General features: G+C 41.0%; 1 protein-coding gene across 1 annotated transcript; it reads left to right on the top strand.

Annotated features, from left to right (window-relative positions):
- The first annotated feature begins 48504 nt into the window (after nt 1-48504).
- Nucleotides 48505-57936, top strand: LOC145655544 (TOG array regulator of axonemal microtubules protein 1-like). The gene is made up of 15 exons (XM_081709059.1): nt 48505-49598; nt 50120-50183; nt 51549-51680; nt 51931-52265; nt 52477-52489; nt 52648-52815; nt 53097-53267; nt 53363-53575; nt 55035-55152; nt 55371-55476; nt 55778-56013; nt 56396-56554; nt 56881-57007; nt 57481-57593; nt 57789-57936. Exons 1-15 carry the CDS (start codon nt 48564-48566, stop codon nt 57934-57936), a joined length of 3138 nt encoding a protein of 1045 aa, XP_081565185.1. The 5' UTR covers nt 48505-48563.
- The last annotated feature ends 14153 nt before the right edge of the window (nt 57937-72089 follow it).

Here is a 72089-nt window from a genome sequence, read left to right as displayed (position 1 = left end):
CAATGGCAATCCCAGTACGCCCTGCCTTATCCATTGTGCGTAAAGAGAGGCCAAACCTTTATTTTCTATTCTGTAGAACGCTTAAAGAAATAAAATAAACTCCTTCCACACTCTTTATTCTTTGCTCTCGCATAGTGTTAATTTATAAAATAAAGGATACAACATAGACATATGATGATATTAATGCAAAATACTCTCTTGGAGCCCATGTGTCTTGCAGGGGTCCCAGTGAAAAAGAACCTGAATTTGTTTAAGTCACCCATCCACACATTCCATAAGGCGAAGAGAGCCACAATCTTGGGTCAAGTTGACATGGGCTGATTATGGGTCCTCGAGCAAAATGGCACCTGTTGGGTTGCCAGTTTGTCACTGATGACGTGAGTGAGTATTAACATACATGTATTGGGTAAAGTGCTTGGGGGGGGGTCCCTTTAATGGGCAGATTCATTTCCTCAGCCATACATTTTCAGTCTCATTTTAGTTCCATTTCTTCATCTTCATTGACTAATTTTTTTTTTTAAACTGTCACCTCAGTTCCCTTGTTCCAACTTTAGCTTTACCTAATAAAAAAAAAAACACCTCACATATCTGGACTTTCATTTGAATGCTTTTTATTCCAACTCGGTGCATGAGCTGAAGGTTCGTCTGTCCTGTCTCTCTTCTCAGTTGCAGACAATACAATATTTGCAGGTTTCTCCCAGGAGAAAGGCATGCTGGGATTCTAGTAAAGAGCTACACAGGATGTATGAAATGGCAGGAATGCCACACCCTTAGTATGTGTGTGTTCATGTTTCAAATGTGTAAGTAAAACTCTTTACAATGTCTCGTGTAATAAATCAAAATCCTGTAGAATGGATCTTGGGCTGAACTGGTTCTGTTGGCCCTTCTTCGTTACCTAAACAGGTTGGAAAGATGACCATACAATTGCCACAGTCTGCAGGGGTAGTACACCATAAGCAACATAATTACATCAACTCCAAAATCAATACTAAACATTATTCAAATAAATACATAAAATTCTTAAAGTTAAAATTGGGAATTGCTACAGGTTTGAAGGCCAGTTTTCAGTCTGGCAATAGTAAGACCCAAGATCTGCGGTGATGTTTTAATATTCAACTGTGTGCTCCATTTAAACTCAACCCCAAATTATTCTAGTGATTCCAGACTAGATCTTTTTGTTTGGTACAATCAAAAAGAATTGTGGTACAGCATTAAACAGGTTTAGCCCCAGTATTTATAAATGGCTTCTTTGACACACTTACCATCGCTCGACCCAAGATAAATAGATGGTGTCCTGATAATGGAGGAAGACCCATGGATGGTGTCATCTGAACTGACTGACAGGTGACTTTTTTCTCACCATTGTGAGCAGTCTACAGTGGTCTGCTTCAATCTCCTATGAAAATGAAAACAAGGAGTTAACCAGGATCTCACAAGTGCACAAAGCCATTCTTTTAAAACATAACATGAAAGTGCTAGCTAGCTGCAATGATAGTGTGTGTGTGTGTGTGTGTGTGTGTGTGTGTGTTTGAGAGAGCGTGAGTAATATATCCACTTTACCCTAAGCTGATGCAGGTTTTTCATCAGCCCCTTCATTGATTGAAAGATTCCATCCACATTTTTTATCATGCGCTGCCGTATGCTTGCTCGTGATTGGCAGGGCCTCGTTTCATGCCTCAGCATCTCCAGGTGTGAACGGCCTTTTGGTGACTGGCAAGGCATCTCCTGCCCTTCTTGCTGTGAGGACAATGATGTCACTTTCTGCTTCTGACTGGCAGCCTCTAAAGGATCCAAGGATCCAAGGATCAACAGTCTTAGTGTCCTGACTGGCAGAACACAAAGGGTGCAAAAAAGTTGGTAAATATCTGAGCCTGCTAAAATTCTATTTATAAAAACACCACCACCACCACCAGAAATATACTGTTTAACTATCATAGTGCAACAATGACTGTGTAACGGAGTGTAACAAATTCTTACCATCTTGAAGAGCAGCATCAGCCATTTTAGCTCGTCCTCCCACATAACCCTGCCCACCAGTATGCATGTAGGCTTCTGATTGGTCAGTTGGGATAGCTGTTGATCCTTGCTTGGTGGCTTCACTGCCTCCAGAGGCCGAGGAGATGGTCTTTTCTAACAGGTTCTTCCATCTGTGGAAACATCGCTAAAGCCATCAGGTCCCAATTTCTACAACAGCACAATGTTGTTAAAATCATCTGAACATAAATGGCCTGACACCATAAATGTTATCACAAAACAGACACAGCAGTGCTGACTGGTTGACCTTGATGAGAAGATGGTGGGTCAGAGAGAGACAAAAAAACAAACTCACGTGTTTTTCTCAGAGGAAGTCCCAGCCACCAGCTCGTATATCTGTCTCTCTGATGTACTGATCACATACAAGGCCTTGTTATCTGATAGAGAAGAGCAGGTTGTCAAACAATGTATTCAAACTAACCCACATGCAATTTCTAACTGGCTTCTTAATTTTTTAAAAATAAAATAAAGACATAGTTATTCCAGACCCATTCATCTATTCTGGCTATTCATAGCTGTAAGAATAACTACAAATATACCTGTAGCCACAGATCTGACAAGAGATGAATCCAAGCGAACAACGGGGCAAAAGGGGGTTTTGAGGTCCGTGTTCCTACCCCAAACCCCACCCAGTGAGCGCGCTGGACATCGCAAGATCAAACGGTCACCTGAACCCCTTTGGAGTAGCACCAACATGTCTGAGAGAAGCAGAGCATGAATGTCTGGAACACACACACACACACACACACACACACACACACACACACACACACACACACAGAGTGAGAATGGACCTGTCAAGTAATCATTTGCAAGAGGAAAAACAAAAATGTATGCAAGCTTGCACACAGATCACTGAAAGCATCCATTCACATTAAAAGTCCTTGAAACATGTGTATACACACGTATGAACATACAGGCAGATGCAGGTGTACACACACACACACAGTTATTCAGACCATGTCATGTGTGAGGTAGCAGGGAACCAAATAACTCCAAGTCAGCATAGCCCCATGCTCTCAATAGCTGCATTCCCCAGAGTTAACAGTGATTTGTTCAGCTGTGATGATCTCTTACCTATAGCTTTATCTTTACTAACTTTCCAAGTCAACGGTCCTTCGTGGATCAGTTTCTTAGTGGTCAGGTCCAGATTCTACATAGAAAAACAATATAGTTAATAATTCATACTCTGGATCAGGTGCTCCAAGACCAGAGAAGCTGTTTGGAAGGCAGATGGTGGATACATAGTAAGGCCGTACCTTGAACTGAGCAGCGACAGGACTGGCCTGCCTCTCCAGAGGGGACAAGTCTAGCCTGCGCTGATAACGGCTGAGCAGTCGCCGGTGCTCCGTCTCCCTGACGACCTCATTGACAGCTCGTAGTATCCCACGGCAGCACGCCTGTGCCCTCAGCAATGGCTGCAGGTCTGGAGAACCAGCTGTTGTGGGGGCACATACTAGTGTTAATCCAGGAAAAAGGGTGTGTGTGCTTGCCTCCTTGGTAAGCTGGTATGTGTGTGTATACTGAAGTGTTTTCATGGTTCAATACATTGTATGTGAGTGTTTCTATACATGCCTTCTGTGTGTCTGATGATGTTATCCAGCAGCAAGGGGTATTTGGTGAGTCTCTGCATCTCAGACACTAGAAGGTCCTTTAACTGTAGTCGGCGGCAGTGAGGGCTGGCTTCACATTCCTAACACACACACACACACACACACGAATGAGCCAAGGACATCTAAGTCCAAATGTGGATTCTGTTGACTGCAACACCAATTTATACCTAAAACAGCATCACTAGAAGTTATGTGCTGCAATAAAAGTCAAATCTAAAAGACTGGATAGTCTCCAATTCAAAATATGGGTCAACCAATTCACAACCCAGCCCACTAACAAATATGGCAGAAGCTCTAGTGTTTGTAGGTTTGTCCAAAGGCTTTATACCTCTAAAAAGTGTTACCTGTATAAGGTGCGCGAAACGCGGGTCTTTGCGTTTATTTTTAATGAGCTCCAGTGCCTGACTCTGCTGACTGCACAGGTGAGACACCTGCTCCTGGAACTCCTCTCCTGCAGCGTCTTCAAACTAACACGCACACACACAAACACATGAGCTACTGACATATCAAGTAAAGCAACAAGTATATCCCACACTACACAGAACAACCACTTCATTTTAGACAGCACCCAAAGATGATGTGAACTAGAAAGGGAGTAACACTAGCCAGCTCTCACTCTAGACACCATGATGTCTCCTATGCCTTGAACTATAGGAGAGTCCCTCAGCCTCTTCATGGACTCACACAGATTCGCTGAAACACAAATGCAACACCACAAAACAGAATCTGTTTAAGCGAGCCAGTGTGTATGTGGTTTGTTAGAAAGTTGTGTCAGTGGGCAACAAAACTCTACTTGTGTCATGAAGGCCACCGCAGAAACAACATGTACAGCCTCCAGTCCATACCTGCTCACAGTAATGGCATGGTGCCAATAGCTGATATTGTTCTGTCATTAAATTCCCAGTTTGGGTTGGTTTTACACTTCTTTAATCTTGATTATGATTTAGACACCAAGTAGGCTTCAGAAATTTAGGTTTGAAAACACACTAAGACAAATGGAGCGGATTTGCACGCACGCACACACGCTCGCACACAGAGAGACTGACCATGAAGACTGTAGACCTGGGGCAGGTTGGGGAAGATACAGGAAAGTTCTTCGACGGTCAAAAGGTTCCTCATCTTCTGGAAGAACACCTGATCGAGAACCCTGAGAGTCCGCAGGTGAGATGCTTCCGTTGTGAACAGCTCTGAGGAAGAGGATATAGCAAAGTCACTACAATTTCTTACAAACGTTACACAATTCAGAATTCCACATGTTCATGAGTCAGGATAGAATTACCATATGTGCATAATAAATAGAATACTGTATGTTCAAAAGATTTAGTAGCTATTTAGTTTAAGTTAGATCAGTAAATAATTTTTTTTCATTTTACATGTTAACTGTGTACTGGGAGTTGTCTTTTATAGTCATTTGCTGTGCACCACATTTGCTGTTTTACCATATATGACAGCCTGCCGTTCGATCTCCCGGGAGCCGAGAGAGGGTAGTGTGTGCGGCTCCACTGTCTCCTGCCAGTTCTGACAGTGGACCGTGTCCTCTTCCAAAGGAGGTGCATCAGGCAACAACGCCAGTGGTGTATCCACACTCCTACAGGAAGGGAAGGAGGCATGGGGAAAGAGAGAAAGAGAGACAGAGCTTCAACAGCAACTAACTAAGATAAATCAAGGTGATGGATATGGATGTTAAAGAACTGGACAGCAGGTGTGCATGTGTGCTCATTAGCATCAGACTAATGAATTGTATATAGTTATAATTACATCTCAGTCATGCTCATGGATCTCTGCGTCCTGGTGCAAGGCGGTGACATACCTGTCCAGAGTAGATGCTGGAGGCCGGACATTCATGGCTCAGGAACCTCAGCAGCTCTTCCACTAGTGTGTCTAGTGAAATATGTTCAATGTTGGATGATCTCCTTAGTGTTCGTTTCAGTATCTGTTCATTCAGCTGAAGAACACCTTTTCTGAACGGGTTATCAGACGCAACAATGGTCCTTAAAAAGTCCACATTACCTATTATGATGTAATAAACGGAGGTGTGAGAGCTGCAGTAGTGATCTAAGCCAGTTAGCTAGCTAGCTATGTTCTTGTCCAGACACTTTAATGCCTCATGGCTGGTGCAATGACACAATATTCAACATTTCCTTCTGATTCTACTTTTAATTCTGTGACATTAGCTAAGCAACTATAAAGCTACTCGTCCAAAAATGCCAGTGTCGTTAGACGTATCAAAACGTATCAAACATAGCTTTAGCTAGGCTAGCTAATCAGACCTTCTATGAAACAATCACAACTTAGTAAATTCATAGTTGTTAATCACAGTAAAGTGTTTTTTCTTTTTGTTGTTTGAAAAGAGTTACCTTGTTACCTTGCTAGCTAACAGTTAGCTAGTAACAATGCCATCAAAAGTAGTTCTCCACTGATACAAGATAGCTAAGAGAAGTTTGGCTCGGAATGTGACTGATTGAAAAACAAAAATACATCACAAATAGCGTTATGCAATAATACCTAACGTGCATACATCAAATACAAACAGTCCCCAATGCAAACCTCTTTTACAAGGCAGCTATTTAGCGTCTGCTACTTCTGCAAAACAAACTCAGTCTTGCATGTTAGTGTTAGCTATCCAGCTAGCTAGGCATTGCTCCAGGACAGGTTTTAGTATAGCCAAAATAATTTGATTGCCTGTTAATTTTTTTAAAAGGTTGATGTAGTGATGTGACGTTTTACTAAGCGTGCCCTGATAAAAAGCTAATAAAATAGCTAAGGGCCAGATTCTGTGATATCATTAGTTAATGTCGTGTCCGTTGATGCAGGAAAGAAGAGACAGGAACCAATGCGTTACCCTGTGGCCTTTTATTAATGCAGAGCTCTGGAGATGTCACTTCACAACACAGTGTGAGTGAGATCTAAAGCATAACTTTGCAACAGACAGACTTATATTTCTCTCGCCTTGTGACACTTCTGCTTTTGTGTTTTTCCATCTCAGCCGTCACCTTTGTTTGACCGTCTCGTACACGTGTCTTCTTGCATAATCACACATATGCACGTCTAGGGCATTTCCTGTTATGTCTGGACATACAGTAATTATTTTATTTATTCAAGGATTAGTCCTATTCCATTCTGCGCATTATTCTCTACTAGTGTAAGCTTAGCATTCATTTAATTTCTGAAACCCCACAATTCCCCCTTTTGATCTCTACAAAGAGATCACCAATCACACTCCTTTATTCTGGCATCTCCTGTCTCTACGTCCCTTTCCCCCTGTATCAGTGGCATCATCGTGGTACCCTCATGCACATCTTTCCTTTCTATCATAGCTGAGATTAGTCTAACCATTAACGCCCTAATACATGGAATACAGCAGCACCCGCATGTCACAGCAATTCCCGTGAATGTGGCTAATGAAACCATCAATGACACAATTAAGTCTTTCCACTGACCGAACCGGCTCACCATCCAGGATTCCAACTGGTTGTTTATGCCTGAATTCTCATGCATTTCCTCTGATAGGGTCTTCAAACCATCCAATGCTCTACTAACTGACCCATCCGGAGCGGTATTATTAGGAATGAATGTACAACACATATCCTCAAGCATAGCGCAGACGCCCCCCTTTTCCGCCAACAACATATCTAATGCCATACAATTTTGCACCGCTATCAGTGAGGTTGGTCCCAGCTGATCTCTAAGTCCTTGCACTGCATCCCTAGTCAGGTTGGCTAGCCTGAGGACATTATAATGTACATAGTTAATCCGATCCACATTTTTATTTGGAGTAATGGGGAATAATGCGGAAAGTATCGGAATATTCTCAAATCCCCCTGCTATCTGGTCTGCTAACTTATACCTGTCCGGAACTCCACGAGGTATTTCTATTGCATCTATGTATGTGGGGGTATTCCTTGTTAAATCAAAATGGTTTGCCTTTCGCTTCTGTCTTGCTGCATCAGTTACAGGGTCCCTGTGTAGTTTTTTGCCTATCAGTAATAAAGGAGCTGCTAACCTGACCATGGCGCATGTCCCCTCCGAGTTCTCTGGCATGTTAACAACCAAAGTCATCCTTCCACAATAATCATACAATCCTGCTCGTGCCCATGAACCCACAGACTCGTTCCCAGTGACCGTGCGGTTACACCATTCCGCCGGGATGTGCCCCAAGCGTACTTGAGGTGTGCTTGAACTTCTAACGAAGCACGTGTAGTTCCCCTCCCCCTTTTTGGGTGAAAATAGTCCTGTTCGGGTTCTGTTACTGATGGGGGGGAAAATAACGCTCAAAGTGTCACAATTCGTAGGGTTTCTTTCCTTAGTCAGGCCAATCATGCACGCATAACCCTTGGGGTCTTTTTGTGGGAATAGGGGTGCCGGGGTTGTTATAAGTCTGGGTCTTGTGGCTGCACATGCTACACATCCACCAATCTCTACCCCCATTCTGCTTCACCGTCTTGTTCTTAATGTTTTAATCCTTTCCTACTGTCATGCTATTATTTAAACCAAGCGTGACCAAACTGTAAATGGAAACACACAACACAATACACCAACAAATAATCAAACAACACAATTGTCCAGAAGTCATCACTGGTGTTCTGTTCTTCTTACTTCGGGGTCTAAGGGTGGACTACCTTCACCCTTTTGCTCCCGGGGATTATTCTGCCCCTTCTGTGTGGGAGTGAACACCTGACCCGTCCGGGTCAGGTGAGTTAGGTGATGTTTCAGCAAGGTCCCTCGCTGTCTCTTGCAGACTCCTCTGCAGTGACTCTGCGGCGGCGCACTGGCTCAGATGAAACCACGTTTCCCCTTTACCCTTCAGGCCTACGGCGTGGCTGGTTCTTTTTCTCACCTGGAATGGACCTGTCCACCTCGGCTCACTCCATTTTCTCTGTCTGCTCCCCGTCCGGTCCCCCTCCTGCATGGAGAAAGCTGAAACGATACTTTGCAATTCATTAAAGTATGATGTGTGTGTGAGATGTTTTTGTTTTCTCATTTATTGTTAAGGGTCCCTGGGGTCCTGGAAATCCTCGACCTGTCTGCAATTCAAAAGGGCTAAAACCAGTTGTTGCATTTACTGAACATCTCATTTGCATTAATGCCAAAGGGAAGGCGTCAACCCAATTTAATTTTGTCTGTGCACAGATTTTGGCCACTTTGTTTTTCACATTTAGATTCATCCTTTCCACCTTACCTTGAGACTGAGGATGATACACTGCCGCAAATGAATGTTTCAGACCCAGCATTTTCTCTAACTCCTGCAAATTGCGCGCTGTAAAATGAGTGCCATTATCTGATCTCACCTTTCTCGGAAACCCATGGTGAGGAATGTACTGGTTCACCAGGAACTTTACCACTGAAGCACTGTCTTCCCGTTTTCTTGGCCACGCTTCCGGCCACCCTGTGTAGTTGTCTTCGCACATCAATACGTACGTGTACCCCTGTGCTGAGTCCACCATGTCTGTGTAGTCATTTACTATCACTTCCCCTGGTGTTAATGACAACGGATACTTACCGGGTGCCACCTTAATTGTAGGTTTGGGATTGTACTGTTGACATACTCTACATGTCCCCTGCACTTTATGATAGCTACTCTTTCTGGTCCCTGCAAGGCCTTTGCCAGCTCCCTCATTTCTGCCTCATGTTTAATTGGTTTGTTTCCCGCTGTCCTAAACCCTGCTCTCATCCATTGTCTTAGCTCCACACGTGCTGCCCCTACTGTGTAAGCAGAGTCAGTATAAATATTCACTTCCTTGCCCTTTGCTAACTTCAAGGCCTCCACTACTGCCATTACCTCAGCTCGCTGTGCTGATTGCTATCCTTTCAGCCTTTCTGCTTTCAACGGCCAAAATTCATCTACTTCTCCCTGTGTTTCTGCCACCACTGCACACCCTGCTTTTATATCCCCGTATGGTCCTCTAAATCCACATCCATCGGTGAACATGTTCCCTGCTCCTGGAATTGGTTCTCCTTCTAGGTCTGGTCTCACCTTCTCCTGCTTTTTGACTTCCTGTTCGCACTGATGAGGCTCTTCTCCTCCCATCATGTCTGCCATGTTGATTCGTTCATGCGTGTACGTGATGTGTGGTGCTTCCAAAATTTTGCTGATCCTCTGTTGCCTTAGTGCTGTCAAGGCGAAGGCTTGTGAGTTCACGTATGCTATTACACTGTGTGTGGTTAGTACCGTGATTGGATGTCCCATTACCAGATGCGCTGTTTTCTGTATGGCTTTAGCCACTCCTGCTGCATGTTGGGTGCATGTTGGGTGTCTTTTTTCCATGTTGTCTAGCTGTGTGCTCACATGCATGAGTACTTGTCTCTCTCCCCCTTTCTTAGCTCACAATCTGATTCCAGTTTTTTCAGTCCTATCAGGTAACATGGAAAGGATCCACTTCCAATCCATGTAGACTCTCCTCTGGTGTCCCCCAGGGCTCAGTATTAGGCCCTCTTCTCTTTGTATACCTGTTCTCTTGGTGATGTAATATCTTCTCATGGCTTTTCCTACCACTGCTATGCTGATGACACCCAATTATTTCTTTCTTTCCCACCCTCCGATACGCAGGTCTCCAGACTTATCTCAGCATGCTTGACTGACATTGTGTCATGGATGACAGCCACCACTTGAGGCTCAACCCCAGTAAAGCCGAGCTTATGTACATCGAGAACTCCCTGGTATCACTATCTGAAGCTGCTCGTAGCCTGGGCATAACTTTGGACAACCAGTTGTCATTCTCTACTCATATTTCAAATCTGACCTGGTCTTGCAGATTTCTCCTTTGTAGCATACGAAGGATTCGGCCCTTTCTTTCACAGGAAGCTGCCCAATGTGTAATAATATTTCTTGTTTTTGTTCAGGAGATGTGCAGACATTATCTGCTGTATTATTTTTGTGGCTGCCATTGTCACCTATATTCTTATTCGCTCCCTGGGTAAGAAACATTTCCAACTACACTTTCATTGGGGAAAAAAATCATTATTATTGTGGGCTCAAGCGGAAGGTGTTTTACCCATGTATGGCTTGTGAGATATCCTTCTAACGGAGGTTCTAACACAGCGTGGCTGCTTGGAGACTCTCGTCATGTCGTGTTGCCCCAGAACTCCACTGGGATGTTTTGTGGAGCTGGAGTCAATGTGTAAGTCCCTCACATACTGGATTGGTATTTATATCTTCACAGGAATACCAAAACAGCACACCCAGTATGTAAGGAACACCGTCAGTATTCTTTCGAATGGACTTTAGTGAGTCGGACTAGGGTTACAATGGAGCTGTGTAGGTGCAAATCATGTGGAAACATGAAACATCAACAAGACAAGATGGGTTAGACTTTAGCTTTAAGATTTTCATGATTGGCACTGCACAGCAACAAGTGGAACCAATCAAATCACTTGTGTTTAATGATTGTCTCTAAACCAAGGGGTCCAAACTCATGTCTAGGAGTGTCACAACACTGCAGAGTTTATTGGTTACCCCTGTCAAATTCACCCTCGAAGAAAGAACACTTAGCTGGGTAGTGTTGTGACTCTTCAGCACTGAATCCTGATACACATACTCAAAAAATTGAATAAAAATTGTTTATTTAATTGGCTAATATTCATGTGTCAAGCTGCATTTGTTTCCTGCATCCTCTCGTGTTTCAGTGACAAACCAAACGTCCTCTACTTTGACCTTCTGAAGTGTGCCAGAGCAACGACAGAAATGGACGCCACTCTAGAGGGTCTCCAGTGTCCAACCACTCAAGTGAGATTTCCATACAAATGTCCTGTTGACATTGTACAGAAACCAAACACGTATGTCAGTAGCCTTTTAGAAATATGCACATGAGACTCATTTATTACAAAACAGTTTAGCATGTAATATGTGAATGCCAGTTTGTAATTCTGGGGGCTTGGGTCTCTTTTCGCTGCTTGGTTTGGGAGCCTTTTGCTGTATCATGCAATGAACAATGTGTAAATAGTGTAGATAGAAATTAAAAAAAGCAACACTGTGTTTAGCTACTCAAATAAGATCTCCTTCACTCTGTGTGTTTGTGCGTTGGTTTGCAGGTCTGTGTTAAAAAATGCCCTTCAGAGTTCTGGAAGTTGCCCCCAGAGGCGTATGCCCCAAATGCCCTGCCTAAAGACTTCTTTCAGCAGCAGTATTGTGACCCTAGACTTGACCTCGCCCAAACCACATTGGTAAAACCTCACACTGCAAATAAGCAATGTAACCAGCTTCATCTCTGAGAAATAAACCTTCACCTCACTCTTGACAGAACAGAATTTGTCGTATCAAAAGTCTTTGCAATATGCAACTCTTTGTACATGTAATTCATGCATTGGCTTAGCCACTCACGCATACATAGCATTTGTGCATACATAGCATTCTGCATGTTAATGAGATTTTCACATGCATTTCCACTACAGAGTGTCCAAGACATCCTCAATCAAGAGCTTTGTCCATATTTCTACACCCCAAGTAAACCAGGTACAGACAGCAGGATTACACAACTACCTGTCTATTTGTCCATTCTGTTTTGTAACAGTTTGACTATGCTATGTACCAAAACATAACCAAACCACCAGGAAAGTACTTATACCTGCAGTGATAAGTCAGCAGGTTTAATTGTTAGTCATATTATTTTCTGTCTCTCCCTCCACCCAGAACTAGGGAGATGTCTGCCTAGCTTTGACTGGCAGGACGTTCCTCCAGACTTCTCTCTCCCTGGATTCGCTTCCGTTTATGAAACAGTCGAGCACATAAAGGGATCTATGGAGTAATCCTTCACACACACTCACACACACATTTCACTCTCAAGCTACTACACATATGCCAATCATCAGGATTATATTGTTTTTATTTCCACTGTGATGTTTCTGTCTCCTCTAGTGGAGGGTCTGGAGCGTAACGACGGCACCGTGCAGAGACCATACCACATGCCCAGGTCTCTGTGGCAAATCCTTCACAAGAGAGACAGCTTTCTCCCTTAATGAATAAACCATCCAGCATATATTTGAGTCTTTTTTCTGTTGTTGTAACTGTAAAACTGTTCTCAACAGCATTTCGACCACTGTTTTGTTCAAGAGAGATCTGACGGGGCGGCCTCTGGACTGATCCAGTTTTGACCGAACGGCAGACACACACTGGATGTTCTGGCAGACATTTACATATCTGGCTGGACCTTAACCATGTTGCTCTGTTTATTTGATACGCCTGCTCTTTTCATATACCGCACTGCTTATTGTGTAGGAGTAGGCTTGTTCCTAAATGTGGAGTATATGAGAGGCTTAAGGGGAAGTTGATATATTTAATTGAGTTTTAGTTCATTGCCAACTGCTCTCATTATGTGTGAAAGATCACATTTCATGGGATGCTACAATATATTTTTTTTAATTCCTGAGTGTAATAATGTCACGATTGGCCACCCTCCTGGACTCCCTGTTTCCGTGGTTTCACGTCTTGCGCTGCAGGCTGCTCCCCCCTGCAGCGTTGGTCAAGACGGGTAGACGCTTACCTGGGATCTCGTCGTTATCAAAATAAACGTGACCCTGCTTCTTCCGGGAACGACGAGATGCCCGTGTACAGGCAGCCACGACCAAGGCACACAGCAGGGTTTAAATACATGAACTAGAAACGAGGGACAGGTGTACGCAATCAGTGTGAGGACAAAATGAAACCGTGGAACGGAACAAAACACAAGACATGGAAAACACGGAACATGGAAGGGACTGATCGTGACAATCAGCATAGATTATTTAACACAAAGATTCAGAACTGCTGGTGCGGTGTATTTAATCATCTAATATAGACACCAGTACCTCCACTAAATCCTGCCATAATGATATCAACATCAAATGCAAAAAAAGTAATTTTGTTTACAATAGTGAATCTAACACCAAAAAAAAAGCCAAACAAATAAAACGTGATGATGGACATGCGCCTCTTTAAAGGATTTTCTCAATAAATATATGTAGAATTTATGACTATAACAGAAAACAGCAAAGAGAAAAATGCAAGAATGCATATGGCGAAGGACGTATGGCAAGTATGGCAAATTCCTCCTAAATGTCTATTTGGTTCCATCAATGCAATATTTGAAGCTCTATGAAATAAACAAACCAAATTGTTATCAGAACACTCCACTATATTCATGAAAAACACTTTCTCATGTACTCATGTTTTCTGTATGGCTTTAGCCACTCCTGCTGCATGTTGGGTGTCTTTTTTCCATGTTGTCTAGCTGTGTGCTCACATGCATGAGTACTTGTCTCTCTCCCCCTTTCTTAGCTCACAGGCGAAACTCTCTCTCCTGGGGGCTACGTGTTGACATTCAAGCCGACAGCAGGGCCCAAACTTCGGGAATTAAACCTTAACAAGCTTGCCTGTCTAGCTAACTCAACCAGCGAGTAGGCTTAGTTAAAATAACAGCTTTAGTGAGCAAGGCTCCGATGAAAAATGCAAGTTATGATGGCCATTCACACTCCAGACACATTTTTTTTTAACTCAACAACGACTCCTAAGTTCTTTCAAACTTCTCAGTAAGGAATTCAAATCTGAAAAAGTACGTTCAAGAATAGTTTTGAGATGTCATTCACCATCAGTTGGTTCTGAAAACTTGACTTGTAGAGTAACATACCATGCTGATGAGGTTACAGTGTCAAGTGTGAATGTGTGGAAGCTTGACTTGGAAAAAAGACAATGAATCGGCCATCAAGTCTACAACAAAAGCATGCCAGCTAACATTGGTACTCACCCCAACCTGCCTTTGCACTGTGCAATTCCAGCAGTCTTAAACATTGTTTTGCATTTCAAACTGTACAAGACGATGCATCTGAAACCTTGACCAAACTCCATGGCACAGTGCTCCATCGATAGTTGTTCTCAATATCGGACTACATGATACAGATTTTCTGGAAACTATCATGCTAGATCATTAAGATATTGTGCTTTTGTCACAAAAATGTGACATCAAAAAGGCATTCTATCTGCTGCCACAACTGCACAAAATATTTTTGTGTCCCACATACTTCATGCTCATTTTGCTATACCACTGTTATTTGTAGTTGGCATGTGAGCTATGGCAGGCTGTTCCCTATTGGTTGTTTTTATACGCGTGTTGCGTATATGTGTACTGCGAGATTTTAGAGCAAAATTTCTGACACTGCATGAGGAGACATGAGATGCCCAGTCCAACATTTCAGTAAAAAAAAAAAAAAAAGTCAATCATTCATATTTTGAAGCACTATAGACTTTTTATGGTCTGAAGCTATAGTGGAATGGTTTTCCAGGCTGGAGGAGGTATGAAGTGAAAACATGGACTCGATCATCTCCACGTGTGGACTCTGTGTCCAGCAGGGCCTCTCCAGGAGCCTGGATAGTGACCGATTTGTCCCCTCTGCTGTCCCTGCTCTTAGAGCGGTGCCTGTCTCTCCGATCCCTGAAACACCACCACACACGCATGCGCACACAGATGTATATAAACATTTATATACACAGTATACTCCAAGTTGGTACATAAAGCAACATAAAATGGATAATCGTTAAATAACGATACGGTGGTACCCTCAGTGTTTGCAGTAGTGTACATTCACATTTGTATGTTCTAGACAAAACATCAATGCCCACCCACATTTAGGCAAAAGGGAAGAATGTCGGGAAATGGCATACGCACCTGTGCTTGCGAGAGCTACGGGAATGGGAGGACTTGTAGGAGTAGCCCGAGTACTGTGACTCGTTGTCCATGTCTGGGGCCAGTGGGCGGGGTTTGTGGACCCCAGCTCCGCCTCCTGGAACATTTTGTTGCTATGCCCAGTTGAGTTTTGCGCTCTGAGATAGATTTAGAGGATAGAGCCAGCGGCAGCTGCAGCAGTTCAACCTTACTCCTGAGAGAATCTATTTTGAAGGCTGAAGAGGAGGAGGAGGACTAACCTGAGGGAGGAAGAGTAATAAGTATACCTTTAAAGCAAATACCATAATCCAGAGCAACACATCTCAGAGTGAACACGCTCCCTGTTAATCAAACCAAAGACTGGTGGTGTCAGCACAAAGCTCTATCTGCTCTTAAAGGTGAGCTACAAGTGCCCACAATTTCACTACAATCTGTTCTCATTCAGAATGAACAAGTGCATATAAAATCAGAGCAACACCATAATATGTAGAGATCTATAAAGATCTGTTTTTATATATTTCAATGAATCCATTAATGTCCCAGAACAGTGATAGTATAAAATTGAGTCACATTTTGAAAATGAACATCTTGAATACACCCTGAAAATTGAAACAAAGGTTGTAGTCTTCATCTATTAATTGAACTGTGCAAGAATAATGAACAAACCAGAAAATAGCATTACACACCACTTCACCTTCAAGGTATTAAATGTTTTTCACCCTAAGGAAGCAATTTATAAAAACAGGCTCATCGTTCAACAACTTTGTGAATCGGTACTTTCACAATTCTCACACTCACCACAAGGTCTCATCACTCTCACACACACACACACACACACACACACACACACACACACACACACACACACACACACACACACACACACACCAGCCATCTCCCATCATCTCCAGGGTTACCAAGCTTGGCTCTTACCAAAGGAATGAATAAGAGGGTACAGGAGCAGTGAACAGTGTGGGGGCTAGGTTTCTATGGTTACATGACCTTTAACCACACAACCCTATTTCTGGGGAGAGCAAAAATATGTCAGTGAGCTGTTCGTATGTTTACCTGGGTCTGTGTGTGTGGTCAGCTCTAAAATAACAGCAGCAACTGTCATTGAAGAAGCTGCTGTGTGTGCCTGAGTAGGTACTAAACACATTCTTAAGAATAGTGACTCTTAATCCAATTCCTTTAATGAAGAACCACAACTTTCCTCACTTTCTATTTCTAAATGTCTGTCCCCTTCTCTCTGATTGGCTGTATATGAAGGGAACGCAAGCTTTCCTGATTAGGAAGCCAAAAACACAGACCTCCTCTTTCTGCTGTGTCTGTGTGCATGCACTTCTTACTCACCCACTTGTCAGGGATTGTTTACAAAACTGGTAATACAGTCAAGGATACCATTTGTCGAGGGCAGACTCCCAACACATGCCACGCATCAATCTCAAATAGGGGCTCTTGGATTCTCTCACACACACACGCTTCTCACAGGAATTGTAAAAACAGTAGGCCTACGTTTGAACAGAATAGAATGGGACCATAACCCCATGCATTTTATAATAAAGGTTAGAATAAAAACTCATATATAAAAACATAACTCTCGAAGAAAATTAAGAGATCAGTCCCAATCAGTATCTCTGCATTTGGCAATGATTTCAATTCCACAGTCTGTTGAATTCCACCACATGTACAGCTCTTTGTATTTAATGAGATTCTGATTAGGTAATCAAAGCTTATTTAACAAGCAGTGTGAAAGACTGGTGGAGAACACCTGAAGATGCATGAACAAGCTGCAATCAAAATCTGAGATATTCCACCAAATACTGATTTCTTAACTAATCCTAAGTTAAAACATTAGTACCATGAATGTGTTTTCTTTGCATTATTCTGTGGTTTGGAAACAATGCATTTTTTTTTTTGACCCATTGTCATTTTGTAGGTAGGTGTAAACCATCAACAGTGATCTCAAATTACTTGTCGCCAAGCGACGTAACCAGCTCAGCGGATCATTGTCTGCACAGGGTAAGGCCTAAATGCCTCAGAGTAACAGTGGACAAGAATTGCAGGGGAGGTACTCAGGGCGCCCCCAACACCCACGCAAAGACAGGCCGAGGCTTAGAGGCCTTCATTGAAAAGCTCGAATGCTGGGACTGGACCAAGTTTGGTACAGTAATCAAAATATCCATGAATCTAAGGCAGTTTACGCCGCACCTACATTTAAGAAAAGTTTAAGTTGGTGTTCGATTGTAAATACATAACCAGGACTATCTACATCCCAGCTTTTGCAACAACTTAAGTCGCTGCTTGACACACAGTATCGGTTCTCTCTCGCGTTTACTGGAGTTAGGCGAGCTAAGGATTAAATCGTAGCCAAACCCATTTTCCAATGAAGACTGCAATAAGGTATGGTGGAAACAGTTTGCGTCTACTGATACAAAGATTACTGCTGTAAGCATACATTAAAACATGCACTTCAAGCCACCAAAACAATAAACAAGTGAAATGAGTGGAAACATTAAGAATTATTTTATTGAAATCAAGTATTTGGGTTTAAGAAACAATTTGACGAGACTCCACACAAAGGAAATGAAAGAATACCCAGCAGGGTTCATCAATCCGGTTCCATTTTGTTTGCATGTCAGCACCGAGTTCACCGTATTCCAATAACCCTATCCACCAATACGCCAAGAACTATTAAATTACTGCAGGCTTAGAGCACAGCGACGCGGACAGGACAATGCGACGCTTAAAATGAGTTTTACTTGGCTCCAAAAGTTAAAAGGTGAAAAACACAAAGCGAAGACAGGCGTCGTTCCCTCAATTCGCTGTGAGGGGAAAAAAGACTACAAAAATTAGGCGACTTGCCTTTCTTTGCGAGGGGCTACATCCGAATGCTAAGGACCTTGCGGCACAAAGAAAATCCAAGCGCAGGGGTTTTCCAGACTGGAATAAAATGCACTTTTCAACATCCACGTCGTGAAATTTTGCAAAACACTGCCCAGTTCTATGGAAATAAAGAAAGTAATCCTTAAAGGCAATACGTTACATCTTAAGATCAGTGCAATGTAAAATCCATGATCCGTTCCCAACTCTTCCACTATGCGTTGGTTCAATGCCTTGAGCCCCGCTGCGTGTGTGAATACTATCATTCATCACCCAGACACTTGCGAATCAGAGCTATTCGGCTGGAAAACCATCCAAATGAAGAGCGTTAAGGATCATGGAGAGAGCATAAAACGTATGCTTTACTTTCCATTACGGCATGCATAATATTGTTTCACCTAAGCATATAATTTATCCTCACTCTTATACGCTTGAGCAGTTTTAACGCCACGTTTCTTTACACTCACTATTAGACAACAGGCGTACTCGTCGCACTTTCTTGTCTGTTCCTTTGGCCGTGCACCTTCCCTAAACCAAACAATTCCACTCCGTTTTCCCCTGTTTTGCCTGCGGGAACAGCTACTCATCTGTTATTCACAGAAACACATATTTCCGTCTCCTTCATTCAAACCGTGGCTACTACACCGACTACGCCCCATGCCCACACTTCTCCTCCCCCATGTTCCTTGTGTCGCCCCGCCGTCCCAAACTCCCGATCCCTTTCCTCAATATTCTACAGGTTATCACTCACCGAATATACAGCTTTCAATCGTTGTTCACCCTATTCTACCATACTACTTCAGATCATAGTTTAGGTCATTATTTAACCGCCTGCTTCAGCTTCATTTTTTTTTTTTTTTTGTAGATTTGATTCTTTATTGATCGTTGACCGACTGTTATCTGGGTTGCGGGCCACCTTCAATACAGCAGCGTTGTATTTAGAAAGCGATCCTAGAGAATTAGGACAGCTAACGTAAACTGCATGGCGCAAAAGATGGCCTGTAGTCCTTTGGGTTTTTCTCCGGGATCATTCTCTGATTGGGTATGGTAGGCTCTGAGTTTAATTATTTTTGCCTTAGATTCTGTTAATTCAAGGCTTCTTGTCTGAACCTTGTCTGATCCTCTTCTTTGAGGAGAAGGTTGCAGCAATCCGCCGGTCCTTTTCCTCTGTTCCCATTCTTCCAGCCAGTGTTCATTCCTGTACATCCAACTCTCTGGCTTCTTTTTCCCCTCTCTGCTCAGAAAAACTCTTCAACTCCTGACTTCCAGCAATCCGACATGTCCGCTGGATCCCATTGCCTCCACTCTGTTCTAGACGATCTCAAGAGATCTGCATTCTGCATTCAGAACCACCAGGGTGGTACCAATCCTCAAGAATGCCACACTCAACAGCACCAACATAACCAGTTACAGACCAGTATCACTTCTCTCTTTCCTCTCAAAAGCCCTTGAACGAGAAGTTTACAATTCATTATCTGGTTTCCTCACACAGAAGTAGCTGCATGATCCCCATCAGTCTGGCTACAATCCAGCACATTCAACAGCCCTCATAGCAGTGACTGCGAATCTTTATGCTGCTAAAGCTGCCAAACTGTCTTCTGTCCTGATTCTTCTGGACCTTTCAGCAGCCTTTGACACAGTAAACCACAACATTCTCCTCTCTGTTCTCTCCAGCCTTGGTGTGACTGGCTCTGCATGGAAATGTTTTCAGTCCATTTAGGTAACATGGAAAGGATCCACTTCCAATCCATGTAGACTCTCCTCTGGTGTCCCCCAGGGCTCAGTATTAGGCCCTCTTCTCTTTGTATACCTGTTCTCTTGGTGATGTAATATCTTCTCATGGCTTTTCCTACCACTGCTATGCTGATGACACCCAATTATTTCTTTCTTTCCCACCCTCCGATACGCAGGTCTCCAGACTTATCTCAGCATGCTTGACTGACATTGTGTCATGGATGACAGCCACCACTTGAGGCTCAACCCCAGTAAAGCCAAGCTTATGTACATCGAGAACTCCCTGGTATCACTATCTGAAGCTGCTCGTAGCCTGGGCATAACTTTGGACAACCAGTTGTCATTCTCTACTCATATTTCAAATCTGACCTGGTCTTGCAGATTTCTCCTTTGTAGCATACGAAGGATTCGGCCCTTTCTTTCACAGGAAGCTGCCCAGGTAATTGTGCAGTCTTTTGTAATCTCAAAGCTAAACTACTGCAACTCGCTACTTGCTGGTCTTCCTCTAAGAGCCATCAGCCCTCTACAACTTGTCCATAATGCAGCTGCATCACTGGTCTTCAATCTTCCTAAATTCATATGTCACTCCACTGCTGCGCTCACTTCATTGGCAGTATGAAGTAACTGACCACATCAGATTTGAAATCTTGATGCTTGCATACAAAGCCAAAAATGGACCAGCCGCTCTATACATTTTGTCAATTGTCAAAGCCCGGTCCACATTCACCCCAAAATCCAATTACACCAACGACCCTCAAAACAGTCCCAACACATGGGAGTGGGAAAGCCACACAGGATAGAGGGCCATTCTTCCTTCTCCCTTTCACAGGTTAGTTTATAAAAGGGAAATGTGATGGCATAATCTAGCATTAGGCTATTAGCATCCAGATGCAGCTAGATTAAGGTAGAACCTGGTCCTTAACACTGATCTTGGACAGTTTCATTCTTTTTTGAACCATAACATTAGCCATTATACAACAAAGGCCAAACTGGAGTCAGTGTAAAGGAGCCACTTCTACCAACATCTTAACAGATCAAAGTATAAATCCTTTCATATGTGTCAAAAACCAACCCTGGCATCACTGAGCCATTTCAAGAGGTGAGGGACGAGCTTCACAGTATTTACACTACACAGAAGGTGCCCCTTCATAAGTAATGACATGATATCAGACAACAAATGTTCCTTTTTGTTCCCTGCAATGTTGACAGGAGTCAGTCCAGAACAGGGCTGCACAAATAAGTATACAGTAATGAGCAGTGAAGATGATGTCTTGCCACAACACAATGGCAATCCCAGTACGCCCTGCCTTATCCATTGTGCGTAAAGAGAGGCCAAACCTTTATTTTCTATTCTGTAGAACGCTTAAAGAAATAAAATAAACTCCTTCCACACTCTTTATTCTTTGCTCTCGCATAGTGTTAATTTATAAAATAAAGGATACAACATAGACATATGATGATATTAATGCAAAATACTCTCTTGGAGCCCATGTGTCTTGCAGGGGTCCCAGTGAAAAAGAACCTGAATTTGTTTAAGTCACCCATCCACACATTCCATAAGGCGAAGAGAGCCACAATCTTGGGTCAAGTTGACATGGGCTGATTATGGGTCCTCGAGCAAAATGGTACCTGTTGGGTTGCCAGTTTGTCACTGATGACGTGAGTGAGTATTAACATACATGTATTGGGTAAAGTGCTTGGGGGGGGTCCCTTTAATGGGCAGATTCATTTCCTCAGCCATACATTTTCAGTCTCATTTTAGTTCCATTTCTTCATCTTCACTGACTAATTTTTTTTTTAAACTGTCACCTCAGTTCCCTTGTTCCAACTTTAGCTTTACCTAATAAAAAAAAAAAACACCTCACATATCTGGACTTTCATTTGAATGCTTTTTATTCCAACTCGGTGCATGAGCTGAAGGTTCGTCTGTCCTGTCTCTCTTCTCAGTTGCAGACAATACGATATTTGCAGGTTTCTCCCAGGAGAAAGGCATGCTGGGATTCTAGTAAAGAGCTACACAGGATGTATGAAATGGCAGGAATGCCACACCCTTAGTATGTGTGTGTTCATGTTTCAAATGTGTAAGTAAAACTCTTTACAATGTCTCGTGTAATAAATCAAAATCCTGTAGAATGGATCTTGGGCTGAACTGGTTCTGTTGGCCCTTCTTCGTTACCTAAACAGGTTGGAAAGATGACCATACAATTGCCACAGTCTGCAGGGGTAGTACACCATAAGCAACATAATTACATCAACTCCAAAATCAATACTAAACATTATTCAAATAAATACATAAAATTCTTAAAGTTAAAATTGGGAATTGCTACAGGTTTGAAGGCCAGTTTTCAGTCTGGCAATAGCAAGACCCAAGATCTGCGGTGATGTTTTAATATTCAACTGTGTGCTCCATTTAAACTCAACCCCAAATTATTCTAGTGATTCCAGACTAGATCTTTTTGTTTGGTACAATCAAAAAGAATTGTGGTACAGCATTAAACAGGTTTAGCCCCAGTATTTATAAATGGCTTCTTTGACACACTTACCATCGCTCGACCCAAGATAAATAGATGGTGTCCTGATAATGGAGGAAGACCCATGGATGGTGTCATCTGAACTGACTGACAGGTGACTTTTTTCTCACCATTGTGAGCAGTCTACAGTGGTCTGCTTCAATCTCCTATGAAAATGAAAACAAGGAGTTAACCAGGATCTCACAAGTGCACAAAGCCATTCTTTTAAAACATAACATGAAAGTGCTAGCTAGCTGCAATGATAGTGTGTGTGTGTGTGTGTGTGTGTGTGTGTGTGTGTGTGTGTGTGTGTGTGTGTGTTTGAGAGAGCGTGAGTAATATATCCACTTTACCCTAAGCTGATGCAGGTTTTTCATCAGCCCCTTCATTGATTGAAAGATTCCATCCACATTTTTTATCATGCGCTGCCGTATGCTTGCTCGTGATTGGCAGGGCCTCGTTTCATGCCTCAGCATCTCCAGGTGTGAACGGCCTTTTGGTGACTGGCAAGGCATCTCCTGCCCTTCTTGCTGTGAGGACAATGATGTCACTTTCTGCTTCTGACTGGCAGCCTCTAAAGGATCCAAGGATCCAAGGATCAACAGTCTTAGTGTCCTGACTGGCAGAACACAAAGGGTGCAAAAAAGTTGGTAAATATCTGAGCCTGCTAAAATTCTATTTATAAAAACACCACCACCACCACCACCAGAAATATACTGTTTAACTATCATAGTGCAACAATGACTGTGTAACGGAGTGTAACAAATTCTTACCATCTTGAAGAGCAGCATCAGCCATTTTAGCTCGTCCTCCCACATAACCCTGCCCACCAGTATGCATGTAGGCTTCTGATTGGTCAGTTGGGATAGCTGTTGATCCTTGCTTGGTGGCTTCACTGCCTCCAGAGGCCGAGGAGATGGTCTTTTCTAACAGGTTCTTCCATCTGTGGAAACATCGCTAAAGCCATCAGGTCCCAATTTCTACAACAGCACAATGTTGTTAAAATCATCTGAACATAAATGGCCTGACACCATAAATGTTATCACAAAACAGACACAGCAGTGCTGACTGGTTGACCTTGATGAGAAGATGGTGGGTCAGAGAGAGACAAAAAAACAAACTCACGTGTTTTTCTCAGAGGAAGTCCCAGCCACCAGCTCGTATATCTGTCTCTCTGATGTACTGATCACATACAAGGCCTTGTTATCTGATAGAGAAGAGCAGGTTGTCAAACAATGTATTCAAACTAACCCACATGCAATTTCTAACTGGCTTCTTAATTTTTTAAAAATAAAATAAAGACATAGTTATTCCAGACCCATTCATCTATTCTGGCTATTCATAGCTGTAAGAATAACTACAAATATACCTGTAGCCACAGATCTGACAAGAGATGAATCCAAGCGAACAACGGGGCAAAAGGGGGTTTTGAGGTCCGTGTTCCTACCCCAAACCCCACCCAGTGAGCGCGCTGGACATCGCAAGATCAAACGGTCACCTGAACCCCTTTGGAGTAGCACCAACATGTCTGAGAGAAGCAGAGCATGAATGTCTGGAACACACACACACACACACACACACACACACACAGAGTGAGAATGGACCTGTCAAGTAATCATTTGCAAGAGGAAAAACAAAAATGTATGCAAGCTTGCACACAGATCATTGAAAGCATCCATTCACATTAAAAGTCCTTGAAACATGTGTATACACACGTATGAACATAAAGGCAGATGCAGGTGTACACACACACACACACACACACACACACAGTTATTCAGACCATGTCATGTGTGAGGTAGCAGGGAACCAAATAACTCCAAGTCAGCATAGCACCATGCTCTCAATAGCTGCATTCCCCAGAGTTAACAGTGATTTGTTCAGCTGTGATGATCTCTTACCTATAGCTTTATCTTTGTTAACTTTCCAAGTCAACGGTCCTTCGTGGATCAGTTTTTTAGTGGTCAGGTCCAGATTCTACATAGAAAAAGAATATAGTTAATAATTCATACTCTGGATCAGGTGCTCCAAGACCAGAGAAGCTGTTTGGAAGGCAGATGGTGGATACATAGTAAGGCCGTACCTTGAACTGAGCAGCGACAGGACTGGCCTGCCTCTCCAGAGGGGACAAGTCTAGCCTGCGCTGATAACGGCTGAGCTGTCGCCGGTGCTCCGTCTCCCTGACGACCTCATTGACAGCTCGTAGTATCCCACGGCAGCACGCCTGTGCCCTCAGCAATGGCTGCAGGTCTGGAGAACCAGCTGTTGTGGGGGCACATACTAGTGTTAATCCAGGAGAAAGGGTGTGTGTGCTTGCCTCCTTGGTAAGCTGGTATGTGTGTGTATACTGAAGTGTTTTCATGGTTCAATACATTGTATGTGAGTGTTTCTATACATGCCTTCTGTGTGTCTGATGATGTTATCCAGCAGCAAGGGGTATTTGGTGAGTCTCTGCATCTCAGACACTAGAAGGTCCTTTAACTGTAGTCGGCGGCAGTGAGGGCTGGCTTCACATTCCTAACACACACACACACACACACACGAATGAGCCAAGGACATCTAAGTCCAAATGTGGATTCTGTTGACTGCAACACCAATTTATACCTAAAACAGCATCACTAGAAGTTATGTGCTGCAATAAAAGTCAAATCTAAAAGACTGGATAGTCTCCAATTCAAAATATGGGTCAACCAATTCACAACCCAGCCCACTAACAAATATGGCAGAAGCTCTAGTGTTTGTAGGTTTGTCCAAAGGCTTTATACCTTTAAAAAGTGTTACCTGTATAAGGTGCGCGAAACGCGGGTCTTTGCGTTTATTTTTAATGAGCTCCAGTGCCTGACTCTGCTGACTGCACAGGTGAGACACCTGCTCCTGGAACTCCTCTCCTGCAGCGTCTTCAAACTAACACGCACACACACAAACACATTAGCTACTGACATATCAAGTAAAGCAACAAGTATATCCCACACTACACAGAACAACCACTTCATTTTAGACAGCACCAAAAGATGATGTGAACTAGAAAGGGAGTAACACTAGCCAGCTCTCACTCTAGACACCATGATGTCTCCTATGCCTTGAACTATAGGAGAGTCCCTCAGCCTCTTCATGGACTCACACAGATTCGCTGAAACACAAATGCAACACCACAAAACAGAATCTGTTTAAGCGAGCCAGTGTGTATGTGGTTTGTTAGAAAGTTGTGTCAGTGGGCAACAAAACTCTACTTGTGTCATGAAGGCCACCGCAGAAACAACATGTACAGCCTCCAGTCCATACCTGCTCACAGTAATGGCATGGTGCCAATAGCTGATATTGTTCTGTCATTAAATTCCCAGGTTGGGTGGGTTTTACACTTCTTTAATCTTGATTATGATTTAGACACCAAGTAGGCTTCAGAAATTTAGGTTTGAAAACACACTAAGACAAATGGAGGGGATTTGCACGCACGCACACACACGCGCACACAGAGAGACTGACCATGAAGACTGTAGACCTGGGGCAGGTTGGGGAAGACACAGGAAAGTTCTTCGACGGTCAAAAGGTTCCTCATCTTCTGGAAGAACACCTGATCGAGAACCCTGAGAGTCCGCAGGTGAGACGCTTCCGTTGTGAACAGCTCTGAGGAAGAGGATATAGCAAAGTCACTACAATTTCTTACAAACGTTACACAATTCAGAATTCCACATGTTCATGAGTCAGGATAGAATTACCATATGTGCATAATAAATAGAATACTGCATGTTCAAAAGATTTAGTAGCTATTTAGTTTAAGTTAGATCAGTAAATAATTTTTTTTCATTTTACATATTAACTGTGCACTGGGAGTTGTCTTTTATAGTCAGTTGCTGTGCACCACATTTGCTGTTTTACCATATATGACAGCCTGCCGTTCGATCTCCCGGGAGCCGAGAGAGGCGAGTGTGTGCGGCTCCACTGTCTCCTGCCAGTTCTGACAGTGGACCGTGTCCTCTTCCAAAGGAGGTGCATCAGCCAACAACGCCAGTGGTGTATCCACACTCCTACAGGAAGGGAAGGAGGCATGGGGAAAGAGAGAAAGAGAGACAGAGCTTCAGCAGCAACTAACTAAGATAAATCAAGGTGATGGATATGGATGTTAAAGAACTGGACAGCAGGTGTGCATGTGTGCTCATTAGCATCAGACTAATGAGGTGTATATAGTTATAATTACATCTCAGTCATGCTCATGGATCTCTGCGTCCTGCTGCAAGGCGGTGACATACCTGTCCAGAGTAGATGCTGGAGGCCGGACATTCATGGCTCAGGAACCTCAGCAGCTCTTCCACTAGTGTGTCTAGTGAAATATGTTCAATGTTGGATGATCTCTTTAGTGTTCGTTTCAGTATCGGTTCATCAAGAACACCTTTTCTGAACGGGTTATCACACACAACAATGGTCCTTAAAAAGTCCACATTACCTATTATGATGTAATAAACCGAGGTGTGGGAGCTGCAGTACTGATCTAAGCCAGTTAGCTAGCTAGCTATGTTCTTGCCCAGACACTTTAATGGCTCATGGCTGGTGCAATGACACAATATTCAACATTTCCTTCTGATTCTACTTTTAATTCTGTGACATTGGCTAAGCAACTATAAAGCTACTCTTGTCCAAAAATGCCAGTGTCGTTAGACGTATCAAAACGTATCAAACATAGCTTTAGCTAGGCTAGCTACTCAGACCTTCTATGAAACAATCACAACTTAGTAAATTCATAGTTGTTAATCACAGTAAAGTGTTTTTTCTTTTTGTTGTTTGAAAAGAGTTACCTTGTTACCTTGCTAGCTAACAGTTAGCTAGTAACAATGCCATCAAAAGTAGTTCTCCACTGATACAAGATAGCTAAGAGAAGTTTGGCTCGGAATGTGACTGATTGAAAAACAAAAATACATCACAAATAGCGTTATGCAATAATACCTAACGTGCATACATCAAATACAAACAGTCCCCAATGCAAACCTCTTTTACAAGGCAGCTATTTAGCGTCTGCTACTTCTGCAAAACAAACTCAGTCTTGCATGTTAGTGTTAGCTATCCAGCTAGCTAGGCATTGCTCCAGGACAGGTTTTAGTATAGCCAAAATAATTTGATTGCCTGTTAATTTTTTTAAAAGGTTGATGTAGTGATGTGACGTTCTACTAAGCGTGCCCTGATAAAAAGCTAATAAAATAGCTAAGGGCCAGATTCTGTTATATCATTAGTTAATGTCGTGTCCGTTGACGCAGGAAAGAAGAGACAGGAACCAGTGCATTACCCTGTGACCTTTTATTAATGCAGAGCTCTGGAGCTGTCACTTCACAACACAGTGCGAGTGAGACCTAAAGCATAACTTTGCAACAGACAGACTTATATTTCTCTCGCCTTGTGACACTTCTGCTTTTGTGTTTTTCCATCTCAGCCGTCACCTCTGTTTGACCGTCTCGTACACGTGTCTTCTTGCATAATCACACATATGCACGTCTAGGGCATTTCCTGTTATGTCTGGACATACAGTAATTATTTTATTTATTCAAGGATTAGTCCTATTCCATTCTGCACATTATTCTCTACTAGTGTAAGCTTAGCATTCATTTAATTTCTGAAACCCCACAATTCCCCCTTTTGATCTCTACAAAGAGATCACCAATCACACTCCTTTATTCTGGCATCTCCTGCCTCTACGTCCCTTTCCCCCTGTATCAGTGGCATCATCGTGGTACCCTCATGCACATCTTTCCTTTCTATCATAGCTGAGATTAGTCTAACCATTAACGCCCTAATACATGGAATACAGCAGCACCCGCATGTCACAGCAATTCCCGTGAATGTGGCTAATGAAACCATCAATGACACAATTAAGTCTTTCCACTGACCGAACCGGCTCACCATCCAGGATTCCAACTGGTTGTTTATGCCTGAATTCTCATGCATTTCCTCTGATAGGGTCTTCAAACCATCCAATGCTCTACTAACTGACCCATCCGGAGCGGTATTATTAGGAATGAATGTACAACACATATCCTCAAGCATAGCGCAGACGCCCCCCTTTTCCGCCAACAACATATCTCATGCCATACGATTTTGCACCGCCATCAGTGAGGTTGGTCCCAGCTGATCTCTAAGTCCTTGCACTGCATCCCTAGTCAGGTTGGCTAGCCTGAGGACATTATAATGTACATAGTTAATCCGATCCACATTTTTATTTGGAGTAATGGGGAATAATGCGGAAAGTATCGGAATATTCTCAAATCCCCCTGCTATCTGGTCTGCTAACTTATACCTGTCCGGAACTCCACGAGGTATTTCTATTGCATCTATGTATGTGGGGGTATTCCTTGTTAAATCAAAATGGTTTGCCTTTCGCTTCTGTCTTGCTGCATCAGTTACCGGGTCCCTGTGTAGTTTTTTGCCTATCAGTAATAAAGGAGCTGCTAACCTGACCATGGCGCATGTCCCCTCCGAGTTCTCTGGCATGTTAACAACCAAAGTCATCCTTCCACAATAATCATACAATCCTGCTCGTGCCCATGAACCCACAGACTCGTTCCCAGTGACTGTGCGGTTACACCGCCGGGATGTGCCCCAAGCGTACTTGAGGTGTGCTTGAACTTCTAACGAAGCAAGTGTAGTTCCCCTCCCCCTTTTTGGGTGAAAATAGTCCTGTTCTGGTTCTGTTACTGATGGGGGGGAAAATAACACTCAAAGTGTCACAATTCTTAGGGTTTCTTTCCTTAGTCAGGCCAATCATGCACACATAACCCTTGGGGTCTTTTTGTGGGAATAGGGGTGCCGGGGTTGTTATAAGTCTGGGTCTTGTGGCTGCACATGCTACACATCCACCAATCTCTACCCCCATTCTGCTTCACCGTCTTGTTCTTAATGTTTTAATCCTTTCCTACTGCCATGCTATTATTTAACCCAAGCGTGACCAAACTGTAAATGGAAACACACAACACAATACACCAACAAATAATCAAACAACACAATTGTCCAGAAGTCATCACTGGTGTTCTGTTCTTCTTACTTCGGGGTCTAAGGGTGGACTACCTTCACCCTTTTGCTCCCGGGGATTATTCTGCCCCTTCTGTGTGGGAGTGAACACCTGACCCGTCCGGGTCAGGTGAGTTAGGTGATGTTTCAGAAAGGTCCCTTGCTGTCTCTTGCAGACTCCTCTGCCGTGACACTGTGGCGGCGCACTGGCTCAGATGAAACCATGTTTCCCCTTTACCCTTCAGGCCTACGGCGTGGCTGGTTCTTTCTGTCACCTGGAATGGACCTGTCCACCTCGGCTCACTCCATTTTCTCTGTCTGCTCCCCGTCCGGTCCCCCTCCTGCGTGGAGAAAGCTGAAACGATACTTTGCAATTCATTAAAGTATGATGTGTGTGTGAGATGTTTTTGTTTTCTCATTTATTGTTAAGGGTCCGTGGGGTCCTGGAAATCCTCGACCTGTCTGCAATTCAAAAGGGGTAAAACCAGTTGTTGCATTTACTGAACATCTCATTTGCATTAATGCCAAAGGGAAGGCGTCAACCCAATTTAATTTTGTCTGTGCACAGATTTTGGCCACTTTGTTTTTCACATTTAGATTCATCCTTTCCACCTTACCTTGAGACTGAGGATGATACACTGCCCCAAATGAATGTTTCAGACCCAGCATTTTCTCTAACTCCTGCAAATTGCGCGCTGTAAAATGAGTGCCATTATCTGATCTCACCTTTCTCGGAAACCCATGGTGAGGAATGTACTGGTTCACCAGGAACTTTACCACTGAAGCACTGTCTTCCCGTTTTGTTGGCCACGCTTCCGTCCACCCTGTGTAGTTGTCTACGCGCATCAATACGTACGTGTACCCCTGTGCTGAGTCCACCATGTCTGTGTAGTCATTTACTATCTCTTCCCCTGGTGTTAATGACAACGGATACTTACAGGGTGCCACCTTAATTGTAGGTTTGGGATTGTACTGTTGACATACTCTACATGTCCCCTGCACTTTATGATAGCTACTCTTTCTGGTCCCTGCAAGGCCTTTGCCAGCTCCCTCATTTCTGCCTCATGTTTAATTGGTTTGTTTCCCGCTGTCCTAAACCCTGCTCTCATCCATTGTCTTAGCTCCACATGTGCTGCCCCTACCGTGTAAGCAGAGTCAGTATAAATATTCACTTCCTTGCCCTTTGCTAACTTCAAGGCCTCCACTACTGCCATTACCTCAGCTCGCTGTGCTGATTGCTAACCTTTCAGCCTTTCTGCTTTCACCGTCCAAAATTCATCTACTTCTCCCTGTGTTTCTGCCACCACTGCACACCCTGCTTTTATATCCCCGTATGGTCCTCTAAATCCACATCCATCGGTGAACATGTTCCCTGCTCCTGGAATTGGTTCTCCTTCTAGGTCTGGTCTCACCTTCTCCTGCTTTTTGACTTCCTGTTCGCACTGATGAGGCTCTTCTCCTCCCATCATGTCTGCCATGTTGATTCGTTCATGCGTGTACGTGATGTGTGGTGCTTCCAAAATTTTGCTGATCCTCTGTTGCCTTAGTGCTGTCAAGGCGAAGGCTTGTGAGTTCACGTATGCTATTACACTGTGTGTGGTTAGTACCGTGATTGGATGTCCCATTACCAGATGCGCTGTTTTCTGTATGGCTTTAGCCACTCCTGCTGCATGTTGGGTGCATGTTGGGTGTCTTTTTTCCATGTTGTCTAGCTGTGTGCTCACATGCATGAGTACTTGTCTCTCTCTCCCTTTCTTAGCTCACAATCTGATTCCAGTTTTTTCAGTCCTATCAGGTAACATGGAAAGGATCCACTTCCAATCCATGTAGACTCTCCTCTGGTGTCCCCCAGGGCTCAGTATTAGGCCCTCTTCTCTTTGTATACCTGTTCTCTTGGTGATGTAATATCTTCTCATGGCTTTTCCTACCACTGCTATGCTGATGACACCCAATTATTTCTTTCTTTCCCACCCTCCGATACGCAGGTCTCCAGACTTATCTCAGCATGCTTGACTGACATTGTGTCATGGATGACAGCCACCACTTGAGGCTCAACCCCAGTAAAGCCAAGCTTATGTACATCGAGAACTCCTTGGTATCACTATCTGAAGCTGCTCGTAGCCTGGGCATAACTTTGGACAACCAGTTGTCATTCTCTACTCATATTTCAAATCTGACCTGGTCTTGCAGATTTCTCCTTTGTAGCATACGAAGGATTCGGCCCTTTCTTTCACAGGAAGCTGCCCAGGTAATTGTGCAGTCTTTTGTAATCTCAAAGCTAAACTACTGCAACTCGCTACTTGCTGGTCTTCCTCTAAGAGCCATCAGCCCTCTACAACTTGTCCATAATGCAGCTGCATCACTGGTCTTCAATCTTCCTAAATTCATATGTCACTCCACTGCTGCGCTCACTTCATTGGCAGTATGAAGTAACTGACCACATCAGATTTGAAATCTTGATGCTTGCATACAAAGCCAAAAATGGACCAGCCGCTCTATACATTTTGTCAATTGTCAAAGCCCGGTCCACATTCACCCCAAAATCCAATTACACCAACGACCCTCAAAACAGTCCCAACACATGGGAGTGGGAAAGCCACACAGGATAGAGGGCCATTCTTCCTTCTCCCTTTCACAGGTTAGTTTATAAAAGGGAAATGTGATGGCATAATCTAGCATTAGGCTATTAGCATCCAGATGCAGCTAGATTAAGGTAGAACCTGGTCCTTAACACTGATCTTGGACAGTTTCATTCTTTTTTGAACCATAACATTAGCCATTATACAACAAAGGCCAAACTGGAGTCAGTGTAAAGGAGCCACTTCTACCAACATCTTAACAGATCAAAGTATAAATCCTTTCATATGTGTCAAAAACCAACCCTGGCATCACTGAGCCATTTCAAGAGGTGAGTGACGAGCTTCACAGTATTTACACTACACAGAAGGTGCCCCTTCATAGGTAATGACATGATATCAGACAACAAATATGTTGCTTTTTGTTCCCTGCAATGTTGACAGGAGTCAGTCCAGAACAGGGCTGCACAAATAAGTATACAGTAATGAGCAGTGAAGATGATGTCTTGCCACAACACAATGGCAATCCCAGTACGCCCTGCCTTATCCATTGTGCGTAAAGAGAGGCCAAACCTTTATTTTCTATTCTGTAGAACGCTTAAAGAAATAAAATAAACTCCTTCCACACTCTTTATTCTTTGCTCTCGCATAGTGTTAATTTATAAAATAAAGGATACAACATAGACATATGATGATATTAATGCAAAATACTCTCTTGGAGCCCATGTGTCTTGCAGGGGTCCCAGTGAAAAAGAACCTGAATTTGTTTAAGTCACCCATCCACACATTCCATAAGGCGAAGAGAGCCACAATCTTGGGTCAAGTTGACATGGGCTGATTATGGGTCCTCGAGCAAAATGGTACCTGTTGGGTTGCCAGTTTGTCACTGATGACGTGAGTGAGTATTAACATACATGTATTGGGTAAAGTGCTTGGGGGGGGGTCCCTTTAATGGGCAGATTCATTTCCTCAGCCATACATTTTCAGTCTCATTTTAGTTCCATTTCTTCATCTTCATTGACTAATTTTTTTTTTAAACTGTCACCTCAGTTCCCTTGTTCCAACTTTAGCTTTACCTAATAAAAAAAAAAAACACCTCACATATCTGGACTTTCATTTGAATGCTTTTTATTCCAACTCGGTGCATGAGCTGAAGGTTCGTCTGTCCTGTCTCTCTTCTCAGTTGCAGACAATACAATATTTGCAGGTTTCTCCCAGGAGAAAGGCATGCTGGGATTCTAGTAAAGAGCTACACAGGATGTATGAAATGGCAGGAATGCCACACCCTTAGTATGTGTGTGTTCATGTTTCAAATGTGTAAGTAAAACTCTTTACAATGTCTCGTGTAATAAATCAAAATCCTGTAGAATGGATCTTGGGCTGAACTGGTTCTGTTGGCCCTTCTTCGTTACCTAAACAGGTTGGAAAGATGACCATACAATTGCCACAGTCTGCAGGGGTAGTACACCATAAGCAACATAATTACATCAACTCCAAAATCAATACTAAACATTATTCAAATAAATACATAAAATTCTTAAAGTTAAAATTGGGAATTGCTACAGGTTTGAAGGCCAGTTTTCAGTCTGGCAATAGCAAGACCCAAGATCTGCGGTGATGTTTTAATATTCAACTGTGTGCTCCATTTAAACTCAACCCCAAATTATTCTAGTGATTCCAGACTAGATCTTTTTGTTTGGTACAATCAAAAAGAATTGTGGTACAGCATTAAACAGGTTTAGCCCCAGTATTTATAAATGGCTTCTTTGACACACTTACCATCGCTCGACCCAAGATAAATAGATGGTGTCCTGATAATGGAGGAAGACCCATGGATGGTGTCATCTGAACTGACTGACAGGTGACTTTTTTCTCACCATTGTGAGCAGTCTACAGTGGTCTGCTTCAATCTCCTATGAAAATGAAAACAAGGAGTTAACCAGGATCTCACAAGTGCACAAAGCCATTCTTTTAAAACATAACATGAAAGTGCTAGCTAGCTGCAATGATAGTGTGTGTGTGTGTGTGTGTGTGTGTGTGTGTGTGTGTGTTTGAGAGAGCGTGAGTAATATATCCACTTTACCCTAAGCTGATGCAGGTTTTTCATCAGCCCCTTCATTGATTGAAAGATTCCATCCACATTTTTTATCATGCGCTGCCGTATGCTTGCTCGTGATTGGCAGGGCCTCGTTTCATGCCTCAGCATCTCCAGGTGTGAACGGCCTTTTGGTGACTGGCAAGGCATCTCCTGCCCTTCTTGCTGTGAGGACAATGATGTCACTTTCTGCTTCTGACTGGCAGCCTCTAAAGGATCCAAGGATCCAAGGATCAACAGTCTTAGTGTCCTGACTGGCAGAACACAAAGGGTGCAAAAAAGTTGGTAAATATCTGAGCCTGCTAAAATTCTATTTATAAAAACACCACCACCACCACCAGAAATATACTGTTTAACTATCATAGTGCAACAATGACTGTGTAACGGAGTGTAACAAATTCTTACCATCTTGAAGAGCAGCATCAGCCATTTTAGCTCGTCCTCCCACATAACCCTGCCCACCAGTATGCATGTAGGCTTCTGATTGGTCAGTTGGGATAGCTGTTGATCCTTGCTTGGTGGCTTCACTGCCTCCAGAGGCCGAGGAGATGGTCTTTTCTAACAGGTTCTTCCATCTGTGGAAACATCGCTAAAGCCATCAGGTCCCAATTTCTACAACAGCACAATGTTGTTAAAATCATCTGAACATAAATGGCCTGACACCATAAATGTTATCACAAAACAGACACAGCAGTGCTGACTGGTTGACCTTGATGAGAAGATGGTGGGTCAGAGAGAGACAAAAAAACAAACTCACGTGTTTTTCTCAGAGGAAGTCCCAGCCACCAGCTCGTATATCTGTCTCTCTGATGTACTGATCACATACAAGGCCTTGTTATCTGATAGAGAAGAGCAGGTTGTCAAACAATGTATTCAAACTAACCCAAATGCAATTTCTAACTGGCTTCTTAATTTTTTAAAAATAAAATAAAGACATAGTTATTCCAGACCCATTCATCTATTCTGGCTATTCATAGCTGTAAGAATAACTACAAATATACCTGTAGCCACAGATCTGACAAGAGATGAATCCAAGCGAACAACGGGGCAAAAGGGGGTTTTGAGGTCCGTGTTCCTACCCCAAACCCCACCCAGTGAGCGCGCTGGACATCGCAAGATCAAACGGTCACCTGAACCCCTTTGGAGTAGCACCAACATGTCTGAGAGAAGCAGAGCATGAATGTCTGGAACACACACACACACACACACACACACACACACAGAGTGAGAATGGACCTGTCAAGTAATCATTTGCAAGAGGAAAAACAAAAATGTATGCAAGCTTGCACACAGATCACTGAAAGCATCCATTCACATTAAAAGTCCTTGAAACATGTGTATACACACGTATGAACATACAGGCAGATGCAGGTGTACACACACACACACACACACACACACACACACACACAGTTATTCAGACCATGTCATGTGTGAGGTAGCAGGGAACCAAATAACTCCAAGTCAGCATAGCACCATGCTCTCAATAGCTGCATTCCCCAGAGTTAACAGTGATTTGTTCAGCTGTGATGATCTCTTACCGATAGCTTTATCTTTACTAACTTTCCAAGTCAACGGTCCTTCGTGGATCATTTTCTTAGTGGTCAGGTCCAGATTCTACATAGAAAAAGAATATAGTTAATAATTCATACTCTGGATCAGGTGCTCCAAGACCAGAGAAGCTGTTTGGAAGGCAGATGGTGGATACATAGTAAGGCCGTACCTTGAACTGAGCAGCGACAGGACTGGCCTGCCTCTCCAGAGGGGACAAGTCTAGCCTGCGCTGATAACGGCTGAGCAGTCGCCGGTGCTCCGTCTCCCTGACGACCTCATTGACAGCTCGTAGTATCCCACGGCAGCACGCCTGTGCCCTCAGCAATGGCTGCAGGTCTGGAGAACCAGCTGTTGTGGGGGCACATACTAGTGTTAATCCAGGAGAAAGGGTGTGTGTGCTTGCCTCCTTGGTAAGCTGGTATGTGTGTGTATACTGAAGTGTTTTCATGGTTCAATACATTGTATGTGAGGGTTTCTATACATGCCTTCTGTGTCTGATGATGTTATCCAGCAGCAAGGGGTATTTGGTGAGTCTCTGCATCTCAGACACTAGAAGGTCCTTTAATTGTAGTCGGCGGCAGTGAGGGCTGGCTTCACATTCCTAACACACACACAGACACACACACACGAATGAGCCAAGGACATCTAAGTCCAAATGTGGATTCTGTTGACTGCAACACCAATTTATACCTAAAACAGCATCACTAGAAGTTATGTGCTGCAATAAAAGTCAAATATAAAAGACTGGATAGTCTCCAATTCAAAATATGGGTCAACCAATTCACAACCCAGCCCACTAACAAATATGGCAGAAGCTCTAGTGTTTGTAGGTTTGTCCAAAGGCTTTATACCTCTAAAAAGTGTTACCTGTATAAGGTGCGTGAAACGTGGGTCTTTGCGTTTATTTTTAATGAGCTCCAGTGCCTGACTCTGCTGACTGCACAGGTGAGACACCTGCTCCTGGAACTCCTCTCCTGCAGCGTCTTCAAACTAACACGCACACACACAAACACATGAGCTACTGACATATCAAGTAAAGCAACAAGTATATCCCACACTACACAGAACAACCCCTTCATTTTAGACAGCACCAAAAGATGATGTGAACTAGAAAGGGAGTAACACTAGCCAGCTCACTCTAGACACCATGATGTCTCCGATGCCTTGAACTATAGAAGAGTCCCTCAGCCTCTTCATGGACTCACATAGATTCACTGAAACACAAATGCAACGCCACAAAACAGAATCTGTTTAAGCGAGCCAGTGTATATGTGGTTTGTTAGAAAGTTGTGTCAGTGGGCAACAGAACTCTACTTGTGTCATGAAGGCCACCGCAGAAACAACATGTACAGCCTCCAGTCCATACCTGCTCACAGTAATGGCATGGTGCCGATAGCTGATATTGTTCTGTCATTAAATTCCCAGTTTGGGTGGGTTTTACACTTCTTTAATCTTGATTATGATTTAGACACCAAGTAGGCTTCAGAAATGTAGGTTTGAAAACACACTAAGACAAATGGAGCGGATTTGCACGCACACACATACGCTCGCACACAGAGAGACTGACCATGAAGACTGTAGACCTGGGGCAGGTTGGGGAAGATACCGGAAAGTTCTTCGACGGTCAAAAGGTTCCTCCTCTTCTGGAAGAACACCTGATCGAGAACCCCGAGAGTCCGCAGGTGAGATGCTTCCGTTGTGAACAGCTCTGAGGAAGAGGATATAGCAAAGTCACTACAATTTCTTACAAACGTTACACAATTCAGAATTCCACATTTTCATGAGTCAGGATAGAATTACCATATGTGCATAATAAATAGAATACTGTATGTTCAAAAGATTTAGTTGCTATTTAGCTTAAGTTAGATCAGTAAATAACTTTTCATTTTACATGTTAACTGTGTACTGGGAGTTGTCTTTTATAGTCAGTTGCAGACTAAACCATTCATATAGGATTATATGATGGAAAGGATTAACATGATTATATATGAATCATTACATATGAATCACATGATAATACATGATCAAATAATATTTTCCATCACACAAGCAACTGAACAAGAAGGTCGGTGTGGGCCATGGCGACCCCAGCAAGTACTACAACAAGGAGCTGAAGCTAGCCAAGTCGCTTGCGCTTGTGCTTGTGTTGTTTGCCGCCAGCTGGCTCCCACTGCACATCCTGAACTGCATCACACTCTTCAGCCCTGGTTGCGAGAAGCCCATGTTCCTTCTCTACATCGCCATCCTGCTCACCCACGGCAACTCCGCCGTCAACCCCATCGTGTATGCATTCCGCATCAAGAAGTTCCGCACGGCGTTCCAGCGGCTCTGGAAGCAATACTTCTGCTGTAAGGAGGCTCCTCCGATCGACACACAGATGAGTGAGAGACTAGACAAAGATCACTTCTGTCCTGGTACTCCGCTGGAGCACAACATTTGACTGGATCCAGGGGACTTTCTGAGCAAACTGAAATGCTTGCTTCTATAAATCATGTCTATTTTGAATGTAATTCAGTGCTTTACTGCAAATGCCACTGAGTGCATTTACCCCTGCAAAGGGAAATAAGACTCCTATGTAAAATGTCACGTAAACGTTTATCAGTGTTCGGCTCTACATCGCACAAAGCAAAACCCAGATTAATTAATTAATTAATCTGGGCAAATGAACAGCTTTATCAGATTTCTATTTTTTTTTTTTTATGTCAGTGTAAGTGGAATATGGGCTCTCTTGTTCTGCAGCCGGGCAAAGAGGACAAGGTTTTAAGATCAGGTCCATTGTAGAGAATTCCCCCGATTTCACTGATCCCATATAGCAATTTGTTTGTTTGTTTGTTTTTCATATGCTTTTTTGTCCTTTTTTACATAATCACATTATTATTATTGTGCATGTGAACACTTCAGTTCACTTATTGACAAACTGATTTTTACCAGTAATCAGGATCTTGTAGATGTATACATGCTCAGAGTGTGCTGTTGTCAGAGTCTGCTCCCATTGTAACTTATTATGAAACATTATAACTCCACTGGGACAAGAGGGGGAGGCTAGAATATGGAATTAAATCATTTATAGTGGCAAACAGATATGTGGTGTACAAGACATTTTTAAATAATTCTTTACTCAGTGATCAAAGTAGTTCTTTCTAACTAGTCCACAGGTATCATACAAATATGAAAAACAGTATTCTTTGCACCACTCTGCTATCCAAAGTGTGCAATCATGATGGTGCATCATCTCATTATAAAATATTATTTATAGTCATCATGATTTTTTATTTATCAGAACACACTTAAGAGTAACTTTGAATGTGTACAATATACATTAATAGTAGTTAATTTCAAGCATTTATTTGATACTAACTTCAAAATGCAGTTTTAATGAGGATATGTTAGGAATGTTAAAGACAATGCACACTATACAATTATATATATATATATATATATATATATATATATATATATATATATATATATAAAAGGGCTGCTCATTAATCACATAAAAATACAAATTTGGTTTCCACAATAACTACTCACCAATGATGTACTTCATTTATTCATTTGCCTACTACATACAATGAAGTATTTATAGTTATGACATTGCTTAAGAATTGCACTAATGGAACAATACATTTATATAGTCTGACATTGATTAATAGCATTATAGGCCATTATAGTGTAGCATTTCTAATAGGCAAAATTAAGGCCATGCAAACGCACACAGACATTTCCCAAACATTTTATACAGGCACCAGAAACAGGTTTTTACATCCAGATTTTGCCTTTCAGCTCTGTGTTTGTAAGGGAGGAGCAATGCATGCAAGTAAGTAGTGCTGGATGACTTCAGGAAATGATCACTTAATTCATGTTTATTCAGCTCTTGTCTCCACAGGACATCAACTAGCCCATTTGACTTTTTTTGTAACTGCTGTATAATTTATGTTGTATTCAGGGTTCAAACGTTAAATAATTATATAATCCAAAACAGTAATATTCAGTTATACATTTTCTCTAATTTAATATCCCCTTTGCTATAACATTCAAATGAATACTGGAGCCATGTATTCTGGAGGCATTGTAAGCTTTTTCAGTATAGTAGCCAACATGTAGCCATGTTGAAAACAAAGCTTTCTCTATGAAACACACCAAGACTTGGACAAAGTCACCAAGATATTTATGTCCTCTCTGACTAAAGCTTGTCAGTAATGCACTTATGAAGATGCATCAACCATAAAAAAATAAAGTGAAATCATAACTAGGAATTTTTTTTAACATACCATTTTTTTTTTATACTTGACTCAGTGTTTGCTAGTGTTCCTCACTTTATTATGTTTCATTAGCTCTCTGCCCAAATACAGTGTGAATGAAGGAATCACACCAGTATAAAGTACAGTATGTACATAATTGTTGGTAAACAACTGTGGGATTGCAATCAGTACAATTGTACATTATTTCTTATTTCATTATTTCTGAGTAAATGGAAATAATGAACTAAGTCTGTTTCTGGTTTTCACTTTATTTGTGCCTTTTATCCTTATTCCTCTGCATGCGTTTAAGCATCTCTGCTTTCTTGAGACACTGCTAAGACATAAGGTAATGCTCCAATGGTGATGGTAATGATGATGATGTTAAAATAATAATAATAATAATAATAATAATAATAATAATAATAATAATAATAATAATAATAATAATGCCTGATCAACAAAGCTATGAAGGTTGGGTGTAGAACAGTAAGGAGCCCGGCAGAAGAAGATCTGATAGAGCGATTGGGTTTGTAGTCAAGAAGATCAGATAGTTTAGGTGTTGGACGATGGAGAGCTTTGTATTTGAAAAGGAAAATTTGAAATGAATGTGGTACTTAACAGGAAGCCAGTGAAAATCCTGGAGGATGGGTGTAATGTGCTGGTGTACCTGGGATTGAATGAGAAGACAGGCAGCAGATTTCTGACCCATCTGAAGCTTGTGAAGGAGAGAAGGGCTAATGCCTGCAAGGACAGTGTTTCAGTAGTCTGAGAGGCTAGAGATGAAAGCATGAATGAGAGATTTATTAGCAGACGGATTTTGGATTTTAGTAATATTACAGGTGAAAGAAGTACATCTTAACAGTAGCATGAACATGGGTGCCAAGTTCAAGTTCAAGTTCGGTTTATTCGTCACATACATAGTCATACACAGTATAACACGCAGTGAAATGGTGGAGAGTGCTCTGTCCAAACTGAGGAAGAGAACCAGGGGTGCATAGAGAAAAAAAATATATATACAGATAAATATATATTTTCTATGTATGTACAAAATATATTAACAATGTATGTACAATATATGTATATTATGATTATATACACAATGTACAATGTACAAATGAAAGAATTGCACTGAGGATAACACCCAGGTTTCTAACCAGGGGAAGGGGACATAGCTATATCATCAGTGGTTAGAGTGAAAGAACCAGTTTTACTCAGGATTGATTTTGAGCCTATGATAAGCTCGGTCTTGTTGCTATTTAACATAAGAAAGTTGTGTTTCATCCAGAGTTTAATTTCTGAAAGATATGCTTCTAAGTGATTGAGTGGTAGATGTAACTGATTTGGTCCTGAGAAAGATCTGGGCTTAGCGATGGAAGTCCAGTTTGAAATGATGTTTGATATGTCTGAGAGAGAGTATGTAAACTGATAGAAATTCAACTGAGGTATAGGTGGTTCTTGTACAATGCTTGATTTTATAGTTTCAGAAAGGCCCAAATAAACTGCTTCTCACAAACTTCCACAGGGCATAATTATTAATTAACTCTTTAACTCTAAAACCAAGCATTTGACAAAAGCACCTAAAAAATTTTAACTACTCTGATTGCTAAATAAAACAGGCTTTTGGGGTTTGGCACTGGTCTATTCCTTTTTTCTCTTATTTAGGTTTTATTTTACCAATATCCTCTATTTACTGAAATCTTCTATCTGCTGCATGCTCTTAATAACTTATTAAATACTAGTTGCGGAGGAAGTCTATTGTGTTTGACAGCCATTTCAGAAACGCCCAGTGTAAAGTCAAGAAAGGCAGACGTGCGAAATTTGCATGACCCACATTTCATTTAGTTGACGAATTGGTCAAGTGTGGCTCATTCAGAATAAATGCGTTTTATTGCCCTCTAGTGGATAAGCAGAGAATAGCACCCTACAACAAAAACGTCAAGTAATTCCTAATGGAAACAACAGGCCAATAGAGCACAAAGGAGTAAACCCGAGTTACCTGGTTGCATATATAACTCTTGGTGTCAATACCAAAGTCAACTTTGCATCATGCTTCTACCTAGCTATATGGTTTTTTTCACGAAAGGCTCCAACACACGTTTCTTGATTTCCTACTACAGTGATCCCTGTATTTCTACAGTAGTCTAGATCATTGGTATATTGGACTCTAACCTACTGTACTGGGAATACTAGGACGTATTCTATGAGAAAATGACAAAGCACTTTTGTAAGTCGCTCTGGATAAGAGCGTCTGCTAAATGCCGTAAATGTAAATTTACTGGAAGAAAACATGTTTATTTTTATTAGGCGTTATTAACCGTCAAATGTCTACCATAGGTGGTGGCACGTATTTAATATATCCCTGAAGTGATTTTTCACAGCAATGTTTGGATTTGCTTAAGGTAGACTAATTGTAGGATTCTGTGTAACTTTGTTGCATGGACTATATAAAACAGGTCTACATTTATTGCATTACATTACATAACTAGCTCCGTTGTGAATGTAGTTTCATAGGTAGCATCTTCGTCAAAAATATAATCGATAGTTGTTGTTTTTTTTCCACCAAGGCTGTACGTTTCCGAATTTGATGTAAAACATACTTATAGAAAAGAAGAGAACTGGTAATTTAAGATAATTTCAAAAGCATCGAAAACAAAAGAAAAGCATCGGACGTAGTCTAAAGATCCTATCAGAAACTAATAAAAAAATAGCAGCTAAATAGACACTGACATGAGATGGAGTACTGTAGCTTTAACGAAAGCATCAGCGGACTATTTTGTTGTCTTGGCAGCCCAACCAAATCAACGAAACGGGGATCCTGGCTGTGTTTTGTAGCCAAGATATAATTTTAAATATTACATTGTAAATGCTACTGTGTTACTTACAAACACTACAGCCAGCAAATGACTTTTGCCGCTGTGTAGTTAGCTCGCTAGCTAAGGCAAATACACTCAGCACTGATGGCGTGTTTGGCTTTACACCGTCTAACGTTAGCTAACCTATCTATCCTGGTTCATTAGGTTAACGCTAGCTAACTAGCTACTTACAGTTGCACTGGATCTGACTGTCTAGGTTTTATTATTGTAGCTACTCCGTAACAAAAAGTAATCTCAGAATTGTATACGTAGACCTAATATACCTTCAAATACTTTATTACTTTGACGGTAATAGCATGGAACAGTCACACAAGAGAGTAGTTAGCGCTGGGAAGGCGAAAAACAGGCTACCCTGGGAGAGGTCTTGCCTCCCATGTTTAGTAAACAAGCAGCCTTGCAGTGCATCAAATGCAAAGGTATCTGATAATGTGAATGATTGCCTCATGAAGTTAATTTTACATGCACACACAGAATTACAAAAAAGGAAAAATAAGGTTAAAAATTAGAGAACGTACTATTTTGAATGCAGCTCCAAACTCAACAAGCTACTTTACCTTTTTTTTCTTTATGTAGCTGTGAATCTTATTTATTTGTGTTAGGCTACAAGTTGTTTTCTATTCCATATTCCAATTTCCATCAATATATTATAGTATTTGTGTGAAACCACCAAATTGATAAATCTTGGAATAGCCTACTGTCTTCTCCCATAGCTGTATTGGAAGGATTTAAAAATGAAAGAACCTGAAATACTAAATTGCAGTTGAATAAAATAACCTAACCTAAACTTTGTATTCTTTTAGACAGGATTAATGTACTGTCAGGTGTTTTATCTTCAAACTCAAGTCTTCACCATATCCAGATTCCCCCCTGATTTAACAGACTGGTCAGAGAGTAGGACCTAACAAATAGAAAGGATTCACTAGAGAGGGTCGGTTGTCAGAGAAAAGAGAGACAGTGTGCTGTTCTGGTTACAACCTCCCACGAAGCAGAAAGGGACCAGTGGGTTAAAAGGGTATGACATATCTTGTTCACCTGAAAGTAATTCATGACATGTGCTGACCCCAAAACTCTTTGGTAAACTGCACAACATGGGGCATTATAGTAGATATAACAGGGAAGATAAAAACACTTTCAAAATCGCAGACACAGATGTAATCAAACGCCTAATGTTCCAAGCATTAGTGCAAGATGTTTAAAATATATTTTACATACAGCTGAATTGGTAAAGCTAGGTATCTATCTTAGATTAATTTTCTTGCATGGTGTAGCTAACATTATAACATTGACTCACACTAAAATGATCTTTAAAATATCTACAAAGTGTTTGTAACACTACATGTTTCTTGGCAACATATCTACAACATTTAGTTTCCATTGTTAGAAAGGTTGTCTGTTGTTTGGCGTTAAGAGATAATTTATCATATTCCCAAAGCAGATATTGTGATAAAGGTCTCACTGTTCCCTGTGCCTGCATGTGAAGTTTGTCTTAATTAAGCTGTTGAAACCTTAGGGAACTGTTTCTTCCTTGCCACTGAAAATCACCTTGCGTGTTTACTTCAAGCTCAGCGAGGCAATGGCATCCTGTTGACTTATTTCTCCTTTGTAAGCACGCAAACAGTAAAAAGGTGGGGTTTTGTGCAAAACATATGTAACTGTTTTTAATAATCTGGGGTCAGTGTGTGCTTTTCTAGAGTTGTTTCACAAGCATTTTAGTGAAAAATATATTCAAACTGAATTCTATCCAATCTATCTCTCTAATGTCTCTAATAATAGGGCCGTGTGGTTTTGCTTATGGAAACCAGGCAGTTAGACAGTGTGTCGAATGTTTAATGAAGGGAGAAGATTATGAAGTCTTGGGTAATGTTATCACTGTGGAATTAGACACCCGTCTTGTTTTTATACCTCTTGGTGAAAAAAAATGACCCCTGAGAAGTTCTGATCAAAGGAATCTAGAAATTTTATAGACAAAATTTAAGATATAACCAAAGATGAAAGTTACAGCCTTACATTTCTTACATTACTGCCCTTCTGCAGACCTGAACTGTTTTGCCTAATGTGTAAGTTTTGAGTCACTTCATTTTTATAACATGACCCCCATTATTTTTCATGTTGAACTGTTTCAGTACTATTTTCATTGTAATTTAGTTGCATAAAATTGCACAATGTCCTGTACATTTTTGTTAAGAAAGCATTGTGTACTGAGCTACAACAGAACAGATGTCCATTTAAAATAAAGGAATATCATGGTTAGCTACATGCTTACTTATAAATGTTCAATAATAAGGGACTGTTTTTTGTTGTTGCTGCTTTAGTTTAGTGTGGAAGATCTCACTACCTCCTTGAGGCTGAATCAGTTAGTTAGCCAACAACTTTAAAAACGACTAATACGTTAAAGTTAAATACAAGCGGAAATATCGTACCTACTCGGTTAGAACGCATTGGCTTCTGATGAAACGTTAACACATTGAGTGAGCTGGCTAAAATAGCTAAGTAGCTAGCTAACAGTAATGTTTATTACCGCCGTAGCTAGGTTAGCTAGATAGAACCAAGTTAACGCGATTATACAGCAAGGAGACCATAAATAATTGTTAAGCTACCAGCACTTTAAGAAAACCATAAACATTCTAAGTATCTTGCTAAAAACGTTTACTTCTTAGTTCTTTGCTCAACCTAGCTATTGACCTTCACAAAGCTATCTAATAATACTTAAGTCAAATGTTAAAAATCAGAAGGTCATTCACAGTAGCTGCTCATGGCCGAGATCAAATCACCTGTCTGAATCCTGATGATGCTAGCTAGGTAGCTAGCTAGACGGGTACCATTAGCTTGATGACATGCTAACGGCTCGCTATTGTGGTTAATGTTCGCAAGCTCGCTAGCTAACTACAGTTGCTGCTAAAAATAAACTTTGCCAGGATGTGCCGACTGTCTATGTAACGTTAGCAACAAACTAGTCCAGCGCGCTCTACTACAATCAAGCAGTGTGAAAATATTACGAAACTGATGTTAATTACCTGTATTCAACCTTTTGGATGTGCCAACGAGGTCTAATGTATCGCAGTAGCGGAGATCAACACGCTAGTGACAGAAGCCTTGAGCGTTTGTCAGGAAAAACAAACACAAAAGAGGTTCTGTCTGCGTAACTTCCGGGAGAAGGGTGCACGAAATAGCACTCCAGAAAAAAAAAACAACCCAATCACATTACCATTTCAAAATGTGCATGTCACAAATGTCATTTTCCCTATATAGTATGTGTTTATAATTCAATTTGCTTTATACCACGCGCCTCTTTCTCTTTAATCTCTGTTCCACTACACAATAAGGTAGTGGTGTGATTAGTTGTGGTAGGCTGTAAGAGCTTCTTTGTGGATGTTGAGACAAGATTTGTTTTTGTTATTGATCTTTTTCATGTATATACAGTCTTTGGCATATGATAACTGCTGCTGGAAACTAGAAATGTAATATATTTCAATCGCCTAGCATATTTACATAACTGTTCTGTTAACTGAGTGGTACAATTTTTATCCTATACTGATCGCACATCAGACTGGAGCATATTTATGCTAGATTCCAGTTTGGCATGGCATGAATGAGAAAGCATGATTAGTCTATCCAACATGCTGTTTCATAAATTGTAGTGTGACGAAATGTGTGCATTTGTTAGTGAGGGCAGAAGTTAAACACACAGCCATGTTGCATGAGTTACACGTCATTGTCACTAATTACTTGGGAATGGGCCACCAAAAAATCCAGCTAGAAGCAGCCCTGTTATCAAAAGCGTATTGATGAAAGACTAGAAAATAGCTAACCCAAATACAACATGCACACTACAGTATAAATGGCAGTATATACATTTCACTGGGGATAAATATCAAGATGTAGACGTATACAATATGTAGAAGTAAATGAAACATTTTACAGTATACAATTCTATTTGCAAAATGAATTAAAATTTGTGACATGTAAGGTACAGTTTTGTAAACATGACAGTTCACTAGGCTGTGTGAATTGCTTCAGCAGTAATTACATTTCTAAGTTTTTCCTAATTCCTAATCACTATTTGCTCCTAAATGACTCCTTTCTTACTGATATTTTGATCTCATTGCTTATTTTGTTGTTGTGCTGTCTGGTGTTGACCATTTAAGGACAGATACCTCCTTCAAGTCTTGATTCCTCTTGAGGATTCTTTGTTACACCCATAGTTTTACCTTGCCAATGTCACCTTTGGCTTGCTCAGTGGGGGGTCCAGACTCTGACATCAGTAAAGCTGTTTTGTTACAATGAATGTAGTAAAAGGTGCTACAGAAATAAATTTGAATTCAATTGAACTGGTTTTCATCAGGACTGCAGAGGATTGTGGTTCAGCAAAGATATGCCATTGGGAAAGAAACAGGTCAGATGCTGGTTAGTATTGGTTTTGAATGCTTTAAAGTGTTTTCCATTGGGGAGTTTCTGAAATAAGTGACATCCAGGTGAAGGGATTTGCAGAACTTTTGGAGTTTCTAGACTGATGAAGCTCAGCAAGGAATGAGAAAGAGAAAAGAGAGAAAGAGAAAGATGACTTTCTGAGCGCACTCAATGATATGCTGCAGCTGGTTTCTGGACTGTGCATTAGTGGAGCCTAAAATGTAATTAAGCTTTTGATTAAGACATACCTGCGCTTCTGTACTTTCTTTGTAATAGTAGAATCCTGCATCTGAAATGAATTTGCAGGATTCCACTGCATTGACCAGTTTCTTAATGACTAATGAGGAGGGTGCAAGAGGATGCTTCCTGAAGTACATTATAATTTCCACATCTTGGTGGTGTTGAGATCCAGGTTGTTTAAGACACAGACACACTAAATTAGGTATATCTGGGAAAGTTCACTATTGGCTCACTCTAGGCTTAATTCTAAAACTAAAATATATATTTCTTTAACTTCACTTGGGATTCTCTGAACCTATGTAGACCCAGAACTAATGTATGCATCTGGTGTCTACAAAAAAGCTACAGTTCAGAATTACAAAATAACTCTATTTAATACCAAACATAGTTTGGAATCTGGAGGGTTCCATACACCCTGGAACATAACATTGTTTTAGTGTGGATGCAAAAGATGCAAAAGATTTGAAATTACCCACAAACCACGGACATACGAGTGAAATTTAGAAAACCTGCTGAGCTTTTTTTTTAGAGTACAGACATCCATTGGGATTTTATACCATGTAAATGTCCTTAAACAGAGATATGGACGCAGAATAACGTTATTGTGAACAGCTACACATAAGAAGAGTTGTTGTATCGTTATAGGCCATTTGAATGAACATAATTTATGGTCCAATACGGTCAAGCATATTTGGTCACAATTCCCATATTTTCACGCGCGAGGTCGAATCTTCGCGGTTACGAGAACTCGCGTCACCATGGAAGCAGTTGTTTTTTGACATAGTGTTTTTTTGATTCCAGACGATGAACTGTGATGAACGATGGTCTGAGAAGAAAATTCCGAGCAAGTCTATGTGTTTACATATACCCAACTTTCAAGATCGTACTGGAATTCAAAAGAGGAAAGTGCTTTTTATTCTTGTTGGAGAACACAGTCTTTGTAAATATCCTAATTGTCAACAATACTGGACAGTGTTGCTTGAACTGTAGCGTTACTGCGATTGCGATTGCTAACCTAGGTTAACTAGCTTAGCTAGTTAGCTAACGGATTCTTTCCAAGTTGAGCTCCTGACAAACTGACTTGGTGATATAGCACCTATCCAACACGCTGCTGAAGTGCGCTAGCTAGCCAACTGGCTATATTGCTTTTCCAAATCAGTGATTGGATCAATGAGTCTGATCAATGATGATTTATGCGCTAATATCGCCGGAGTTACACGAACAACTCCTTGATCACGAGAACTACCAGAGCCGAACAAATGGGGTACAAGAGCTGAAGAACATTATTTCAGAGCTGGACTTGAAAACCGTTTCCTCTGACAGTATTGTGGAATTCATCAATTTTTTACGTAGACTTCTGGATGATACAAACTTCAAAGTCTTGTATGGCACTTTACAGGTTATCAGCCTCCTGGTTCAAAACCTGGACTACGCCGTGGACAGACATTATAAACAGATTGTATGTGTGGCCCTCAAAACTTTGGGGGACACACGGACTGTTCCCCGGAATGAGTACATGAATATTTTTCGTCACCTCATGAGGATTGTAGGTCCACAGAAAGTTTTGGAACTTGTAATAGGACAGCTAAGGCACAAAAATTCCAGAGTCAGAGAAGATGTCATCAACATCATCACAGCTGCTATGCTCACACACCCCAGAAAAGACTTCAATATCCCCAATCTGTGTTCTGTAGTGGCTCCTTATCTTGCAGACAATAAAAAGAGGGTCCGACATGCTGCTCTGGAGCTCTTTGCTGTTTTTGACTGCTGTCTTGACACAGGAAAAAAACAGCTACTCATGAAGGCCATTGACAGGTTGGACTTCACTGGAGATGTGGAGGGACTTATGGCTGCAGTACAGGCACGAAGAGCCAGACATATTCTCCCCCGATTGTCTGCAGATGGTATGGTGGAATACGCACTGGTCATCCCCAAGCCTGGTCAACGGCGAATACCTCAGTTTGGCTCTGGAGCTGACCTGAACTGGGTTATTAATGGAGGGAAAGTTAACAGTGCACAGAGCCACCACACAGAACCAGATTCGGATCGACTGAGTGGCTACGGCAGCTTTGGTTCTCTTACAGATGGCCTCCAGTCACACAAGAGAGTAGTTAGCGCTAGGAAGGCGAAAAACAAGCTACCCTGGGAGAGGTCTTTCCTCCCATGTTTAGTAAACAAGCAGCCTTGCAGTGCATCAAATGCAAAGTTATCTGATAAGGTGGGTGATTACCTCATGAAGTTAATTTTACATGCACACACAGAATTACAAAAAAGGAAAAATAAGGTTAAAAATGAGAGAATGTACTATTTTGAATGCAGCTCCAAACTCAACAAGCTACTTTACCTTTTTTTTCCTTTATGTAGCTGTGAATCTTATTTATTTGTGTTAGGCTACAAGTTGTTTTCTATTCCATATTCCAATTTCCATCAACATTACTTCTTACATTACTGCCCTTCTGCAGACCTGAACTGTTTTGCCTAATATGTAAGTTTTGAGTCACTTCATTTTTATAACATGACCCCCATTATTTTTCATGTTGAACTGTTTCAGTACTATTTTCATTGTAATTTAGTTGCATAAAATTGCACAATGTCCTGTACATTTTTGTTAAGAAAGCATTGTGTACTGAGCTACAACAGAACAGATGTCTATTTAAAAAAAGGAATATCATGGTTTGCTACATGCTTACTTATAAATGTTCAATAATAAGGGACTGTTTTTTGTTGTTGCTGCTTTAGTTTAGTGTGGAAGATCTCACTACCTCCTTGAGGCTGAATCAGAAAAACTGTGGCACAAACTCTGGTAAGTAAATGTCTCTTTGTTTTCTCTTTGTGTCCTCTATTTTAGATTTGTCCTATTTTCTTACTAGGTTTTCAACATACAACCTATAAATACATGTTGATTTGTATTCCCATGTCTCTTGTGTCTTTTACTGTTTCTGCCTTTACTCATGCTTTCATTTTCACACCTTAAATTAGCAGCTAATTATCTAGCTAATTAGTGTGTGTGTGTGTGTGCGTGCGTGCGTGCGCGTGCGTGCGTGCGTGTGTGTGTGTGTGTTAATTTATCTGGACATTTGTCCTTGAACATGCCACCCAGACTTGTAACATGTAGGTCAAGACATGAAATGAAAATGTTAACTCATTGTTTAGTTTTAAATGTGTATGAGTACATGGAATACATTGAAGTGGGTTTCTATCAGTATTCGGACTGCTGCTATTAATATGGGCGTTCTTCAGTACTTTTCAATATTCCTGTACTTTATGGAAAAAAAATTTGGCATCATGAAAAATATCCTAAAATCCACACCGAAGCATTAACACAATGTAGCAGTGTGTGGATTATGAAACATGGGAGTAGTATTTATTAGAAACACTAGAGGAAGTCTGAATTTGAGTGTATTTCATGCTCCAGTACTAATTTTAGCAGTGATATGTTTGTAGATGACTGAGTAGAGCACACTAGAGTGGGCACCATGACCACCCACATGCAGGGTGGGTTTACGGTGAAACACATTATTTGTTGGGCAGTTTTGTTTAGCCTAGGATGATAATGCTTCCTACCATTGATATAGAAGCTTAGTATAATACTGGCTATACATGTATATTGATTATAGTTGTCACTTTGTCATTATTTTAACCCGCCCCAACAAACAAACAAAACATTGTCATGTTGCTTTGCTGGCTTCTGATACCACATCTAGATGGCTGCAAACGCAATCATCTATATAACATGGCTTCTTTAATATGCTGGGTGAAACAAGGCCAGTGTTGAGCTCTGGTGTGCTGCAGCGGTCTGTGTGATGTAAGGAATTTGTGATTTTTACCAAGTCCTATTTTAGTTGGCATTGACAATATAAGACTGCAGGCAAGACTAGACTTGAATCTTTTATTGCAGTCTGTTGATAAAAGATCCCACCTGCACTGTTCAAATCCAAGAAGAGCCTACAGAGGTCTCCTGTAAACAATGTAACCATATGATTAAGTTTTCTTAAAATTATGTTAAAGTCTTTAGTTATAAAATCTAAATTGCTATTGCTCACTTTTTGTTTACCGCTTAGTTGTTTTTTGGTATGCATTTGTAGTCTGATGTGTGCCTATTAGTTACATATGCTGAGCTGATGCTTCAAATTGTCCTCAAGTTTCCTGTTTCTGTTTCATTCTCCAGATTCAGTAGAGCCTTTCCAGCCCGATGCTCCAGGATGGAAAAGAGAGACAGTGGGTAGACTTTGTCGAAGCGGTAGCCTTGGTGCGGACCCAGATATTTTAAAAGCAGCTAATCTCAGTGATTCTGACAGAGGTGACTTGTTGATGTTGATTTTACTTTATTTATATATACAAAATGTAGAAAATAGCACATTTGCATAATTTTTGCAATAGATTTGTTTTGTTGTAAAATATTGCTAAATAGAATAATTGGAATCAAGGCATCACTTGACCATAAACTTCACTCACTGAGTGTCAAATGAAAGGAGCTACTGAACATTATTTGCTGCCAAATGAATAGTCATGGAAGATTCTCTTGAGAATAGATGCTCTTTTCCATACAGGTTTGCCCAAAGCCAACCGCTTGCTGTCTGGTAACCCCAGTGTAGAGCGCACCTTTTCAGTTCCTTCCAATCCACCCCCCCCCGGGTCTTTTCTGCTGCCCTCCTACCCTCTGGCCACTCTTCCGGGAGTGCAGCTGACTCCCACCCTGCCTCGTAGATGCCATGCAAACTCCTCACTGTCCATGTCCAATACATGGCCCAACAAGCGAGATACGATCCCTCGTCACAGGGACCCCAGCTCATGGGGGGATAAAACAGGTGAGGGCATAGCTACATTGCTTAGAAAATGTGTCTTTGTTCAGTGGGAAACTGCCAAAGCATTTTTGGCTCTTCAGTATTTAGCAGTGTCAGAATTAAAAATGAATCATACTGAAATATCAAATTGTATTGAAATGTAAGATTTCAGGATTCAATTAAAAAAAAAAAAGAAACTGAATCATTGTTGGGTCACACATTTACATGAGCTCTACTTAATCTGGAATGGATGTCTTGCTTTCAGTTATTCTTTGTTATATCTTTGTGATATCTAATCACATTTTGAGTAAGAACTTGATAGTTGGTAACAAGGATGCCAATTACAGGATGAAAATGTAAACTGTTTACTGTGATTGTAATGCAGCTGCCTTCACTTTTGACTGGTGTGTTTCTCCATATGTGAAGTACACAGAGGTTGATGTGGCTTTGCCTTAAACTGACACTTTTTTACCACCATGACAGGAGTTTTTGGCTTCACTGGTGCTCCCTGCTACCCTGGAGTGACTCTGTCCCCAGAACAGGAGGAGTTGGTAAGAAAACCCCCCAGGGAGCCACTGATTGGGGTGTATGGCCATGCTGTTTCAGCTGGCCATATGGATTCGGAAGAAAGCACTGAGCCAGAAAAAGCAGCGGTGAGACAATGTTTATTTTGTTTTATTGAACAATCTGCTAATATTTATTGATTCCCTTTACTTTAATCTTTCCTAACTTCAGCAGTGGTTTTTGAATGTGCTGTTGATATGGAATGACTTTGTTGCCAGTTTGACAGTAAAATTTTGATAAAATAACGATTTGATAAGATTTTAATGCAAATTGACTCCTACGTTGCATAATTTCAGTCCGGTCCTCCAGGTTCTGATTGACAGTCTTGAATAGAGATGCTATGTGGTTATTCATGTATGTGTATTTGTTGGAGAGGGTAAAGCCGTTTAGGTTTGCAAGGGTTAAGATGCATCAACATCGTCTGGAGCAGCAAGAAGTTCCGCCTATACAGGGGGAGTGGCAGAACATGCAACGATTGAAGCAGAACTTTAGACACATGGCATTTGACGTGGGCTCAGACGACACGGCATCTCTGAAAGGTAACGGTTGACCTCAATGAATGCTCCTCCTCGTGCTTACTGAGACTCATGGAAGCTCTGTAGTCACCATAGCCTGTTAATCTCCTTCCCATCAGATTTGCAGCGCAACGGTAGTGTTCTAGCATCCACGAAGGCTGAACTCCTGGATGATTTGCCCTCGAGCCCCAACAGCACACACGCACCCAGAAGCCTGGTCAAAAGTTTCATTCGTCCCAGCCCTCCCACGGCTCCTTCCAGACGCATGCTGCCACGACGCCAACAAGCCCCCAGTCTGAACAGAGCATGTCCACCCCTTTCAAACTGCTCTGGTGAGTGTCACCTGTTATTCTGCGCTTCATGCATGGTCACTGCTCTTGAGTAAATAGATTTGCTCTAAACGCTGTATCACACAATTGTGTTTTAAAGGCCCTGCACAGTTGTTTGTTTAAAAATGCAAAAAAAACAAAAAAAAAAACAACCATATATATTCCAAAGAATGTTAAATATTCCAGTCACCTTCCTACTATCATTTTTTTAAACCATAAAACGACATTAAAAAGAGTGTTGTCCTTTTACCATTCTGCTGTTTGGGCGTGGACCTCAGAGGATTCATTGACAGCCTCTGTGTGAAAAGCTATTAGGGATTTTGGTCAACAGCAGAATCCTTGCTGTGTTTAAATAGACTAATCAATTAGAGGACACCACAGTTCGTATTTTAAGAATACATTTATAGCAATATCATCTGTGCATTTATTACATATTGATCATGTTTACATTAAAGCTATTAAGGAACGTTAGCTAACTAGCGTATATTCGGCTGGTTAATCAGGTCTAGCTAACAGGCTTTGACTACGCACGGAGAGAGCTAAACATGGGACAGGCAGAGACTGGTGGCAATTTCAAATAGTGTTGGTGTATCATAACGTTATAAAAAATACATTTGTTGACCCAAATTGCACAAAATTAGCAAACGTTTGCATGTACTAACGTTTTGTTATATTTTCCATTACTTGCTACGGTATTGAATAAAGTGTCGAATGAAAACAATGGCTGTTAATTAATATCAAAGACTTACTAACTTATCAATATTACCTCCAGTAAGTGTGGGGAAAGGTGTTGTGTTTCAGTTATAGTCGGCAGGCAAATCTAGAGCTGTATTGAGCTCAGTTTGCAAATTATTTCACAGTAAAATGCTTGCTACAAACTCTTGTATTGGGTGTCACTTAGACCCCAGAAAGAAATTTGAGCAACCTTGATTTGGTCTTGTTTTCTGGAATAAAATGTAGAGTAACCCTTTTCCCGTTTGTATACAAAAACTGAGCATTTGTATGTACATGTCATCTCTGTTCCTTGAAAAGAGCTATGTGCAGTGATTGAAGTGTAGTAGGGTCATTTGATTTCACAGTTCATGTATATGCAATATTACATAGCTTATGATTCCCTATAGTCAATTAGTGTTATCTGTGACATCAAAGATAACACCACATAAAGTGTAAGTCCTAAATAGAAGTTAGGCGGTATAGAAAAAATAAAACAATTAGAGGTTGTTTTATGCACTCTACAATGCCCAATAACTACTGAACTGAAGCAGAAGTATGAAGATAATCACATACTTCCAGCTAATACAACATTTTGAGTAAGGAGAAAAAATACTGTGCAAGGCCATTAAATGTAGGTGGCCATCTTGAATAATGTTATGTTTTGCAGTCAAGTTGATTTGAAACAAAGTTGAACTGGTAGCCCTAAAATAAGTAGTCAGTTTGTTTGTGGTGCGGTATTCCTCTTTAGATGAACTCACACCAGGAACCCCCAGGAAGAATCCCCATGAGCAGCTGGCTTTGCGGCCGTTCTCTAAACCGGACCTTGCTGTCACTCAGAGCTTCAGACTGCTTAGCTCTGATGACTGGTAAATCTCATACCTGTAAAATTATGACGCATTTGGCTAGGGTCAAGTAAAACAGTTTAGTAATTTATGATTTTCTGCATATATGATACATATGCTTAGAAATTAGTAAAGTGATTTTATCACTATCACTTTTTTCCTTTTGTCCCCTCTTTCATAATCTTTTTTCAGTTATGATAACCTACTTTTACAGTTTGTGTTTGTCCAATATTTTCATACAGGGAGAAGAAGATTGATGGCCTGATACTCATGCGTAGTTTAGCACGGTATCACTCTGATGTGCTTAGTAGTAGGCTCCATGATGTCTGCCTTGTTCTTAATCAAGAGGTAAGTGACTATATCTGCTCACTATTGCGTCTGACTCCTTGTAACTTCCTGTGAATCTGTCTGATTCCTAAAATTAACCTATAATACCATTAAATTTTTTGTCATACACCATCAGCCTATGTTATTGAGACATTGCTGCCAAAAACTACACAGATCTTTCAGTAAAGTTAGTATAATGCTTGAAATTATTATAAAAATAATTTTCATCTAAGGGCATTTTAGATGCCATATTTAACTGTAATAATGAGTGATGAAGCCATTTCTTGGCATAACACAAGCTGGAATGTCTTCCTTCCCCCAGGTTCAGAACCTACGCTCTGGAGTGTCACGCGTGGCGGTGGTGACCTTGGGAGAGTTGTACTCTGGCCTGCAGAAAAGTATGGACCAGGAGGTGGAAGCTACAGCCAAGGTCCTCCTCCACAAAGCAGGAGAGTCCAATGCTTTTATTAGGCAGGATGTGGACACAGCCCTGGACTGCATGGTGCAGAACTGCACCCCCACCCGAAGCATGAACGCTCTTCTCGCTGGAGGACTCGGGTCAGTTAACTTGCAGTTAGCTTTCAGCTATAGCTTTCATCTAGCTGCAGCAGTCAAGAGGCCAACAAATGAGAGCGCTTTGGCTGCTGTTTGCTATTATTTTCACTTATCCTTTGGTGTTTCGAAATGTTTTTTGGCATTGGACAGTATTTTTGTTGATTTATCCTCTTAAAGATTTTTTTTAAAGCCATCAAATAGAATAGGATAATTTGATTATGCCTTTAGTTCATAGATAAGTGTATTAAGTTACTTTAAAGATGAAAGAGTTAAACATTGCACTGTATACATTGACTAGATTACTACATATTTGTTATTATGTCATACTTTTTTGAGTGCCTTTAAATATTTCCTTCTCTTTTCTCGTTTGTGTTCTCCTCAAAAGTCATTTGAATGCTGCAGTAAGAAAGTGCACTTCTCAGCATTTGGCTACTTTGATAGAAAAGATTGGCGCTGACCGCTTATTGTCTGGGACAAAAGGTGTGACTAATCGAATTCTACCTGCAGTCTCCAAATTGGCGCAAGACTCTTCCCAAGAAACCAGGTTGGTACCAGGATCAGATGGAAAACTATCAAAGCTTTTCACATGCCCAGATAGTAATCTTTTGGTTTATTCTTTTAGTCTCCTAACTATGACACTCTGAAGTCAGCAAATGCAGCTAAATTGTAGAGTAATAGAAGTTTTTTAGACACAGAGTGTCTTGGCAACTGGAATTGTGTCCTGGTAAAATAAATATACTAATAAATATTGGACTCTGCTTAATTGTAGTAAATGTAGTAGACTGGTACAATTTGTTGGTGTGCTGTGAGTCACCCTTAAGTTCCTCCCTCATGGTTCTCTCATGGGAACGGGGCTGTTATTTGTCTCAGGTACTTTGGTCGCCGCATGCTACTGTTCCTGTCGTCTCATCACGACTTTGATAAGATGGTGGAAAAGTACATCCCTACCAAAGACCTGCCCACCATCAGGGCCACTGTCCTCACTCTGAAATCCAAGGTGACAATTCAGCACAGTGTCTATTTGTATATATGATTAGGATTTTTAATTCCATTCAGCCACTATGCTGTAAGCTTACTGACTAAACAAAGCTTATTCACTAAACTTATTCACAGTATTAGTGAAACCCACCTCAGAGCTGACAAGGTAGACAAATGTTTTAAACAAATACTAAAGTACAGAGCAGTGCAAGGCACCACACATTGTACACAGCAGTATGTATATACAACAAATATATTAAGCCAAAATCATATATTAAAGATGTCAGTGTACAAAAAGATGAGGCAATACAGTTGTCTCCTAGTAAATAGTTTGTGATCTCCCATTATAATAGTTCAAATATTGTATTTACAGTAAGGTATAGATATTGCACAGTGCAGTCCCAGACCCAGTAGTTAGAAACAAAGTATGAAAGAACATTTGGTCTTCATTATCTGGAGAGTCATCACCCAGTGATGCTGATGTGGATTTAGGTCCCGGGTGAGAAGCCTCAGGATACCCCTTCAGCTCGAGGCAGGCGCTATATCCCTTGCGGTGGAATGAGGTATGCCTCCTCTATAAACCGTCAACCTCAGATTGTCAGCAGGTGAATTTTTAAACAATCAAAGCAAAAAACATGAGTTCCTATTGAAACTGCTTTAATCTTTCTACTTTTTGATGGTGATTATGTTGTTGTTGTTGTTGTTGTTGTTGTTGTTTTAAATTTATTGTAACCACATTCAATTTCTTTTTATTACAATAAACCAATCCTTACATTTTCTCTCTTGTTGTGTGTGTTCAGCAAAGATGCCAGCAAAGCACAGGTCCACAGCATTGCAGACAAGACCAAGTACATCAAACAGCTTAAATACACAGACAGGACAAGGTCCAGGTGTGGGATCCTCCCAACTGTACGTGGCGGGCCAAACCACATGACTCGCGGGAGATGAGCGTTCTGTGACACTTATTGCCAAGGTGCTATTTAAACAGACTGTGAGCACACAAGGGGTCACTGACTTATGGCATGAAGCTGAACTCAGAATCAGAACAGAATGACCTCAGCAGCACTCTAGGAAGCCAATCTGATATATTCAACACTTGCTGTCTGCAGAGATGCTGAGAAGTGCTTTGCCAATTCTGTTTGATGTGTTATGAGTTATGCTTAGAGTTATGATGCCCACAAGCTGCTGTCATTTGAGGTGCATTAGTGCTGGAGGACAGGTGGAGTTTAGCAAGTAAATATGGTTGTAGCCATATTATCAACAAGGATAATGGAGTTGAGCCTGTGCAGACTTTGCTAAGATGTTGTGTATACATTTGGCTGTCAGCTGGGCCATGCACTGGACTGACCAAGTATTTTTTCTTTAACTGGAATAAAAAAATTTAAATGTTTTCAAGAATAACACGCTTCATGTGATGTTTTATGGTTTATTGTTTAAAAAATTAATGATATAGAAGTCTATTTTGGTCATGACATCAGTATGGTAAAAAATTAAATACTGGAATTAATTAAAAAAATTAAATACATGGAACAGGATAATCACAACATGATTATACAACAAATTTAATTTATATATCCAAAATGTATTAATTTTATGAGATACAATCTAGTAGTTCCTTTCTGTGATATGAAAAATATTTTGTAAAAGGGTGCTATCTGTTGTAGTTACTGATTCTTATTTTCACTTCTTATATATATATATTCCTGTTAGATCATATAGAAAATTGGTCATTGTTAGTATGGCATACTCCCTTGTGTAACCCTTTTCTTTGACACGCCATCCAGCACAATATCCTTAGATTCAGCCTTAACCTTTAGGTCCTTATATGTATTGACACCCACAGTATAAGCTGTGCAATGACTGATAAATTATTTTTGCTTTATACACACTACTCCAGTGTGACATTTATTTCTGTGTTCCTTTCAATAAAAAATAATCACATCATTGTGGTACAAAGTTTCTTCAACAAAATTCCCTTGCTAAACAAGAGAATTCATTCTAAAAATGTGGATGTTGGCAGCTGTCCCTAAACATTGTCAATTCACATCAGAGTGTAACTGGCAAACTGTCAAGACTACTGCAGCTACACATTCTTCTGTTTGAAAATGTGTGAAGATGATCACTGTAGATCATTGAGGCACCTCTATCACTGCAGATCAAACTGCCACTGATTTTACCCCTGATTTCCACTACCTGAATGCACAGACTTTCATTCTTAAAAGGAATGAACTGAAATAAAATGCTATTTGAAAATAATTATTGCTCATACTCTGGGGAGCTCAGATTAGATTTTAGGACATTCTCATTTACAAACAGTCTATCTATTTTTCTATTTTTATTTTTCACTATCTCAGGAAATTGCCTATGTTTATAAATGCTTACAGCTGATGTCTGTCATGAACTGAAACAAAAAAGGGGTCAATCTGACATTTTAGAACTTGAAAGTTGTACAATGGATAAGATAATGTTGTCTTGACATCATGCTCAGAACAAAGAAACAGTAACCTCCCCAAGAAGCAAGAAACCTCCAGCATACACTTCCAAAAAGGCTCAGTAACTGGCAAAAGTGGCACAGTGACTTCTGTTGAGCTGTAACTCACAACCGCAAGGGCCTCTGTGAATTATGACTGCAATCTGAAGCATTAGTGCCTTTAATCTCATGAAAAAGCCTTAGCAGCACGCAGCCCATTGTCTGAAATAAGATAACCCAGCGCAACCTGGTTTTATGTGATAAAGGAGCCCTGACAAACAGAAACACAAGGTGTTACCTTTTTTGGCACATGTATGAAAAGCATGTGCAACGCACAATTATAAGTCAAGGTGAATCCCTGTGTAAAAGGACTGGGAAAAGTGAAATATATACTGGAGAGTGTGATGAATAATTAGGATCTTCTGAGTCTACTATATGGCACTTCTATTAACACTTATAATCATATCCATATTCTGCTATACAGTATCCATACGATGAGGGGTGGTGCCTGTGGTAGATTATGTTATATAGTTGTGCCTATAGTATTTGATTTGCTCCCCTGATAAGCCTTGTAATCCTGGAAATCCCTGCATTGTCATTTTAGTCACTCACTGGGAAGAGGTTGAGTTTTGTTAGAAGTTACAAGAGGTGGGTGTGGATTGTTTTACTTAGCCTTTATTGTTCTGCCAGTTCTGCCAGAGATTAAATCAAACAATATCACATGTGATATTGCTTTTATACAACAGTTCCACAAGTGCCATTTATTAGTTAACACTAATAATCTACAATATGTTATGATTTGTTTGTTTATTTACTAATTTATTTGGTTCTGTCAACACAAATAGCTCCGCAAATGGACTGGTACTGAACTGTCACCAAACAACACAAACATTTTCCCATAGGTTGCTACTTTGTGGAGGTTTATGTTACCACAGGCCGGCTACTTTTATAATGTACATTTATCTGCATGTTCCCATTTATTGTGCAAACAGAAAAATATGAGTCTGTTGACAAATCATTTGATGACGTGACTCTGATGAGATAACAGCAAATGTTACAATCTAAGATAGATAACAATTGTAATTAAGGGTTAATAAAATGCACTTGTAAAGCAGAGTACCATTATACTCTATATCAGCACTCATGAAATCTCTATCGTCTAATCAAAGAACTAACTGTTCTATAATAAACAATATCATTGGATTTTAATGTTGAGCTGAGTTTTGGTCTGTCTTGTTCTTGTTACTTTTACTTAATTTTCACAATAATACACACAACCATTTACATGGAACTCCAATTTCATTGTGCCAACCCTTCCGTTTTTGCACAATAAAAGATGTCTAAAAATGACCGCAACACACATTCCAAAGTCATAAAAAATATGTGATTGCGCTGGAAGTGACAGAGTGTACCTGGAGTCTCATTCAACCTCTTTCTTGATATTCTGCTGGAGATGCTTCCGAATTGACCTGTAAGAGGATAGAAACTGTCTGGGGGTTTATGAAACAGCCAGTGATAGAATGCATGTGTACATGTGTTTTGTATGAGAGAGAGATCGCAAGAGAGAGATGTAGAGAGATCTGGCTGCTTGCCCAGATTTTGGATATATAGCCTTAATGTTTAGCAGACACATTTAGGCCAAGATTTGCCACAACATGACAACAAATATGCCATGACAAGATTGGTTCATTTAGGCCAAGGCTAAATCTGATCCTGGCATTTCATCAGCATTTCTCCTGTGATATTTTATAGTGACACTTAATAAGGCTTGTAGAAATACAACCACCCAGAACCTTCAACTTCCCAAGAATCATTTTATATAATGTGAATGGTTAGTGGCTTTCATGGCTATGCAGAGACAATGGAAAGACCGTAGGTCCACCAAAAGCTTTAATCAGCTACTTTGGGTGGACCCACTTGCACATGAAAGCAGTAATTTAAATATTCAATCCATTAACTGCTTTATAGTTATGCAATTGTCTCCCCTCTATGATCACCACATCTGTCAGAGCATTTTCCCCTAGTCCTGTCTGAAGCAGAGCAGAGCCCTGATCGATGCTATTGTTTTTTGGGCAGGCTTTAGCAAGTGATTGCTTTCTCTTTACACGCTTCTCAGAAAAGACACGTTCTTTGTCTTGTGTTACTCAAAGGTGGTTCTGTGTGCTAAAACAACATCTTGACCTTTCAGCGATGCTGCCACACTGAAAAACAGAAGGCCAAGAAAAAAACAGCTTCTATTCTTAGACTCTCTGGCACTCTAAGTGCTTGCTGATACCTTGCTGACTGCAGTATTTCCTACACCTTTCCAACTGAGAGGCTCCTGAACTTGCAGCACCTCTGTCAATTAATCAATTGCATAACAAGAGTTCATCCACTCTATAATTGAGGGAGATACCCCCTCTAATCATTAACGCTCATCATTACAAAGACCATTAGTGTAAGCTGATGAAAAATTACTATTGGTCCTGATCAAACAAGGTTTCATAGACTTTAATGAGCACAGCAGACGCAAGGCTACACTGGGGGTCTGCAGCCTTTTGTAGTGCTTTTATTTTTAGGACTCATGTAAGGTGGTGCATGACCACCATGTGCATTGTAAGCTGTTGCCTTGGAAACAGGAGAAGCCATAGCACTGGCTGTGCAATGTTGCATCATTCATTGTTATAGCTTTCAAGAAAGCCCAGGTTGAGGAAATCATACATTCAAGCTTTAATGCATGCTTTCATACTAGTGCATAGTCCCAAAAAGCATTTGGAAATGGATGACAAACAGTGGCCACTGCATCCTCCTTAAGCCCAGAAAGCAAGAAGAAATTCTGAATATTGCAGCTAAGAAACCAATTTGTCAGTAGATCCAAATTTGGAAGACATTTCATGCCATGTCTGGTGTTCTTTGCAGTGATGACCAGTCTTACCTAAGCATTTCATTATTCACTGCTGATTTCCAGATATTTGTCACCTGGGATGCCCTACAGTGCTCCTTGCAGTCATAAGCACAGTTGCCCAATGAAATTCATTCAAACCAAGCTTCATTCAGCTAACTGACCTCTGGAAAGAAAAGGTGATCACAGCAGAGTACAGCTAGAACAGAGATAACCATTCTCAGGTCAGTTCAACTTCACAATCTCTTACCCTCTTTTGTACCAGGCCACATTTAAAGTGAATAAAAGTAAGAGGTAACTTGGCATCATTTGGTAGCAAGATTTGTTAACCACTAGACTGATTAAACTGTGCTTTATGTGCAATTATTTCTGAGGATACAAAGCACTCAAATAATCAGAATTTTTTGATGTTCATATTGTCTTCTATATTAAAGCAATTAAAATGTTGGTGGACTGATTCCATTTTCCAGCACAGTAATTTAGCCTTTATGTACTTATTCATGTGGAGCCAGACTATGATAAATCTCTCTCTCACACACTCACTCACTCACACACTCACTCACACACACACACACACACACACACACACACACACACACACACACACACACACACACACACACACACACACACACACACACACACACACACACCCCACATAGCAAGTCATATGATACAGGACAAAAAAAGGTGCAGTAATTTTCTAATATGCAGTGTGAAGCACACTCTACGTTACCATGAACATCACAATTCCCCCTACAATTTTTTGCAATTTAAAAAAATATGCTGGGTGAAGTGATGTGTAACTCTGGACACATGATTCAAAGTAAACAATGCTTCGTCATGCTTCTCCACACCAGCCACTCCCCCACAGCAAGGGATGTTGGTGGCAGGGGACAAAAAAACCAGAGTGGTTTAACTAAATCCTTCTAATTGAACAGAATATACCACAGCAAAATTCGATGAAAGATGCAGTTCTTTTATTACAGCTCTTTTACACATGTCCATATTGAGAAACATGTCATTTTAAGTCTGCTGGCCTTAATATTTTATACATGGATGCAGCAGCTGGGAAGAGAATGTTTTTGTCAGTTGCTCTTCAGTTGTCCAGAGAGTACAGACAGCACATACCCTGGAACAAATGCAATTTCCCTCTTCATTAAAATGATTGTTTTTTTTTTATTATTATTATGCCAGAAATGGTTTCCAGCAACATGCTTTCCTTTCTCAAAACTGTGTTTGGACCACTCAAGGACCTATATTCACCCATTCCTCAGGCTATTTAAGTCTTTTTTTTTTCATAATCTTAATGCATATTCCATATGCAGGTTGTCAAGGTTCAGATGGCTTCCTGGACAGCAAAATGAAGGTTAAATGCACATTTATAATCAGTATGGAATAATGCATTCCATTTTGTGATTAGCGATAGACGTGGTTATTTTTACTCCATCCAGATTAATGAGGTCCATATTCTTATTGGTCCAGTTTCCCTAGAATGTTTGCATTTCTCCAGATTATTTGTCTTTGTATTGCTAATCCTAGCAAGCATTGTTATTATTACAAACTCAGCCTGTATTTAATCATCTTTTTTATTCATTTAGTCTTTTAATCATCTTTTCTTATACAGACACATACATAATAAGAGATGTGCAAAATGTTTGATGTATAGTCCATGTATCATATCCAAGAGCCTTTTATCCCTTTTAATGCCTTTTAAAAATCTTTTTTCCAGTGGCATATCAGAGTGTGATTCCTGCTATGCCAAAAGTATTATTACATATTTTTTCCTTTGGCTAGTTTCTGTTCCCATCTCTCCAGACTGCAAGCGTCCTGTGCTGTCCCATTTCTCTTTCACATTCTCTCTCTCTCTCCTGCCCTCTCTCTCACTCCAATAATAGCATACTTCCTGTGGCTCCTGTAGTTCCATTACTAACTGTAACGCTCTCTGAGATCCTAATCATGCTGTATCAAGTGTAGGTAGACACGAAAGCAAAGGGACCCAGTAAATTTTCATATGGTAGTTTACACCAAGATTTGTTTGGAGATCTGTTTTCTGTTGTGATATGTGGAACTGATATTAGCTTTTGATGAATTGCTATAAAGAAATATTATGAACCCATAGAGGGGTGTCATCATTTTTATTTGAAATATGAATGGATGCTGAGGAACACAAAGGTGGGAATACATGTGTAGGTTAAGTCAGGTTACAGTGTGATAAATCACTCCCACCGTCATTTAAACATGCTTTTCTAACCATAGTTTACTATACCATGTAATGGACACCTGAGTCTTAAGGTGGACCCCTAAAGCTACCAGTAAAATGACACTCATGAGTTAGGTGATGTTTCAGCAAGGTCCCTCGCTGTCTCTTGCAGACTCCTCTGCGGTGACTCTGCGGCGGCGCACTGGCTCAGATGAAACCACGTTTCCCCTTTACCCTTCAGGCGTACGGCGTGGCTGGTTCTTTCTGTCACCTGGAATGGACCTGTCCACCTCGGCTCACTCCATTTTCTCTTGATGACTCTCAGCAGCACCCAGTCCCTAACGGGTATCGTCTGGGTTTGTCTGCTCCCTGTCCGGTCCCCCTCCTGCGTGGAGAAAGCTGAAACGATACTTTGCAATTCATTAAAGTATGATGTGTGTGTGAGATGTCTTTGTTTTCTCATTTATTGTTAAGGGTCCCTGGGGTCCTGGAAGTCCTCGACCTGTCTGCAATTCAAAAGGGGTAAAACCAGTTGTTGCATTTACTGAACATCTCATTTGCATTAATGCCAAAGGGAAGGTGTCAACCAAATTTAATTTTGTCTGTGCACAGATTTTGGCCACGTACGTGTACCCCTGTGCTGAGTCCACCATGTCTGTGTAGTCAATTACTATCTCTTCCCCTGGTGTTAATGACAACGGATACTTACCGGGTGCCACCTTAATTGCAGGTTTGGGATTGTACTGTTGACATACTCTACATGTCCCCTGCACTTTTGAGGAGAGACCACAGGTTCTCAATGGGACTAAGATCTGGGGAGTTTCCTGGCCATGGACCAAAAATGTCAATGTTTTGTTCACCGAGCCACTTGGTTATCATCATTTTGGCCTTGTGACATGGTGCTCTGGAAAAAGCATCCCACTAGCAAGTCTGGGTTTGACATCCTAAGACGGCGGCTTCGTAGCTAGCAAGCTATAGCGCCAACTAGCTACTGAAACTCTGCATTTCCATACAATTATGTCGCTATTAACAAGATAGCGAAGATTAATTAGCTACTTTGTTTCATTCTTTGGAAAGGTGCCATTTATAGTGATATAGATGGCTACTTATGTGGTGTTGCTTAAACGTACAGGTTTGATGGTATAGATTGACTTTTGCTAGCTAATATAGAGCTAACTAGCGAGCTAATAGAAATAGCTAGCTAGCAGAAAACGTTCGCCATTAGCGATCACAAAACCAGGTACAACTAGGAAACTCATTGCGCTCCATTGGTTGCCCGAACAGTTACATTTCTAACAGTGATTTAATATCGGTACTTACTTAATACTTTTGTTGTTTTTATTAATTTAACTGGTGGAGTTTCTGTCAGCCACGACCCTCATGTTTCTCCAGTGGTGGTGTTCATCTCTGCCCATCTGAATTATTGCATTTAACTACTTGTTGTTTCACGTTGACCTTTTTTTTTTATTATCGGGGACACTGCGTGTATATAAGCAGATATGATTTCTTTTCCGCCATCTGTTTCCATCTTCTTGTTGTCCATGATTTTTCTTCAAAAGAGTGGACATATTCCAGTTAGCTAGACTCTCTCTTCAGATACCGTTTTAGACAGATAAACGTCGGCTGGCCCTAAATGATGGCTTTGGCTCAACGTCCACGATAAAGCGTCAAACTATTGGCTGTGGAAAAACAACCAGTTTAAGACAAGACATGCGGTGCGTAAAGATACGAAAGAGCTTAAACGTACCGCTTGTCTAAACAGACTTTTGGGGGATATGAATAAGCATAAAACGGACAAGTAAGACACATGAAAATGACCATTGCCAGAGTGAAGGACAACTGATATTCAAGTCAATTATATTTAAAGGTATTTCAACGCAGACGTCGCCCCTGTGTGGCGAACTGTGTTAACCCTGAGTGACCGTGTTAATAGAGTTATGGTTACTGCACAATATTTTATCTTTTTAACCTATCGTCCTTCTTTTTTAAACAAAGTAAAAGCGCATATGAAAAATCTACATATGCTTTCTACTTTATATATATAAATTATATTGGCTGTGGAACCAAAGTATTAATCAATCTTTTTTCTGGAAAGCCCAGTAATATGAAGGCAACCTAGCTTTAGGAGGCTCAGTGAATGTTTACTTTGCATTTCTTGACTGACAGGAGAGCATAATCTCTCCTGTCTTGGACAATAAAGCATTCGTGTGAGTATTACTGAAAAACACTAACCATAAGAGAAAAAAGCATATTTTTTTCAATTGTTGTGTCCTGTGTTCGTTTGGTGTGTGTGTGGGTGTGTGTGTGTGTGTATCCATAAGACAAGCTTCCACTGTTGACAGCATTTGACCTCACCCTCAACCACTCTCCTCCGACCCACAAAGCGGCCAATGTTCTGGACCTGATCTTCACCTGTACCACCACAACATCGGACATCAGTCACCCCCCTCCACCTCTCGGACCATCACTTTCTATCCTTCTCTCTCTCCCTTCCTTCTCTTTCCATCCTGTCCTCTCCAACATGTTCCTCCTTCCTCCATCACAATCTGCACTCCATAACTCCCTCTTCCCTTACTTCTACTGTTTTGTCCACCCTTCCTCACCCTGACTCTCTGTCTTCTCTCTCTTTGGATACAGTTACAAATTCTTTCATTTCTACACTCTCCTCGTTAATGAATCTTCTGTGCCCTCTCTCCTCTAGACTTGCTAAGTCCTCCCCACCTGCCCCCTGGCTAACAGAAACACTTCGCTGCCACAGGAGAGAACGAAGGACTGCAGAGAGGCGGTGGAGGAAATCTCACGTAGATTCAGACCTCAGCTCATACAAGTCTCTCCTTTCCAAGTTCTCACTGGAAGTAACATCTGCAAAGTCATCCTACTACAGAGAGAATTTCAAATCATCAGCATCTGATCCACGCAAGCTCTTCACTATTTTTTCTTCTCTCCTTAATCCTCCCCCTCCCCCTCCTTCCTCTTACTCTTACTCTGGAGGATTTTATCACCTTCTTTGAGGAGAAGGTTGCAGCAATCCGCCAGTCCTTTTCCTCTGTGCCCACTCTTCCAACCAACATATATTCCCCAACATCCAACTCTCTGACCTATTTTTCTCCTCTTTCCTCAGATTAAATTCTTCAACTCCTCACTTCCTGCAATCTGACTACATGTCTGCTGGATCCTCTGTTCCAGACAATCGCAAGAGATCTGCTTCCTTTCATCTCTTTCATCATCAACAACTCCTTATCTTCTGGATGCGTGCCTACTGCATTCAAAACCGCCAGGGTGGTACCAATCCTCAAGAAGGCCACACTTGACAGCTTCAGTGTTACCAACTACAGACTGGTATCACTTCTCTCTTTTCTCTCAAAAGCCCTTTAAAGCAGTTTATAATCAATTCTTTTTTTCACCCAGAACCAGCTGCATGATCCCAACCAGTCTGGCTACAAACCGGCACAGGTGACATGGAGAGGATCCACATCCAAACCATGTAGACTCTCCACTGGTGTTCCACAAGGCTCAGTATTAGGCCCCCTTCTCTTCTCTTTGTATACTCATTATCTTGGTGATGTAACATCTTCTCATGGTTTCTCCTACCACTGCTATGCTGATAACACTCAATTATTTCTTTCTTTTCCACCCTCTGACATGCAGGTCTCCAGATGTATCTCAGCATGTTTGACTGACATTGCGTCATGGATGATAGCCCACCACTTGAAGCTCAACCCCAGTAAAACCGAGCTTCTGTTCATCCCAGGTACTCCCAACCCTTACCATGACCTCACTGTTTCCTTTGAGAACTCCCTAGTATCACCATTCGAAGCTGCCTGTAGCCTGGGCGTAACTTTGGACAACCAGTTGTCGTTTTGAACTCGTTTCTAATCTAACCCGGTCTTGGAGATTCCTCCTTTGTAACATATGATGGATTCGACCCTTTCTCTCACAGGAAGCTACCCAGGTGCTTGTGCAGTCTCTTGTGATCTCAAAGCCAGACTACTGCAACTTGCTACTTGCTGGTCTTCCTCTAAGAGCCATCAAAGCTCTACAAGTTGTCCAGAATGCAGCAGCACGACTGGTCTTCAATCTTCCGAAGTTCACACATTACGCCACTGCTGCGCTTTCTTCACTGGCTTCCTGTAGCTGCACGCATCAGATTTAAAACCTTGATGCTTGCCTACAAAGCCAAAAATCGACCAGCCCCTTCATACATGAGGTCAATGGTCAAAGCCCAATCTATACCTCGAGTAATTCGAACCTCAAGTACGGCTCGGCTTGAAATACCTTGCTTCAGGTCTCATGGATGACAAGCATCGAGACTATTTTCTGTCTTGGCTCCAAGATGGTGGCATGAACTCCCACTTCCTGTCCGGACAGCAGAGTCCCTTGCAGTCTTCAAATGCAGACTGAAGACCCATCTATTTGCAGAATATTTAAAGGACAACTGACACTGCTCCCATATTGACTGACTAAATTAATACTTTTTGTAGGGTATTGTTTATGTTGTTTAACAAACTCTAGCACTTATTGTTTATAGCACTTATCATTGTTTAAGATAGACCTTATGTATTTTGTACTTCTAGTTATTAGCATTCATCCCTGTATTCTACAGTATTCTAGTTCATTGGTATGTCTGATTCTAAACTACTGTACTGTACTTGGATATATTCTATGAGTAAATGACAAAGCACTTTTGTAAGTTGCTCTGGATAAGAGCGTCTGCTAAATGCCGTAAATGTAAATGTGTGTGTGTGTGTGTGTGTGTGTGTGTGTGTGTGTGTGTGTGTGTGTGTTCCATTCTAGATCCACTTCTAGATTCCATTACAGAGTTTCATGTTTGCAGAAAATCAGGAGACAAGACTCTGCCCACCCTGAGGAGAAATAAAAGAGGGAAGAAGCTAGAGGAAGAGAGAGATGTTCTCTTGAGTTGTTTGTTAGCAGTGTTGATGGTTGGCTTAGTGTATGACTTTGCTTCCCATGTTGACTTTGCACTAGCAGTTTGTTTTTGCCGTTGTGTATTTGTATATGTTCCACTTTGTTCCCTTTGTTGTGTTTCACTGGTAAGTAGGAAGTGACTGCCATTTTGTTTGGGGGGTGGGTTTGCTCTGTGTTTTCCACGTAGTGTAGTTGTATGTGTATTTTTCTTTTGTCTGTTTAGGTTTAGTGAGTTATTTTGGCCTGTGTCACTCCTGACGTTATAATCCAGTGTTACACTGTCTCTTATATATATATATATATATATATATATATATATATATATATATATATATATATATATATATATATATATATATATATATATATATATATATCATACTGTCTATTGTACAATACACTGTATATCATTGAACTGTTTTGGTTTGTCGCTGTCTGACTTCATTTCCACCATTCCACTTGATTTGTGGTTTTTATCACATTTCCTCTTACGACCTGGAGCCTTAAATGTTGTCACAATTTTCATTAATAATTTTACAATAAGCATTTAATTATGCTTTAATTGGGGTGCATGTACATAAAGCTTCTCAATGCTTATCTAGGATTTGTTTGTCAGTGTTGTAGATGAGACAAAAATATCACCTTAGGTTAGCACTCATGCTTTGAGAAGCTTTAAGAATATAGGCCTAGATTTAGTAAAATTAAAGTTTAGTTAAGCCTCTTTTCCTGTAAACATTCTTTTAGTTACCTCAACACCACCTATTTTTCACACACATACTGTTAGCTTTAGTCTTTGAGCAAGTAGTATACTCTAGTATCTGAAACAACAGAAAGGACAAAACAATATGAGCTGAAAACAGAAGAAAATGGAAATATAATGCTCTGTAAGTGTATGTAGCATTTAATATGAGAGTGCGCTGACCAAACATGCTGCAATGAACAGGTGATGCCTTTAGGATGTGCAGATTGTGGGGACATTCTGTTTCATGAATTCTAATGGTTTTTTTTAAATACCTAAATTGTTATTACTTTTCTATCATTACTTTTGCACTGTTAGAATAGATCTGTATATATCTATGATAAACTGTGGACCTCCGTAATAGGCATGCTACAGCCCTAGCTACAAAATCTAGATAATTTTCTGGTGTCAGATGATCTAATCTGGTCAATGATGGTCAAGATAGTTGAAAAGCTGGACATCCAGGCAATAGATGTACTTTATGCTATTAAATCATCTGATTAAACTGGTAGACTAGCAAAAGCTACGTTTTGTTTCAGGTTTGATGGTTTAGCCACAATTTCCAACTGGACAGCAGGTCCAGCAGCATAAACAACTTGACCAAGCTATTCAACCAGTATGATTGAGCAGTTGGGTCATACTGGTCAAATCTCAATCTGATTATACTGGGCAACCAGTTTGGTCATTGGTTATGCTGGCCAACTATCTTGTTCTTATCTTATCTGAAGTGTAATGCTTATAGATACATACAAAACACTCTTAATTGTAGGTATTTATCCAGAAACCAGAGTTGTATTATGCAGCATCTCTTTAGATTGAATACTATTCTGTAAAATAGTAGGCAGGTATTTAGACAGAACCTGAATTGTGTTAAATGGGATTTATATCAGCGTTTGTAAGGCTGCGATATGTACAACCTAGCATAAATAAATACGATAGAATGTATAGCACGAATAGCCAGCCATGATAAAACCATGGTAACCTAAAAACGTACTTTTCACTTGGTTGTTGTTGCTTCCCGCTGGTCTCATTGAAGTCCAATCGCCTCTGTGTCCTCTGGAAACAGCACTTCTGTTGTGTTGGGAATGGATTTGAAGCATTTTTGAAGTTGCATGTGTTTTCTGAATTTGCACCGGGTTGTGTTGTCATTTTGATGAATGTGCTTTATGTATTTGCATTGCGTTTGTGAAATGTATCGCAAGTGTTGTCATTTTGATGAATGTGCTTTATGTATTTGCAGCACGATGGGTCTTCCCTGCAACCGTAGTGGGTGTGGAGTGTGAATCAAGCTCCAACTTTGCTAAAATGAAAATGTAAATAAAACATTTTCTCTCTTGCACTTTATGTATGTTCTTTAGAAAGGCTCTTCGTTCGGCTCTACATTCCTTCACTTACACACAACCCCACACCTGTTCCACCTTCTAGCTTGCCAAATGAGAGTAGGGAGGATTGGGAACTTTCTGCTCACCTACCCGACAGGCAAACCTAAAAGCCACCCTGAAATCATGTGATGAGCGACCCCAGCCCTTAAATTCTGACTCGAGATACCCTAACACAAAATCGATTCCGGTTGAGTCTAAAATGAGAAACTCCAAAACCAGTGGCAATGCTTAACAAGTGCCTTTGACCTTGCTATTCAACCATGCCATCTGATGGACAGCAGTGGGGAAGTCATTTTACATTCTCAAAACCTAACCCCAACAACATATACAATGTGTCATCGCAGTGCTATTGAAAATCTTGAGATTATGAGTGAGTGAGCTCTCATAGAGCTCCTAAAATGATCCAGTTCAAGGGTGAACTGTGACCTGATCCTGAACTCAACTCAACAAACAGGTAACGGGGTCAGCATGGTCTACTTTGATGCCAGTTCGCTGTGTGT

This window comes from Electrophorus electricus, unplaced genomic scaffold (genome assembly GCF_041902795.1).
Source record: "Electrophorus electricus isolate QZ-2024a unplaced genomic scaffold, ASM4190279v1 Scaffold27, whole genome shotgun sequence".
Lineage (NCBI taxonomy): Eukaryota > Metazoa > Chordata > Actinopteri > Gymnotiformes > Gymnotidae > Electrophorus > Electrophorus electricus.
The sequence above is the reverse complement of the archived record's forward strand: the minus strand, read 5'-3'. Positions and strand labels throughout refer to the sequence as shown.

Excerpts from the sequence above, each read along its gene's own strand:
- LOC145655544 (XM_081709059.1), top strand. The coding sequence starts at position 48,564 with ATGATGATTTATGCGCTAATATCGCCGGAGTTACACGAACAACTCCTT. Across the intron at positions 52,816-53,096 it reads CACTGAGCCAGAAAAAGCAG|TGGAGAGGGTAAAGCCGTTT; the intron begins CGGTGAGACAAT and ends ATGTGTATTTGT. Across the intron at positions 55,477-55,777 it reads GCCTTGTTCTTAATCAAGAG|GTTCAGAACCTACGCTCTGG; the intron begins GTAAGTGACTAT and ends TCCTTCCCCCAG.